Source organism: Pleurodeles waltl, chromosome 1_2, assembly GCF_031143425.1.
Source record: "Pleurodeles waltl isolate 20211129_DDA chromosome 1_2, aPleWal1.hap1.20221129, whole genome shotgun sequence".
In the NCBI taxonomy this organism is placed as follows: Eukaryota; Metazoa; Chordata; class Amphibia; order Caudata; family Salamandridae; genus Pleurodeles; species Pleurodeles waltl.
In genome coordinates this window covers 18804747-18876835 of record NC_090437.1, presented here as the reverse complement: position 1 = coordinate 18876835, position 72089 = coordinate 18804747, and the positions used below count along the sequence as shown (strand labels likewise).

Below are 72089 nucleotides of genomic sequence, written 5' to 3'. Positions count from 1 at the left end.
GTCATCGGCTTAGCCCAGCTGTTGTTTTGGGGGGAGGAGGAGGAGGGAGGGCTTGTCGGAATGTCCAGATGGGTCTTAATAAAACCAGTGATATGTGGATCAGGTTTGAGCAATCAGATAATACAATTCCATATTGGGGACCGGGAATCCCCCTTTCTCACACAAAAGTTAAATCTTGGCCTAGCTAATTTTGGGTTATTTGTTTGCCAGTGTGAGTACTTTGAAGAATAATTTAATTAGTGGAGTCGGAATGTTTGGAAATAAGTATTACAGTTTCAACATTTGACCATTTTTATCAGCTCTACCCTCCTGGCCATAGACAGGGGCAATTATATCCATTTGTCAACCAGAGAAGCAAAGGCTTTCATGCAAGTGCCAGGGTTTGCCTTTCAGATGATTCCAGAATCTGAGTGAAACTACATTCCTAAATATCTTGGTAGGTTCTTTCTGCCATTTGATTGGACATTCAAGCACAGGCATGAAGGCATGGGCGGTGAGGGATCAGACTAATTAATGAAGAGGCCAGACTGCCTACTAAAACCGATTTTCTCCCTGGCAATAGGGTTTATATTTTTCATGGTTCTTAAACAAGAGAATATCATCTGCATTCATTTGAATCCTACCCTGGCCAATTTCAACACCTCGGGTGCAATCAAATTCGCAAAGGATGCTAGCTGGAGATTCCATCGTTGGAGCTAATAAAATCAGGGCCAGGAGGCACCCCTAGCGAGAACCTCTACCTCTAGCTATTGGATTGGATATGTTTATTAAGCCTGACTCTGGCAAAAAGAGAAAGCCTAGAGGCTCTTGATACAGGTCACCATTGCCGTCCTCAACCACATTTGTTCAAGTACTGCAAACATATGAGGTCATTCTATGGCATAAAAGGCTTTTTTCAGCACATAAATATGCCATCACTAATTCTACCTCTGTGTCTATTTGATGTGTAAGCGAAAAAGTGCATAGGTTATCAGCAGCACTCCTCACAGGGATGAATCCAAGCTGGTCCAGTTCAGGCATCAGAGGAACCAATCTGGTTTGAGTGGGGTGATCACAATGGTCTCCCTCATAATTGGCATTAGACCCGTCAGCTCTTGGTGTGGTTTCCCTTGTCTTTTTTGCTGCTGACCTACTGTTTTTGATCCTGTTCTGAATTTCGTTTTTGCTGGCTTTCGGACCCTGGGCACTCTACCACTCATGACCAGTGCAAGCATTTCCTTTCTAAATTGTACTGGTGATGGATTATTCCATGACTGACATGTTTGATTTACTAGTAAGTCCCTAGTATAGTGTACCATTTATGCCCAGGACCTGTGAATCAAATGCTACTAGTGGACCTGCGGCACTGATTGTGCCACCCACGAGTAGCCCTGCAAACATGTCTCAGACCTGCCACTGCAGTGTCCTTGTGGTCAGTTTTAAACTAACATTTCAACATGGCAAGTGCACCCACTTGCCAGGACAAACCTTCCTTTTGACTATATGTAAGTCACCTCTAAGGTAGGCCCAAGGCAACCTCATGGACGGGGTGTGGTGTATGTTAAAGGTAGGAGATATACTGGTGTGTTTTACATGTCCTGATAGTAAAATACTACTAAATTTGTTTTTCACTATTGCAAGGCCTATCACTCCCATAGAGTAACATGGGGATTGCCTTGAAATATCATTTAAGTGTATTTTCCCATCGGGAGTATTCTGAGGTTATTACAGCAGATTTTTATGGGCACGTTATTTTAGCCTATGCCTTCAGCTTCTGCCCTTTAGCCTAGTAATAATTCATTTTAATTCACTTCATTTTCTGGCAGAGGCTTCATTCTGAGGTGATGTTTTTATTTCTTTTGTCTAATACACTTTTATCCTAGAAACTGTTCTCATTCTTTTTAGCGCTGTGTGATCTCTGGAGGCGGGGCAGGAGCCCTTTAAAACTCGTTCGCGCTCCCGCCGTCGCGGGAAGCGCTGTGTGATCTCTGGAGGCGGGGCAGGAGCCCTTTAAAACTTGTTCGCGCTCCCGCCGTCGCGGGAAGCGCTGTGTGATCTCTGGAGGTGGGGCAGGAGCCCTTTAAAACTCGTTCGCGCTCCCGCCGTCGCGGGAAGCGCTGTGTGATCTCTGGAGGCGGGGCAGGAGCCCTTTAAAACTTGTTCGCGCTCCCGCCGCGCGGGACGCGCGCGGGCGGCGCCCGGGCGAAGCCCGGGCCAAGGGCGGGCCCGTCCTGCGCCCGTCAGCGGCTGACAGAGGCTGGGCTGGGCCACCCCCCTAACATCTATCTCCCAAGAAGGCCATATTGTACTCAGTCCCTTTTGCTAGTTCCTACTCTGTCTCCCCAGTCAGCTGCTCCATTTAATCTGACACCTTATCATTTAACCCTGCACCTACACTAACACCAGATGGGCAAAAGGAAAGCAATAGAGGCAGGGGCCGGGGCAGTACTAAAAGCCAAGCGAAAAAGGCATAAGCATGCTGCTAGCAATTGCGTTATGGATAGAATCGACTCTCTCCTGGGCGAATGCAACAGAATACTAACTAGCCCCCAGGGAAACATTTCTATTGCAACTGGGGAGGGGCCCACTTCAACTAGCAGGAAGGAAGGTTCCATGAAAATCGCTGAGATTTTCATGAAACGTGGGCAACAAGTTACTGACACTACAGGGGCGGGTGAAAGTAGGAACGTTATCACCCATGCGGCCCCCTCCCTAGCAGAAGACCTACCACTTGCCATCAACGATTCCATCCAGCTCAGTAACCGCTTCAATCCCCTAACCAACCTCCCTGAATCACGCGACGACATCAACCCAGACACCCTGGCAGATGGGCCAGCAGCAACCAACACGCACTCTCCTCATGTAACCCCACAGCATATCGAATACATACAAGCTCTAAGGAAGGAAGTCACAGAACTCAAGCATATGGTTAACTCATTACTTGCAATAGTAAAACAGCTAACCCACGCAAATAACACGACCACCAGTAAACTTGCCCAAAATCCAATCCTATCAGGCATCACAACAAACTCGCCCAACTCCTCTGCTTCTAGCCACGCTGGCCCTCACCCTACCAAAGAAAAGACCATGAACTCCCACCAGTCTCCCCTCTTCCACAATTTAGGCATAGGAAATTCACTAGACATCTATCATAATACCCTCAAACCCATGAGCAACACCGCCTCAAAATACTCTACGCAACCTGCCACTGACCAGTCCCATTTAGGTAATATAGTTCTAATGGTTAACGTTCCCAAGTTAACCACATTGGCGCGCAAGGAAGGGGTAGACTCTATCAAAAACAAGGCAATCCACTGGATTCGCCATGTTAGAGGCTGCCGATCCATAATACGTGAGGACCTAATTACCGTAGTACGACGGCCAGATCCGGGAACTCACTTTGATATCCTAAAACTGACACTCAAGAACAGGACCATGGCGAACAATCTGGTGGCCCTAGACGCAAGAACAAGCCCACCTGCACACTCACGCATCCAGTTTAAACAGCCCAGGTCACCCACGCTCCACGAGGAACGCCCGAGTTACCACCCGGCAGAAAACCTATCCCCTCTTGGTAAACATGATTGACTCACAGCCCCACCTAAAATCTATGCAGGCAAACCTTGCAACCTTCCAACATCCATCACCCCCAGATCCTCCTTTTACCCCACCACTGTCTGTCCATGTATTCACCCCCCTACCCATGATACCGCGACCATTTCCGGCTCACCGAGCAATCATGACAACGATGCTCCACCCATCTTGCAGGCACATTGCCCACCAAACCTAGAGCTGCTGTCTAGGCCCGCAAGCATCTCCTTGATCAGGACCAGGCCTGTTCCAACAGAGGAACATCACCAACCACAACAAACCTCACGGGCAAACATTGGCATCAACCCATCCCTGCTCCCCCAGCCACATCTGCCAAACCAACCCCTGACAGCCAACCTCAAAAACCCCGGGCATTTAGGTAGGACAACTCAGTCACAATCTGGGGTACGACTTGTCTCATGGAACGTGGCAGGTCTGAAACCTATTCTTCCCCTTCCATCCTTCTCCTCATTTATTGACGAACATGACATATGTCTCCTACAGGAAACATGGTCACTCGACCCACTCTTCCGAACAGGCTACTCAAATTTCCACATCCCCGCTGTGGCCAGCACGAGAGGCAGGCCCTCAGGGGGTCTGACCATCTGGATCAAAACATCACTTAGCTGCCATATATCACAGCTACCTACCGCCTCTCCCGACCTGTTAGGCCTTCGTCTATCCTTTGGGCCTGACTCTGTGGTGAACATCTTTAATATCTACGCTCGAGGGGTCAGGGGGGATCAAGTCTCCAAAACCCTCTGCGCCCTCGTAGCCCTCTTACAAAATTATCCCCGCCATCATAAAACCATTGTGGCTGGGGACTTCAACGTCACATTCGAACCCCTTGACTGGGACGATCTCAGGTCCACCCGCGAGGAAGATCAAGTCTGGTCTATCCCCGCCCTGTCCATTGCACCCATCAAAAGGTGGACGTCGGTTGCGATTCAGGTAAAATCATTGACCATGGAGTTTGGACTCAGGGCGCTAAATGGCAGAACTAATTCAGACACCAACGGTAGTCACACATACAACAAAACGAACCACACCAGCAGAATCGATTATTGCCTATTCGATATAAGATTATGGCCTCTAGTCATCGATATGACAATCATCGAAAGGACCGAAAGTGAGCACAACCCTCTTTCTGTCCACACATTAGCCCTAGGTAACCTCCCAGCCACGTCTAACCCCGCAGCAGTAGCACCCGAGGGTATTAACCTGGCCAACAACAAAAGACACCTAAAATGGGTCAATATTGTGGCCCGGCCCGCACTCATCAATGCTGCCAACAACACCCTAAAATCCACACTAAGGGACCTAGAGGCAGGTTCTGCAACACCCCACCAGGAAATTAGCTCAATCCACACCTCCTGCTTTAGGGATATCGCAACCCACTTCTCAGCACCCCCAGCCCACGACGACAAACGACCCAAAGCCAGGCACCGCTGGTTCAACAAAACGTGCCGGTCCCTAAACAAGCGCCTAGTTCAAGCCATTAAATCCAAGGACCCCATTGCCATCCGCGTAGCTAGGAAGTCCTATAAATCTGCAATATGCATAGCCAAGCGTGATCAAGATAGCAAATGGTGGACATCACTCAGCGACGCTGTGCGCGAGAGAAATTATAGTCTGTTCTGGTCCCTGGCAGCGCGAGGCCCCGAAACCAGTGGTTTGGACATCACAACCAATATTGCCCCAAGAGACTGGATAGCCCACTTTAGTAGTCTGTACTCCCCTGATCATGATAGCCCCACCTCTGTTTGTACGGGCCCCCTCCTATTTCACTCGTTAGCACTAACCACCGCAGCACCCCTGTTGTTCTCCCAAAGTGATATAACTTACTCTCTAAGCACTCTAAAACGCGGCAGGGCCCCTGGTTCAGACTGCGTCCCAGCAGACCTATTCTCAACAGACCTAGCATCCTGGTCAAGATATCTCACCATTCTAGCTAACGCAATAGCATCTGGGGCGCCAATTCCCGACTCTTGGAAAGCGGCCATTGTTATTCCAATCTTTAAAAGGGCGACAGATCTCTTCCCTGTAACTATAGACCCATTAGTCTAATTGACTGTGTCCAAAAAGTCTTCTGCCACTGCCTCCTAGGGAAGATAGAAGAATGGATAATTGACCACGATATCCTTAGCCCCCTCCAAGCCGGTTTCCGAAAGAAGATTTCCACCACTGATCAAGCCCTCAGATTCCTATTATTATATTGGAAAACAGTGTTCATCGGTAAAGGCAGCCTTTATGTAGCTTTCGTGGATCTCAAATCTGCTTTTGACCTAGTACCTCGCAACAAACTGTGGGTCACTCTCTCTCGGATGGGAATCCCGGAACACATCCTTGCCATTTTGATACGACTCCATGAGGACAACTACGCACAAGTCAGGTGGGGCAACAAGGGCCAACTTACCGATAGAATCCACGTCTCTAGGGGTGTGCGGCAAGGTTGCGTACTTGCCCCGACCCTCTTTTCCCTGTACATCAACGAAATTGTCCCCTCCCTCCTCAGACTGCAGGCTGACGCACCTTCACTTGGCACACAAAAAATCCCAGTCTTACTCTTTGCCGATGACACTCTCTTGATATCTAAGACCCCTAGTGGTCTAAGGAAACTCCTTGCGTGCTTCGAGCATTTCTGTTCATCCCAGGGACTCGAAATCAACGCAACGAAAACCAAACTAATGACCCTTAATCCCCACAGATCTTTCAAAGGGAAATTTACTCTAGAGGGCTCCTCACTCGAGAAGGTGGGCATTTTCAGCTACCTGGGCATAACACTCACTGACAACATGTCCTGGAAGCCACACATAGGAAAACAAGCCCTTAAATTAAGACAAACAACTGGGGCTCTACTAAAAAACTTCCACCTCTCACACACAAAACCAATTCGCCCAGCATTACAATTATACGAAGCCCAGGCAGTTTCCTCAGCGCTCTACGGGGCTGAACTTTGGGGTTATAACAAAACCCAACACCTAACCACCGCTGAAAACAACTTCTTAAGAAACCTTGTGTCCCTTCCGCTAAGCACCCCACTGTTCCCTCTTTTCAAGGACCTCGGCATCAAACGCATTGGTCACAAAGCCCGCCTGCGACCTCTGCTGTACTGGCGGCGTCTCTGGACCACTCCGGAACTTGTCATCTTCACCGAAGCTCTACAGGTCATCCTAAAAGCCGACCACCTGCACAGAATCCCCTGGCTACGATCCATCAAGGATTTACTCCACTCTATCGGGCTCGATGATCTCTGGAACTCACCAGCCACGTCAGTCTTTCCCTCGAAAAGCGAACTAAAGAAACTTTACTGGCAAAGGGCCAACAACGAAGACACTCGGGCTGCACTCCACACTACATTATCTTGTGACTTTGCCAACCTAAAAGAGTCATGCAAGTACGAAAATTTTTGGGACCTAATCACGGCCCCAAGGGAAAGGAAACTGTACTTCCAGCTCCGCATTGGAACACTCCCATTAAGACTTTTCACCAGCAGCTGGTCACACAACGAATCCACCGCATGCCCTGCTTGCAAAGCCCCCGTGGAGAATCTCCCTCACCTCCTTTTTGCATGCCCCGCGTATACTGCCCCCCGTAGGAAATGGCTGGCCCCGGCATGCAGACTACTGGGAGCACGCTGCTCTGCGCTAGCTCTGCGAATCCTTAGATCAGACACCAGACCAACGCTAGTGATCGCTATCGCCAAATTCCTCGGAGCTAGTTGGCTTATTAGAGGGAAAACTCTCCTGGACAAAGACTCCAAATAAGACTGTCCCAACATCCTGCAGAGTGCATTTCACTTCATTTCATTTTTTCTAATTTCATTCCATTTTATTCTATCTCATTTTTATTCCATTTTAATTTTTATTTATATTTCATTCCCTTTTATCACCATATTTACCTGCAATTTTATTTTATCATGTGCATTTATTTGTATTTATTACTGCTCGCGCTTTTTTGGCTCTTGTAGCCGCAATAAAGCTTCTTTGAATTGAATTGAATTTTTAGCCTGTAATTTTTGTTCCGCGCTTTGCTCAAGGCTGTCCACGAGATTGTTGTCAGTACAAAGTGGAACACCAAAATCTCTGCCACCTCAGGGAAACAAATGTGTTCTTACATTAGGGCAGTTTTCTTTGAACATCTCTCTGCCCCAATACGTTAGAGGGAAATTCCAGCCAGAAGTTGCCACCGCATGCTGTTGCTTCATTGCAGCTGTCTGCTGAGATTTGATGTCTTTTCCGCCTCCATGGTAGACCAACAGCCCTCTTCGCTACTATCATATTCAGGTATGGGGGATGGTGTCTTCCTAGGGGATCTGAAGGGCAGATTAGCGCTACCATTGCTGTGCTCGAATATAATACTTTAGTAGTGTAGATAGGAATTCTGAAAGTTAGCATTGTGACACTATGGTGGTATATTTCTTATGTTTTACTTTCTTTGTCACCGCTCTGCTAATATTATATTTCATTATCCTAATCATTGCAGTACATGCCTTTTTATCTAGAACACAGTTGATTCAATAAAATACATTGAACCAATTCCTGCTTCTGTTTGTTTTTGCATGTGTGAGACGAATGTAACCGAGAGAAAAGGATAAGATTTGTTCCACCACGATTTTCCTGATAAATCAGATTGTCAAGCACATGGGTGCCACAAATCACCGCCACTTTCAGGTGCTTGTGAGGTACTACTAGCTGATTGGCAGGATTAGGCCGACAGTTGTCCGACTGTGTGGGATTGGACTTAGTTCCCCACAATCCAGTGGAGCTGCCGCCCGAATCCAGCAGTCTCATGGGTACAATGAGAGTAAATGTCAACATCAGGACAGTGCGCGCTCTACGGGCGAACAGAATGCAAAAACCTAACGATTTCAAGCTAACATAATTTATGCATTGTGCTGATATAATGTTATTTAACCTTTTGCATTGCAGAGTTTCATCCTGAAGACTTATGTTCAGCATGCATATAAATACTGTCCACATGTAATGTACTGCTGCAGGCTTTCAGACTGTGTCAGGGTGTGGTCCCCTTCCAGGGCCTTCTAGAAGCTTCCCTGCAGCATGTCCGGTTTGGTTGGTGGGCTGGGCTAAGACTCTATAAAAGGGAGCCAGCCCAGCTCCACGTGCTCACTATTCAGAGGTCCCGGTGCAGAGCAGCAGCAACTTCCTGAGCTCCTGTTCCGGAGACCTACTTGGATCTTCCAGACCTCGTCCTCTCACTGCGCTTGGTGATTCTTGATCAGGGCGGTAAGACGGAGGTCGGGCTGGGCCCCCGATCCCGTTCTCGAAGGAATTTGAGTTCTTGAGCCTAATTTTCATGATAAAGTCTTTTGACTCTTGTGCGTGTGAAAGTGTGCTTGATGTTTATTGGGCATTTACATGCTGGCATTCGAATCGGCAAGACGTGTGATTCCTTACTCGTGCTTAGTTCATGTTATTCATTGTGCGTTACCATTTCCAGGCATTCATATGGTGACATTCGAATCGGCAAGACGCGCAATTCTTTCCTCGTGCTTTAACCCTTGATATTCATTGTGCGTTACCATTTCTAGGCATTCATATGGTGACATTCGAATCGGCAAGACACGCAATTCTTTCCTCGTGCTTTAACCCTTGATATTCATTGTGCGTTACCACTTCCAGGCATTCATATGGTGACATTCAAATCGGCAAGACGCGTGATTCTTTCCTTGTGCTTTAACTCTTGATATTCATTGTGCGTTACCATTTCCAGGCATTCATATGGTGACACTCGAATCGGCAAAACGCGCAATTCGTTCCTCGTGTTTTAAAACCTTGATATTCATGGTGCGCTACCATTTCCTGCCATTTACATGGTGGCATTCGAATCGGCGAGACGCGCAATTTATTTCTCGTGTGTAACTCATGTTGTTCATTGTGCGCTACCATTTTCTGGCATTTACATGGTGGCATTCGAATCGGCGAGACGCGCGATTCATTTCTCGTGTGTAATTCATGCAGTTCGTTGTGCGCTACCATTTCCTGGCATTTACATGGAGGCATTCAAATCGTCGAGATGCGCGATTTCATTCTTGTGTGTAATTCATGTAATTCATTGTGCGCTAACGGTTTCTGGCATTTTCATGGTGACATTTGAATCGGCAGGAAGCGCGATTCTTTCTTTGTGTTTAATATCACAGTGTTCATAAGGTGCGACCTCTTCATGGCATTTACGAGGTGGTTTTCTAGCCAGCAAGACGCATGATTTATTTCTTGAGTATAACTTATGTTATTCATGGTGCACAATCATTCTATGGTATTTACAACCTTTGTGAAAGTATGCAATGTGCACAATTCATGTTTCCTATAGTTTCGAGAGAACAAAATGCTAGAGTTCTAGATGTGATGTAGTGTGAATATAATAATGTTTTTCTTTCCTTGATCCTCATGCAAAAGATAATGTTTGAATCTGAACATTGCATTTAACCATTCCTTGATTTCCTCTCAGGTATCCAGTAATCTTGAAGCCTAGTTGTTTAAGTCCATTCATAGGTTGTTTATGATTTCAGAACGACAATGCTTAGAGTTATAATCTAGTACTGATTCATATGATATAATCTTGATATTGTGTGTTTTAACTTTTTGCTTCCTACAGGTCTCCTTCCCAGCTGTTCCCTTCCTAATCCCCTTTTCCCCACTTGGACTCTCTTAGACTCTGTGATAATTCTAATCAGAGTATTGGAGCTGTCTTGTGATGGAAGTGTTGGGAACGTGCACAGACCCCGAGGATCTGGTGACTCTGACAGTAAACACGACAGGAGCAGATAGAGATATGGAGTTTGGGGTCTCTGAACTCACATTTTAAAAATACATCTTTTGGTGAGGTTGGTTTTTGAATTGTAGGTTTAAAAATGCCACTTTTAGAAAGTAGGCATTTTCTTCCTTAACCATTCTGTGCCTCTGCCTGTCTGTGGAATAAATGTCTGGGTCAGGATGACAGTTGAGCTGTTTGTGCATTCACTCTAGACAGTCACACAAAGGGAGCTGAGGTGTGCCCTGCATATCCTGATGGCCTATCACCAGGCTGATGGGTCTTCCTGAGCTAAAGTGGTGGTAGGAGCTGACACTTGCATCTGAATAGGACTGTGGTTACCCTTACACAAAGCAGTCTCCAACCCCCTAGAGTGTGTCTGGGGCCAGGGCAGGGAATGGCAGGGTCTTATGCACTACAAAGACTTCTCTTTGAAATTTGCCTACTTCAAAGACAGAAATGGGTATAAGTACTGGACCTCTGACACCACATAGTTAGAACACATCTGGTCTGAGGAAATTATGCCAGGAAGAAGAACTGGATGCTGTAGGAGGGACTGCCACTCTTCCTGTTGTTTTGTTGTGCTCAACTGCTGCTTGCTGATTCTGTCCTGGGAGTGAAAGGACTGGACTTGTCTTTCTACACCCTGCTTCTAATGTTCTCCAAGGGCTTAATCTGAGCTTGCCTCCTGTTAAAAAGTCTCAGGGCCAGCAAAGACTTCTCCTGCCAGTGCCTGGGCTCTCTTGTTGAGAGTCCTGACTTGCCAAGTGGTGCCAAATCCAGTTTCTGGGTCCTTGGAAGTGACATCTGGTGCAGCCAAGAAGAAACTACGCACATTGACTCCAGAGCGACTTCGGAACCGGTGCCGCTGTCCAACTCCACGCCACTGCCTGCACCAGAGCTGTGGTCCCCGCTGAGTGCAATGACCACGACCTGCAACACAGGCCTGACGCCGCTGCAGCGCCTCCGAAGTCCTATCACAGCATGAGCCCTGAGTGCCGTGTCCCCAACGTCTGGGACACCCAAGTCTGCCACAGCACCTGTGGCCCCCATAGTGTGATCATGACACTGCAAAGTCAACGCCTTGCATCTTGACCTGCTGGAATCATTGACCCTGCCGGTCCATAAGGAACCGACACCTCGCAACCGACGCTGCATCATCTGCCCTGCAACTGTAAGGAATCAACACCTCACCTCCTCTGCCTAGCAGTGAGGAACTGTCACCTCACCTCCCCGGCAGCAATAAGGAAGGGACGTTGCACCGGTCCAGCGATGCCTCACTTTCCCGACTCCATGCAACGTATTTGTTTCCTCATCGTTTTCCAAGGTACTTGACTGGCCTGCACTCCTTCGCAACTGGTGTCAGACAATTGGGAATGACTCCGTCAAGACACTGTGGAGTTATGGTGTTTATAAGCGCTGTACTAAGACTTAATCTTTGATAATTTGTATGTTTACATGTGTATGTTGGATTTTTGTCATTCTGGTCTTGTTTTACTCAGATAAATATTGTCTATTTTCTAAACTGGTGTGAAGCACTTTTGTGATATTTTCACTGTGTTACTGTGTGTGTGTGTGTGTGTGTGTGTATACCAATACTTTACACATTGCCTCTGAGATAAGCCTGACTGGTTGTGCGAAGCTACCAAGGGAGTGAGCAGGGGTTATCTTCGCTGAGGGGCTCACTTACTCTGACAAGAGTGAGGGTCCCTAATTGATCATGGTGCAAACCACTGCCAACTAGAGACCCCATGTCTAACAAGTGGGGTAAGGTAGCTTCTCCAAATGCCTCCACATGTACACCCTGTAAGACTGGAGCCAATTCATATGTGATTCCTTATTGAATTGTAGGGACATGCTTCATGTGTTTAAATCACCTCTTTAATTTCTTCAAGGGGTATGGTTGTGTATACAGGGTCCCTGTCACTGAGATCTTGTCATTCAAGAGTGGTTTTGTCAATATACTCCTGTATCTGAGGTGTAGTCTCTCGTATACATGAGTAAAATTCCCTAAAGCCTTAGGAGCATATTTATAAGCCCCTAGTGCCCCCTTGCTCCACATTAGCTTCATTTTTTTGGGACTCTAATGTGGTCCAACAAGGCCAAACTCCTAGCACTACATTTACAAAGTGCCGCAATGCATGCATTGCGCCACTTTGTAACCCTTTGCACTACATCATACCTGCGCCAGGCATAATGTATGCAAAAGGGGCATTCCCTCGTTAGAGGGGCTGAAAAAATGGCGCAAGGAAATCTAACAGATTTACTTACTTTTTGTGTACGCCACTTTTAGCGATTGCTCAGAGCAGCCATTAAAAGGGGGCTTCTATTATTTATAATGGGCCCTTATGTACTCTGCAAGAGTAACGCCAATATTTTGGCGCTACTCCTGCAGAGTACATCAATAGGGTCATGAAAAATGATGCTATTGCCCCCTACCCTGGGCCATGGTGCACCGTATTTGAAATATGGCGCATACATTGTGGCGGTAGGGGGTACTAAGGGATGCAGGGAAAATGGCACTGCACTCAGTGCAGCGCCACTTTCCATAATTCTGCCTCTTAGAGTCTTAGGGTGGTAAACAGTTTGACCGTCTTCCTCTACACTTTTCAGCCCACCACGTGATGCCCAGTTAGGCTAGATGTAACTTTCTAAAGTGTGCCACAGCCTATCCCCCTCCATATCTGTGAGCTGTGGCATATTTGCCAAGAAAGTAGACCTCCCTCTTGGCTCTCTTTATTAACATATTTTTAGTTTCCTGTATGAGTGTTAACATAGTTTAGTTGTGTATTTAGTTGTAATTAGATTCTAGCCATTAGAGCAATTTTTGTGTAGGTTAGTTAACCTTGCTCAGATTGAGCATAAAACTCCATTCCCCTTCAATATACATTGGGGCAATCACCATGAAAACTGGTGAGTGGTCAGTGTAGTATTGAGGTTACTTGTATTGTAGCAACGATGGGGTTCGAGACTGTGGGGGAGTGAGGTAGTGGTTGTGAGGGAACGGTAACTGAGGATGGAAGTTGCACCGCTTGCTCTTCAATAAAGAGACTAAACCAAAGGAGTTTATAGAAGATGTCATTCTACAGTCAGAATAAATCCAAAGGAGATAGTATATTTCCTGAGTCCAGCTTGCTGCATCTCTAGTGCCCAGCCAGAGTTTAATACAAGTTGATGTGTTATGGGCTAGGAAAAAGTGTAAGAACCTTTTAATATGCAGATGTCTGAGTTTCCAGAAGTCTACCCAGCTGTACTGTACGATGATTGAATGAGGGTAGATCTAGCGCTTTGGTGTATGTAAGCCACCTTACCAGTACTGTCTTCATGCCACTGTAATACCAGATTATGGTCTCCCCCACAGATAATAGTATGAGCACTGAGAATATTGCATTAGGCCATTATATTCCTAAAGAAATTCAGGGTTGTTGAAATTTGGAGCATAGGAGTTAATCAAGGTAATATGGTGCCCAGCCAACTGACCCGCACTATCAAGAACTATCCCTCCTGATCCAAAATAGTGTGCATATGCTGAAATGTATCACTTATTTTTATGGGAATAAGTAACCTGCCAGCATAAGTAAAGTAAGAGAAAAATAATCTACGTGCACTCTATTGTTGTGTTAATGTGTTAAGGCCCTGAGGAGAATGATGTGTTTCCTGCAGAAATGCTACATCAGTGTTGTGTTTGTTCATGTATGCCATTATCAGGTGGGATGTGGATCAATGTCCACCCAGGCATCCCTCCATCCAGACCACCATAGGGCAAATGCAAGTACATAGTGGTTCACCTGACTTGAGATGATTTTCTCACCTAATTTTCTTTACATGGAGCTGCTCCCTCCTGCCTATTTTCCTAGTCAGCATTCAGCTCTTTGCTGTAGGCTGCACCTCCCCTTCTCTAGATTTCCACTGACTCCCAGAATTGTGGGCTATGTGACAGGTCTGCTGTGAGCCTGCGGCAAGGGTAGCCTTGGACCACCCTCCCTAACACCCCTCTTTGCTAAGTACTGTGTTGAATTTTGGGTCGAACATAGGCTGAGCCCCCCCCCACACCAGAGGTTTAGTCTCTAATGATTCAAATAAAGTTCAGTAACACCTGATAGTCCTTGCACTCTTGAAAAACGTCCCACACCTGAGTTGTGTTATGTCTATTAAATGTATAATGCCTACTTTTTTCTGTTGTATATCTGTGTGTTTTGACACTCATGGGCTCTATTGCTAGCCGACTAAAAGCTTATTTAAGCAATGTTGGATATGTCTGATATGTTCTATGCAGTGTGTTCTTCTGCATGTTGGGGTGTCTAATAGGATGCAAACACTACCAGACTCTATCTTGCTTATTTGAAATGGTTATCATTCAGTTATGATGAACATTGTGTGAGATAGGAAAGCACAATATCAACACATTCTCATGATGTAGAGTACTGTATTCTGCTTTCAGTTATAACATCACAGTTAACTGGATGCAGGCTAAATATATTTCACTACATTTGCAAATTGTTCTGATAATTTGCTCTCTTATGCAATAAGATATCTCATTGTCTTTCCGTTATTCCTCTCACTGGAGAACAGTCTGTCTCAACTTCAAAGCTTTCTGTGGTAAATACCACAGTGAACAAAATTGTTTTTGCATGTCTAGAAGAATAGGCAAAGTACAAAGGCTTCACCCTATAGAAGTGTTGTTTGCTCCTTTCTGACAATAGCCAACATATGTAAATTGCCCTTCTCTTGTTGCCCTTCAAACCCATTACATGCTGAATTTCCAAGGGCACTCCTCTGTCTCCATTGTTCAACACATCTATATGACCTCTCTGGTCCATGAAATCTCACAATGACAATTCTTAATTAATATGAGTTTTACCTAACTCCACATCAAGATGGGTAGCACATGGAACAGCAACAAAAACCTGCCTGAGATATACATACATCATTTGATGAAGGGCTCTCTTCACCAGAACGGGTTGAAGACAGGAAAACTGGTTATCAGGACCTCTAAGAATATACCAATGTTCTTATATCCAGAAGAACTTAAAGCTACTACTGAACCGCAGAAAGTTAAAAAAAATTGGACTATGGGATCAATAAAAGTTATCCTTTGCATAGGTAATATTAGTTATTGTAAAAAAAAAAAACACCAATTACCAGCTGATGATGCCAAGAAGGACTCTTCTGCTCCTATTAACAAACCACCACATCAAACCAACTTGGGCTTTGAGATGGAATGGTTACAACATAACTTACACAAAGAATTCCGCACCAAGAAACAAGACTCTGCTTGAACCTACCAGAAGTGTTGCACATCATTTCAGCCCTGAAAAATGTTATCCTGGATCCTACTAACAGAAAATATTTAAATTTCTCAGCTCTGCATTTAAAATATTTTTTGCTCACAATCCCACTAGAAAATGGTACACCCCTATTTCCTTGGCAAGGATCTAGGGCAGTTAATGAATACCTGGCAATAAAGCCCTAAAATAAGAGTGTGTCAGGGTCCACCTGTCACTAGATGTTGCTCACAAGGACCCCTTGAGAATCACCCTTTACATCAGTATATGAAAATAAACATATCTCTTATTAGCATTGTTAGTATGTCTTCAGTTTGCAGTCCAGTTTTTTGCTCCACTTCCCTCATGCATTATTGTCCTTGTAGTTCATTCTGTTATCAATTCTTTCACAGTTCAGATCGCGGTAGTAGTTCTCTGCTCACTAGCTTGGTTCTATGGTCTGTTTCTGTGATAGTCATCGTTCTTAGTCTTGTCTGCACTCTTCCTGATCTTTCCTCTTACATGTAAAGTCCTGTCCTTACGTTCTGTGTATTCCAGTCCTGAGCCTGATCTTTATTCCAGTCTTGGTTTTCCTTGAGCACAGTTCCTGTTTCTGTGTTCCCTCCACTGCTCTTTTTGTCTTCTTTTATGTTTATATTATAATCTTGATTTTCATTGCTACCAAGAGTGCCAGTTAGATTCTCAGGCTTTTGCCTCTGACACAGAGAACCACTTGTCCTCCTTTCTCTTTAGGAGCTGCTGGGTGTCCCCTTGAACTCTATGATATTATTCTGCTCATTGCTTTCTTGTAAGATCCCTTCGCTACAGAGAGACCTCTATCCAAGGAGCATGCAAACTATAATTTACTATAATCTGTTTTTCATCTCCTTCTCCTTTGTACCTTGTTGTTGTAGTGCTTATCTTATAGTTTCACTTTACAGACTTTTAGATTTCTGACCACAATCCGTTCCTGCCTACTCCATTCCCATTCTTCAATCCTTCCTTCCTTCCTTCCCAGACTTCAGGTACTTTTATATATTTTACCCCTTCATTGGAGATCCCTTTCCCCTACAGCACATACCCCCTGTAATCTATCCTATCCTAAATGCACCTTACTAGTCCTCTGAGAAATCAAGCATCTCAAAAGAGGTCTTTACAGTAGATCAAGGCAGAATAGGGCACTGCCTGTACAAAGAGACCAGGTCCTTCAAGGATTCACTTAAATCTTCACTCAAGCTGGATTAGGAAGTCTCCTGTCTGCCCGACCATCCCAGTAGCTATCCCTTTGTTTTTTGTTTTGTTTTTGCCTGGATGGACACTGGGGTGTCTGTGCCATGGTCATGCAGAGAACAGGAGTCAAACTGTAAAGTGTATGAGCATGGGTTCTGTTTCTGTGTCACTGAACAAGTTTGCCTAAAGCCAATGATAGTTCTTCAAAAAGGTGTAGCAGGGTGCTTCTGTCACTTTATTAAGGTCATCTAAGAGGATCAGAAACAACTGTATGTTATTAACATTGGTGCGATGAATAATCCCACCTTCAGGAATGTGTCTGACAATGATTGCACACATCCACTCAACAGTAGGAGCAATGTATCAGTGGGAATTTGCATGTGTGATCAACGCACAGCTCACCGACTTCAAGGAGACAAACCACATCCTAGATCCTTCCCAATCCGGATTCAGGAGCAACCACAGCACTGAGACAGCACTCCCAGCATCAACGGTTGACATCTGCACTTTACTGGACTGCAGCGAAACAGCAGCCCTCATCCTCCTTCTACCTCTCCACTGCCTTCAACACGGTCTACCACACCACCTTGTGCACCAGACTACATGATGCCGGCAACCGCTGCAAAGCCCTGGAGTGGGTCTGCTTCACCCTTCACATCAAAGCTGACAGAAACTAGATGGGGAGATCCCCAGGGCTCCTCCCTGAGCCCTAACCTCTTCAACTGCTACATGACCCCACTTGCCAAGATCGTCAGACACCACAGGCTCAACATTGTCTCATACACTGACGACACACAGCTCATTCTCTCCCTCACTGACAAACCATTAACAGCCAAAAATAACTTTCACAATGGAATGAAGGCAGTCGTCGACTGGATGAGAGACAGCTGCCTCAAGCTCAACTTGGACAAGACGAGATTCTCATCCTGGGCCCCACCACTACGCCCTGGGACGACTCCTGGTGGCACAATGCCCTTGGAACTGCCCATTCTCCAACCGACCACGCACGCAACTTTGGCATTATTCTTAACTCGTCATTTTCCATGGTCCGCCAAGTCCATGCCATCTCGTCCCTCCACACTCTCCACCTGCTCTGGAAGATCTTCAAGTGGATACCCATCGAGGCAAGAAGGACAGTCATCCAAGCACTCGTCAGCAGTAAACTCGCCTACAGCCATGAACTCTATGCCGGAATCAACAAGAAACTCCGAACTAGACTCCAGACAATACAGAACGCGATGGCCAGACTGATCCTGGACATCCCCCGCCACAACTACCTCTCTGCCCATCTGCCCATCTGACAGACCTACACTGGCTCCCCATCAACAAACACATCGCTTTCAAGCTCCTGACACACGCGTACAAGGCACTTCACAGCATGGAACCTGCCTACCTAAACCACTGCCTCTCCTTCTACACACCCTCCAGGCAATTCCTCTCTGCCCAACTGGCCCTCACAACCATCCTTCAGGATCAGGAAGAACACGGCTAGAGGAAGATCCTTCTCCTACCTTGCTGTGCAGACCTGGAACACTATGCCACTCCACCTCAGGCAGTCCCCCTCACTGGCTCAGTTCAGGAAGGACCTCAAGACTTGGCTCTTCAACTGACCCGCGTCTCCCAGCTAGCACCTTCAGACCGCGCAGGGTGATAAGTTGTGCATTATAAATGTTGATTGATTGATTGATTGATGTGTCCGAGATGGTTTTGCCAAGGATATAGCTAGCAATAGCATCACAAGTGCAATGCCTCAGAGGTGTTAGGGGCCCATTGGGCTGGCTCAATAACTGCATTTTACTATCCAGTCAGTGGGCGGGACCTTTCTCTTTTTGCACCACACCCTGTGGCACACTTTCCACGCCACTGGGTCTGGTGGGTGTGATTGCCTTTTGATATTACTGGTGAACAACATGAGCAAAGGAGTGGAGACACTCTCATTTTCTGGTTTACAACATTTAAAAGCTGGTAAAGCATTCAAGAAGAATTCAGTTGCCATGGTGTTAAAGGTTAGATTAGATACACTGTATTATATAGATTAAAAATAATTTGTCATTTACAATAAAAGACAAAAAAATGCACATAAACACAATTGATGATAAGCTGACTCCTCCTAGAAATATTTTTTTAAATGAAGCACAGTCACAAACTTTATATACCAACAACTATGCTGCTAGCCTATGCCAGCAATACATTTAAATCATTACTGACAATAATCTGACATTCTTTTGCTTTATCAAATTCTGTAGATATGATAAGGACCAAGAGCTATTTCCATTTATCAGTTTCTTGGATTAAGATGTCTTTCTAGAAAATTGAATGTATCCTATATGGTTCTTACCTGATGTACAGTGCATATAAACCTGCACAAGTGTTCTCCGCAAATTATAAAACAGCTATAAATGAGTTAAAGAAATTACCATGCTGCAAGGATACTTCTGTCACTCTGGCAGTTCTGATCCCTGCCTACAATAGACACAAAGCTCACAAGAGTTAGGGCGGGTCTTTAACTGAGCACTTGCTAACATTTCTAAGGCATTTGATCGGAAGTGGTGTCGCGTGGGCTCTCATTATCCTAAATGAGACTACTGGATTTCTAGGCAGCAGGATCGTTCACGGTGTGGGGGACTGAGTCGAACCCACTTGGAAGGACCTCTGTCACCCTAAATCCGGTTTTGCTCCGGCTAACTAGCAGTGCCTCACTTCTCCAAAAGGGAAGAGATGATTAGGCAGCCGACCGCATGACATCTTTGGAACTTCTCAGGGAAGTCGTGGTCACTCAGATCCAAACCAACTCTCTCATTTACAGTATGATCTCATATACAAATGACAAAGGCAGTGTAAGTTTTATATAATGTTTTAATAAAACGACTGCATTTTAGATATTAAGGCGTGAGCCGCAATTACCAGAACCATACAACACAGTAGGATTGAAATAGTCATGAGGAGAGTGAAACATAAGAACAACGCTATCATGGTGTTTAACAATTTCTACTCTCCCTTAGCTAGTTCTATTTCGAGCACAGCATGTTAAGCTTCTAACTTGCCTTTCTGAATCCCGGGGGAGACATCAGCCCTCAAACCTGAGCAAAGGCTTGTGATCTGGTTCAGCATCTGCTACTAGGCAGTCAGCGTCTAGTTGTGGTTCCCTGGTCGGAATCTCCCTCTTGCGTGTATTGGGACAAGGAAGTGTTTTTATAACTAACATGTCAGCGTGATCACAAAATGTCCCTACGCAGGAATGCCCAAGACTAAACTCCTACCACGTCTATCGGCAATGTACCAGACTGTATCCTTGACTGAAGCACAGAGTGAACAGGAATGTGTTATGGAGGACTTCAGTACTGAAGTAGGCTAAACAGTGTGATATGAAATATAAAACAAGACCGTAGAACTGGCTATTTGAAAAATAACAGTACGAAGCCGAATAAAAGCATTTAGAGCAAAGTGCACAGAGGCTCTAAGCTGCGAGCAAAGAAATAAAATACATCCAGGGCAAAATGCACAAAGGCCTAAAGCCTGAAGCTAATGCGCAAAGGATACGTAAAACTGACCACACTACACCCTCCCCTTGTCGGTAGCAAGTGGTTCTAATAATATAAAAGTATGCCCCAGATATAAACAAGACATAAAATATACATTTCGACAAGGTCAGAGGACAACAAAGTCATAAATTTGGGAAGCATGTGACGATAAAGCCAAATTCAATATAATGTCAATTTTCCTTTTATTTAAAAAAAAAAAAAAATCCAATTGTCAGACAGAAGCAACAGAAAGCAGGAGTTCCTCCACTTTGATATATTTCAATACCGGAAGACCCACGCCAAAAAGTACCATGGAGCAGGTGTGTTCCAAAGCCCCAAAACCATTCAGGGCGGCACCCCGTGCAGGGCCTATGAATGAGACAATACCATCTTCCTCCAGGAAGGGAATCTCATAAACTGCCTCACGAAGCAAACGCAGCCGCAGTGCACAAGTCTGGGAATGAGCCCTAATCGGGAACATCAACAGATCAGCATCGACCACTGGGGGGCGCTGCAGTGAGAGACAAAGAGCCAGTGCATGTTCAAACGAGCACCAGAGGCACCGAAACACGGGTTGTACACAATCCAAAACCAGCCGGAATGTCAGAGACCAGTCACACTCCAATTGTCCCAGGAGTGTCGCTCCAAACTGCTGCATCATGCGTTCACGACACAGCTGCGCTGATGGGAGCGCCAATATAGGATCTCGTCGCAGCGGGACAGCCATGCGGAAGAACAGCAGCAACAGCAAAACCCCAGCCAATAAAGCCAAAGTAATCGGGAAACCCCCAAAAATGCTTCAGAAAATAGAGGAAATGGCCGAAGGTATTAAACCGAATATGGAAGAGAAGGTATGAGCAAAACCAACACCAACGGCTTTGAAAAAATGTGCAATTCCAGCAGTGCTGCACGCATTAAATATACGTCCCACGAGTTCACCAAAGTGACTCGGAAAGTTAGTATTCAAAAGGGACTGTATTTCCGCCGATGACCTTGCCACCTGAAGTGCGTAGGTCTCGCTAGCAGATGTAAGGGCCACATGCTTTTGAAACAATGGAGCCTTTAGTCGACTCAACTTGTCGAAATTTACCTTGGAAGTAGCAATATGAGGCCAGATGTCTGCTGCCTCCCTAATTTGAGTGGGGGGAAACAACACATTCCCGCAGCACGTAACGGCCTTGGTGACAACGACTACGTAAACTATTCCGGCACGCATGCCACAACAGGGTTCACCGTTAAGAAGGACGTAACTGCCGTTTGAAAGCACCTGGAAAGTGTTTTTAATTACTGGGACTGGAACTCCCTTCAGATAACAAGCTAAGTTAGCAATCGAGGCATTACATGCCCCGTGCAAGGACAGCTGTTTACAAACCATGGAATGGCTGACAGAAGTTTCGCATTCGCTACCGCTAAGAAAAATCTCCCTCAAACCATTAATACATCTGTATCGAAAGGGAAGCTCCCACACCTCGTGTATGTAACTGTCTCCCAACCGTTCATATCTACCCACCGGAATGTGCTTTAAACAAGAAGTAAATTGCAGAGTGGAGATAGGCAGATTAATAACCCCATGAATCAACCACTCAGCTGACGGAATCTCAGCAACCGTAAAAGGCAGTTTCTCTAATTTTTCAATATTTAACATAACATATGTCGCTTCCTTTTTAGCCATCAGCTGTTGTTGACGAGTCAAATTAAAGGAAATAAAAATCTCCCTGGCACGAATGTGGTGCCATGGAACGCGACCTGCCTTCAAGGTCTGTAGAGTCCAACCCAGCTGCATGATGGACCGCGTCTGACTCTGCCCATGATATAAAGAAGACATATCCGATTTAATAATGTCTATAGCAGAGGAAACGATGTTGTCAATTGTATAAACACGGTCTGAAAGGGTATGCATCCCATTATCCACAACAGACAAAGCCTGTATCAAAGCTTCCTGATCAATTTGCCTCAACCGGGCCGCTGCCTCTTGTTGTGAAAGTTTCCAAATCTCATTATATACTTCAAATAGAAAACGCTTGTTCCGCGGCATTCGTGGTCCTGACAAAAAATCTTGTAAGTCAGTATCATTAGACAGTAACGTGAGATGTGACTGAACTGCATCCAGCGTGGATGACTTCAACCATTGCTGACAAAGCTTCCCCACGCTGTATGTAGTAATGATATCAGCATGTTCTGGTGATATGTAGCCCTACTAGTCCTGAACCCCCCTGAAGAGGTCACAAAACGCTGATGACACCCATTAGTGTCTATGGGCCATAATAACCACCCGCCCGGATGTATCAATGAAGTGTTAAGCGTACCATTCTGGACCCAGTGTGTAAGCTCACTAAATGTGGCATAACCATATCGCTGCCAATTGTTCAATTTGGAAGGGACAGGAATACCAGGCAAATTCAAATTTCCAATCGTTGCTAAGCCCAAACAACTAGTCTGTTGCACAGTGTCATTGAGGAAAATCATTTGGACAGGAATAATACATGCCCTAAATAAAGTGTCCCTGCCTCGCATTTGCCAATTTTTCGTTCCCCAGACACTTTTCAAGTCAACAGTCTTGGACCAATAGAGATATCAACAGTGATTTTGTGGCTGTGTATATACGGTGCGCACATCCAAAGTTTCTATTGTCATAAATATTAAAAGTTCATGATGGTATGTCCAATTAGACACGAGGAGATGCTCAAGTGGTAATACACCCAGCCACAGGGTGCAGTAAGCTGTCACCCAAGGGTCACAGTCCATGTAAGAGAAGAAGAACCACGGCACATCCCAGGATCAAGATGAGAAAACTTTATTTATTTGTGTTAAAACAGGGTAGAAATCCTCTGATATCATGAAATGCACTGGATGAATGATATGGAAGCACTATACAACTTTCATATTTTTGTACAAACAGCCGACACGTGTTTCGTCATCCTTGACTTTTTCAAGGCTTTGTAGTGTACGTACTGGATGGTCAATCCTGATAAGAATCCAAGAAAAAACTGAACCGCACAGGATGGTGTGTAAGTTGTAAGGTGGTTAAAGTTCAATGACTGGGACCATGGTAAGTCTAGTAGTGTATAAACTAAAGGTTATTATTGATGGAATTCCAGGAAAGACTGAACCGTACAGCATGGTGTGTAAGTTATAGCATGTGTAGAGTTTACTGCCTGAGACCATGGTAAGTCTTCAGGCTATCCATGTTAAAGTCAGTATGCGAGTGGCGTCGTCTTGGACCAATATTCATACCCCTCAACCGAAAGTTTAGATACAAACAAATTTGAATACAGTAATTTAGTATCGGTCAATAACATTTGCTTATTAGCATACGGAGTAACTTTAAAATAGTAAGACTTAGCATTCTGTTGATTATGCCCAGAAAAATATGCAAATTTATCATAATACGTTTTAGAACTCCCCTGCGGAGGAGTCGGGCAATGTTCCCATTGCACATATTCAAATATCGATTTAGGGCTACTCGCTTTATGAATAAAGTGGTGTCCATAATAATTGTAGCAAAACATGTCACCATGATTATCTCTAAATAGGTAAGCATCTTCATCGTCATAGACAGTATAATATTGTAATTCTGTCAGCATAGAATCTACTGTCTTCACATCCCAATCATCAGAAACAATGCCTGGTATAACAATATCATTCATTGATAACTTGAGAACATACGGTATTTTAATCAATTTAGTGGGACCATATATATCAAACATCACTTTATCCCACACAATCCCATCCGGAATCGGTATTGCAGAAATGTTCACATAGGACAAGTCTCTTCGAACCATATGAGACGAAAAATGTGGTCTCAACACCGTCTCCACGTGCTCAATGTCAGATCGTTCAGGAAGAAAATGACCATTTATTACCAAAAAAAAGGTAACCACAAATCCCAACCACAAGAAAATAGTAATTACAGTCAAAAAAAGCCACAAATAGTTCCAAGCAAAAACAAAATATGTGCGTTTAAGCCAACACAGCAGCTTACGTGGAACGCGGGCTGAAGATAGAGAGGACGTGGAGTCAGACCAGATAACATCAGTGTCGTTGAAGCAGCCAGAGGCAGTTCGTGCAAAAGGTGCAACCGTGAACAAAGAAGCAGATGGTGGCTCTCGCCTTGGCACGTTATAAACCACATGATCAGATATATCATTAGAACGTACAGCAACTTGATCAAAAGATTCCAAATTAATCGTCGTCTGTGGAACAATCGCAAGATCAGCTTCCACCCTCCCCAAGCTCGGAGAGGAAACAGCATCGGTGCAAATCACCTGCAGCGGGACTTCTTCCCCAGTAGTGAGAGGGATTCCGGAACTACTGGGTGTCCCTCTTGGTCTGCTGTGGAGAATCGGCCACATGTTGTAACTTGACATTATCAATGGAAACAAAGCGATTTCCTTTGGCCCCCGTGCAGCGGCGGTAAAATTACAGTTCTCGTGCCGCTAACCCTTAATACAGGGACTGGTGCTCGATAAGAAAGACCAAATTCTTTCTTAACTGCGACCTTTTCACGCACAAGATCCCCAATCCTGTGTATCCAACCAGTAGACGTTACTGGCTCATCCTTAATTCCTGTGGAGGCAGCACTCGCAAAAGAGTTATCTTCACAGAATTGTTGTAAATCCTGCAAAACAGTGACACGATCATTTATGTCAAAGGGCGTATCTGCCGTCTCCACACCAGGACCATCTAGATCAGGAACATACATTCGTGTTCCAAACAGGCACTCATATGAAGTACGACTCCCCAGGGACCTTCTAGGCAAGTTATTAAGTGCTCTCTGTACTCCATACAGGTGGGCTAGCCAACTACGACCCGTACCTATATCTCTGGCCGTTAAGGATTGCTTTAAATCACGATTTAAACGCTCCACGACAGAATTTCCCTCGGGATGAAATGGAGACGAGAACTGGAGTTGGACCCCCAACAAAGCCATGGTGTCCCTGAATGCCTTAGAGGCAAAAGCAGGGCCCTGGTCCGAATGAAAAGCCGCAACTGCAAATGTATCGACAAAGATGCGCAAATCTTTAATAACAGTCCGAGCGTCAGCCGAGCGCTGTGGCCAGACCCACACAAATCTGGAGCACGAATCTACAGCAACCAATATATATTTGTATACACTATCTGGCGTCAGTGGACCACAATGATCCAAGTACACACACTGTAAAGGTTTATTTGAAATCAGAAGGGGTGTCTGCTGCAGGCGTCTAGCCGTTGAAACTTTAATTTGTTGACAGACGTCACAACAAAGGACATACTGCTTCGTCTCTTTATAGAGACCAGGCCACCAGTAACGAGCCTGTAAGAGCGAAATCGTGGCAGCCACACCAGCATGTGCAGATGCCGCCCCCTCATGTGCTGCAGATATTAATCGAGGTCTCTCAACTTTACTGGGCACTTACGTACACCAACGCCTGAGATTTTAACTACAGCGTTTAGCATACCACCAATGCAGTAACTATATTTAGAAGGGAATCCTTTAGGAAATGGCGTGCCATCAGCCGTAGCCTTTATGGCAGCCAAAATCTCTGTGTCTGGTTTGGAACTCGAACGAGTCACTGCGGCCACAGTGGAAACCACCACTGCCGATTTCGCGGCTTCATCAGCCAAAGTATTTCCAGCAACGTGTATTCCAACGCGCTGGTGTCCAAGTGTATGTACAACATGGACTTTAGGAAGCGTTTCTTTCAGATTCGCAACCTTCCCCCACAGCAATTTGTGTTTAATGGTGTTGCCTTTAGAATCTCTGAACCCATTCAACCTCCAGTAGTGTAAATATTCATTGAAAGACTGAACACAGTAGTAGGAGTCACAGACCAGCAAGGTTAGTATCGCCGGATCCGCGTGTTCCAAGGCTAACAATAGAGCTTTGAGCTCAGCCAACTGTGCTGTACAATCTTCCAAGGTCTGCGTATAAGTATGTCGGGGACAGAACACTTCCCCCTCCATAGTGCCGCTCACCACCGCACATGCAGCAGAATACTGTTGTTTAGTCCCAACCGCTGGTTGCGCAGAGCCACCGGTGTACATGACCACCTGATATTGATCAATAGGCAATGTGCCAGCGGGAACCGGGTACTCCATTTCATATTGAAGAAATTCTTGAGTCTGCAGTTTAGGGTCAAAGATGTAATCTACATCAGTGGCTGTTAAAGACGTAGCCCATTGTATCCATCGCGGGTGTAAAGCTTTCGAATTAGGAACACTCGCTTTAGTAACAGCCTCTAAGGCCGGAATCGGGGAAACGACAATGATGCGTTGGCCCTGGGCCAGAGGTCTTTCTTTAATCTCTTTAATCACAGCCATCTGTACTGCAGTGAGTATTTTCTCAGTTTGTGCAAATCGTTGTTCTGCAGCAGAATACAAGTGGGACTTGTATGCTATCGGGGCTGTCTCACCCTCATTAAAGGTGACATATGTAAACCCAACGGCACCAGGTTTTACCCTGATGACCAGATGCGTTTTATTGTCCCTAGTGTGTAAATGTTTAACTGCTAAGAGATCAGTTTGTAGATCTCGAAGAATATGTGTATGTTCAATCGTCCAAAACCTACTCGAAAAATGTGGGCGAATCAACTCGTATAAGGGTTTTATACAGGTAGCATAATCAGGAATGTAAGTTCTGCCAAAATTCAGAAACCCCAACAATGACTGGAGCTTCTGAACCGTATTAGGAGGCTGCAATTGAGCACATTTCTCCAAAAAATTTGGCGCTAAGCTCTTGCCCTCATTCAACAACTCATATCCCAGGAAAATGATGCTGAGGAAGGCAATCTTCGATTTCTTAAAATTAAACTTATAGCCAATTTCGGCAAACCCCACAACAATGCGTGCTACACGCCTTAGATGCTGCAGAATCTCATTGTCTGTCAAATATATGTCATCAACATATGAGAACGCTTCAGGGTCCAACTCGTGCAGAATTTCAGTTACACGAGCCGAAAATAGTCCTGGGCTATTCTTATACCCCTGAGGCAAACGACAAAACTTTTTCTGAGAGCCAAACGCACTGAAACTGGTATAGTCCCGACTTTCGGGCGCTATATTTTGGCAGAAAAACCCATTTGAGATATCTAATGTTGTTTTGTATTTTTTACGCACAATATTATTCATAAGCGCTGCGCTGTGTGAATTCTGTATTGCATATGTGCGTGTATGTCCATTTAAGTGTCTGTAATCCACCACTATCCTATATGAATGGTCCGGTTTAGCAACTGGAAATAAGGGATTATTCATCGGCGAGACACAGGGTTCAATTACACCCTGGTACTCTAATTCTGTAAGAATTTTCCTAACCGATGCCCTTGCCTCAAATTTGATAGGATACTGCGGCTGAGGTTTGCCCTTTATTGGAATTACATGATAAGGTGATTGTCTATCCCACCCTACGTTATTTCTATATAGGGTGGGGGCCTGTGCTAGAGCCCATGATTTACTATAGGATTCCGCTAGTTCTCTCGGAACAAGTGGTGAGAACGAAGGTGTAATAACCTCCTCCCCAACCGGACAGTTGCGAACAAAGTCAGGCGGCCAATCTTGTTCGGCCAGCAGAACGTCATACAATTGTACCATGTGGTCCCAAAAGATGGCCTGTACAATGCGGCCAATGTCCCCTTCTAATTGCAAAGTTACTTTATATACTCTATCGGGATCAGAGACACGCATATCTGCTGTTTCGACTTGTATGAAGTCATCAGTTGCTTTCACCTCCAGATGCTCTAGAAGACTCCGGCGAACTATTGTGACCTCTGCCGCGCTGTCTAACAGTGCTAACGCCCATCGTTGTTTGTCAAGAGAACTCTCTTCTTGAGCGGCATGTCTAACTGAGACTGCTGCCACTTTCTTCTTTTTAAATCATTGCTTTTGTTGGAGCGTTTTCTCTTCCTGTTTAACAGAAACCTCTGTTGAGCGTAGTGATTCCTGTCTCGGTTTCACGTACTCAGTTCTCCGCTCTGACCGCCCACCACTCTCACTTCTTTTGTCCGAGGAGTCCTGAAAGGAACGAGATTGGCGTGTATCAGTATTTTGATATCTATCAGGCGTTTTCAAATGATCCCTATTCCTGAGATTATACCTATTCTGCGGGGTCTCCGGCTGCGGAGACTGCCCCCCATCTTTCTTAGGTGTTTGTTGTTTTTTCTCCCAGCGCTTCTTAGTACCCTCAGGCTGCTGGTGTTTAGCATTATCTTTACTATTTTTACCCTGTAATTGGGGTTTTTGTGGTCTAGCCCCTAGGCTGTCACGACCAATACTGGAATATGTTTCTGCTATTATTCTCTGGAGTTCCCGCTCCTGATTAAGTTGCGGAACGTCTCGAAGACGCATACGCACGGCTAACGCCACTGCCTCTCCCTTGATATTACTCAAAATAATAGAAGAAACTGCGGCAAAATTGCCCATCAGCTGCATGCCTAAATCTAAGGCTGGGGCAGCCCGATATTCATCTTGAATTTGTTTAAGCACTTCCGGTAGATTAGCCAATGTTGGTGTACCGTGTGCTGTAGTTTAGAGTGCGGCAAATACCGTGCCCCAGGTATTACAATGGTCCACAGTGGGAACCATTCCATACGGCAAACACATCGTCAATATTCTATGTTCATCCTGAGGTCCCATATGGGGAAACACTGCTTCCAGCGTATTAATTTTTTGCGCTAGCCAAAATGGAGTTTGCTCTTGTTTAGCCGGTATCTTACCCATAACTGAGTGTACAGTGGCCGGATTGATACCCGGAACCACTGCCTGTGGGTGTGCCGGAGCAGCACGCACTGCATTAGTATTTAAAGTCTGCATTACAAACTGAACCAGTCTTCTGTATGTAGTTGCTAAGTCTATATATAAACGATGAACGTCAGCCACTGCCAAGTTAGCAACCACAGGATATGGTGTATATGTAGCCAATAAAGGCCAGGTAGGACCATCATTACTCAGTGGACCTAACCTAACTTGTGCTACTGTGTGTGGGAGGGCGCCATCAAGCCAATTATGGTGTTCTTGATAAGATAAAGGTATTTCTAAGTATGCATATGCCCTGTACTGTCCAGGGACATTCGCAACAGCGTAATCGTGAAAAGTGTTGGTACCCCCATCAACTGCTGGAAATACGACCCAAGAATAAAAAAGTTCTGTTCTATAGGCTGCATGGGCGTCCACCACAAATGTGACCGGACCCCCCTGGACCGTCAGTCCATGTGCTATCAGATGTCCCGTAAGCGGTTGGCGCATATTAAGCGCTATGTTTATTACTTGAGGATTCGCCATTATAAAATAGCACTAGGGCAGAGAAGGCACACCAATAACGGGGTTTTCCTTTCAAAGTTCAAGCTTGAACAACCGACCACTAAGTAATAGGATGCACCTATCCCGTGGCGGCGGAAATCCTGAGCCCCACGGACGTCTCCGCTTACGGAACCGAGGAGTCAATATATATATGAGACCGAGAGAGTCAGCCGGACCCGAAAATTAGAGCCAGACCAATCGTTGGTGGCGCCATGTCGCGTAGGCTCTCATTACCCTAAACGAGACTACTGGATTTCTAGGCAGAAGGATCGTTCACGGTGTGGGGGACTGAGTCGGACCCACTTGGAAGGACCTCTGTCACCCTAAATCCGGTTTTGCTCCGGCTAACTAGCAGTGCCTCATTTCTCCAAAAGGGAAGAGATGATTAGGCAGCCGAGCGCATGACATCTTTGGAACTTCTAAGGGAAGTCGTGGTCACTCAGATCCAAACCAACTCTCTCATTTACAGTATGATCTCATATACAAATGACAAAGGCAGTGTAAGTTTTATATAATGTTTTAATAAAACGACTGCATTTTAGATATTAAGGCGTGAGCCGCAATAACCAGAACCATACAACACAGTAGGATTGAAATAGTCACGAGGAGAGTGAAACATAAGAACAACGCTATCATGGTGTTTAACAATTTCTACTCTCCCTTAGCTAGTTCTATTTCGAGCACAGCATGTTAAGCTTCTAACTTGCCTTTCTGAATCCCGGGGGAGACATCAGCCCTCATACCTGAGCAAAGGCCTGTGATCTGGTTCAGCATCTGCTACGAGGCAGTCAGCGTCTAGTTGTGGTTCCCTGGTCGGAATCTCCCTCTTGCATGTATTGGGACAAGGAAGTGTTTTTATAACTAACATGTCAGCGTGATCACAAAATGTCCCTACGCAGGAATGCCCAAGACTAAACTCCTACCACGTCTATCGGCAATGTACCAGACTGTATCCTTGACTGAAGCACAGAGTGAACAGGAATGTGTTATGGAGGACTTCAGTGCTGAAGTAGGCTAAACAGTGTGATATGAAATATAAAACAAGACCGTAGAACTGGCTATTTGAAAAATAACAGTACGAAGCCGAATAAAAGCATTTAGAGCAAAGTGCACAGAGGCTCTAAGCTGCGAGCAAAGAAATAAAATACATCCAGGGCAAAATGCACAAAGGCCTAAAGCCTGAAGCTAATGCGCAAAGGATACGTAAAACTGACCACACTACAGTGGTTAGTAGAAATAGAGTAGTGGGTGGATGCTCTAAGTAGACCAATGGGATTTTTTAAGACTAGGGGGCCAGATGTACAAAGATGCAATTTTGCATTTCTTAAATAGTGACTTTATAGAAATCGCTATTTAAGAAATGCAAAATGCTATGTACAAAGATACCAATTTCTTAATAGTGATTCCTACAAGTAGGAATTGCTATTAGGAAATCAGTATTAAGAAATCCCATTGCATTTGAGTCAATGGCCCAGTTTTGCATTTTCTAAATAGTAATTTCTTATTAAGAAATTGTTATTTAGGAAATGCAAAACCTTCGATGCCATTGGGAAAAAGAACACCCTGGGTGCACCCCAAAAATCGGTGTGCACCTGTAGAGTACACATATGCCTAAGGGCATGTGTGTACTCTACTGCAATAAAAAAAAGCCCTTTTGCATTTCTTAAAGGTCCAAATCGGTATTTCAGGTCGTTAAGAAATGCAAAACAGCCTTTTCTTATGTACCAAGGCCATTAAGAAACCGCAAATTGTGATTTCTATCCTGCAGAAAGTGCAATTTGCGATTCCCAGAATAGGAAATCGGAAATAGGGATTTCCTATTTGCGATTCCTATTCTGATGTACAAAGCATTTCCTAAAAGCGACTTGGATATTTAGGAAATGCAATTATCAGGTGCAATTTTTTAAAAAAGCAACCAAAGGTGCTTTTTTAAAAATTGCAATAGAGCACACACATGCCCCTTAGGCATATGTGTGCTCTACAGGTGCACCCCTATTTTAGAAATCGCTATTTTGGAAATGCAAAACCGGCCCATTGACTCACATGCAATAAGATTTCTTAATAACGATTTCCTAATAGCAATTCCTACTTTTTGGGAAATCGGTATATTTGTACATTTAGTATTTCTTAAATAGCGATTTCTATAAAGTTACTATTTAAGAAATGCAAAATTGCATTTTCGTACTGCTGGCCCATGGTGAGACAAACACCATTGGTATGAGATATATGCATGCTGTCTGTGTGTTTTTAATTGTGCCGAGCAAGAGTCTGAGCTAAACTACATATTTACATAATTCCCTAGGCTCTACCAGGACCACTTGACACATCTGCATACATCTCATATATGCCTTAATCCAGCTTCATACATCACATTCACTCTTCTCTGCATCCATCTTGTCCAACATAATTATATGTACCCAGCACACTTCTGTGCTTCCCCCACATAAATGCACATTTCTCTTTTTGGAATCAGTCACATCCACACTTTCGCTGCAGCTAACTAGCTCTGCCCACATGATCTCTTACCAAGTTCCCACATACATGGTCCCTAATTACATCCAACCTTAACACCGGATCCTCATAAATAAGCTCATATGCCGAGTTGTTTGCTTCTTTCTCCTTGGTGCTTCCAAAATTTAAGAAGCAGAAGCTGAGGAATAGTTCAGGATATTTACCCCACCTGGTAAACACCGTCAACCCGAAGTGAGGTATTTACCGTGTGTGTTCAATACCTCATATTCCAAGTGTGTTATCCTAGAAATCACGCATAACATGCAGAATTGCTATTTAGCACACCAAATTCCACATGGTAGGCCTTTTTTCCAAGCTTTCCCCATCTCCCAGACATTTCCTTGAAGGTGGATCACATGTTTGCAAAGAGGGCCTCCCACCCTTAAACACATAGAAGGGCATTTGGCTGCACTTCCACAGCTCTTAAAAGAACTGACAGAGAGCTGATCCTTTGCCAAACACGCATCACTTGTCCTAAGGGGCCGATAGGGGAACTGAAGGTGAGTCTGTTCACCACATGAACAAAAATTAAAACTTGGCACAAACCGCTAAGGTCGGGTGAGAGGCAGCGCGATCATCTGTGAAGGAAAGGCTTCTGACATTACTTCTATTCAGAACAAGCGACCTGCAGAGAGCAGGTCAGTTTCATTAACACACTGATAATACTATTGGATGTTCTCCAAGCTGCTAATTTAATTACAGCACACTTGGCCTTGTTCGGGGTTTTATGGATGGACACATTTACTCCTATTAACCTCATCTGTCAGGAATGATTTGTAGTCTGTGGATCACGGAAGGGCTACATTTTAACAATTTCAGCTGCTCGAGCTTTGAGCAAGGAAAGTATCAAATTACCAAAAGGGTGCACTTGATATACATCTTCTTTCAAAGTGTGTGCCTTTGAATTAATTATGTAGTCAAGTCCAGATACTCTGGCATTACTTAAGGGCAGCGTTGTCCAGGGTAGGTACAGGAGTGCCAGATCTAAACCATACATTCAGGCTATCAGCATAAGGTAAATGTTTACAATTAATCTAAATAAATTTAAATCCTTTGCATCGTCAGTTGCTGTCAAGAAAATCTGGCATGAATACAGCCCTCCTCGGCCTACGTTGGACATCCATTCTTTAGACACTCCCTGATTCGGGCATATTTCAGAGATAACATTTAAGGCACATAGTCATAATCCAGGTAAACCCAATCCAGTCGACCCTTGATGCACGATTTTCAGGGGCAGGTGCAGTGGGACCAGGGCCCAGGGTTGCAAGGGGCTCTCTGCACCTTTCCTTTGTTTTTAATTTCTTACAGGTTAGAAGCAAATAGGACACAGTTCCCTAACTTGCCTTAGTGCCCATTGCAATACCAATGACAATATTAGGGGCATGTTGGTGAAGAAACAGAGCTTCAATTAGTTTCTGAAAATAAAAAGTGGGAAAATCCTATTTGTAAAATTCTTGGAGGGCATTTCATTTTGTGTGGACTAAGAGGCAGATTTAAGAGCCCCTAACGCCTCCTTGCGCCAAATTAGTGTAATTTTTTGTGGCCCAACGAGGCCAAAATCGCTACACCAAATTTACAAAGTGGCGCAATGCATGCATTGTGCCATTGTGTACCCCTTTGCTCTACTTTCTGCCTGGGGCGTTCTCCAGTAGGGGGACCGAAAAAATGGCGCAAAGAAATCTAAAAAATTTCATTGCGTCATTTCTTTCTGCACTTTTAATGCCTGCTCAGAGCAGGTGTTGAAATGAGGCACACCATTGTTTACAATGGGCCTTAATGGGTTTTGCAGGATTATCGTAAAAAAAAATTACACTAATCTGCAAAGCTCCGAACTAGCGTCAACATTTTTGACAATAGTTCCTTAACTACAGCCATGGTGCGCTGTATCTTAGATATGAGCACACATGGTGGCGTTGGGGGGGGGGCGCTAAGGGGCGCAAAGAAAGGGGCGCTGCACTCGGTGCAGCGCCACTTTCCTTAAAGAAGGCCCTAAATATGTTCATGCTTGTAAATGGCTTTAACTAGAATAGGAGGCATTTAGCTGTTAGGAAAGGTGCCATGGTTTACCTCTTGACTTAAATTATTCAAATCTGAGAGTGAAACGGAAGGCACAACAGCCTATGAAATTTGTAAGCATCCTATTTTAAGCCCAGTGAATAGATGGATGGATTCTGGAAACATCAAGAGGCAAAACTTTCTGTGATCTGTCTAACAATACTACAGAGGTGGAAAACCCGCTAGAGACGTTTTAAACTCAATACGATTCGTGAAAGTTTGGGCTTACCTGGTTTATATTTTTAGAGGTCTTTTACCTTTCCTGGACTTGAAATGCACAAAACAGACCCACATCAGCACAAGGCAGAAAGGGTATTTTATAGAAGACAGATATAGGTGGTTATTCTAACTTTGGAGGAGTGTTAATCCGTCCCAAAAGTGACGGTAAAGTGACGGATATACCACCAGCCGTATTACGAGTTCCATAGGATATAATGGACTCGTAATACGGCTGGTGGTAAATCCGTCACTTTTCCGTCACTTTTGGGACGGATTAACACCTCCTCCAAAGTTAGAATAACCCCCATAATCTCTAACCGATGAGCGCACACCATGCTTTGAGCTCCACCTGACACATTAGGGTCTTTGGTTTGGATGCACTGCGTGACATCAAGAGGAAGATTGCAGTTCCAGAGTAACCTCGACGCCCTTCTCTACGGACCTGTGGAAAAAGTTGCCCCGGTTGCCATGGAAACAGAGTAAAGCAGTTCCAGGATGCAGGGAAATTGAGCTAAGCAGGCAAATTGTTAGAATGCTTACAATGGCCAGGAAGGTGCACAGAGTCAATGATGAATTGTGGCAGATCTCAGTGAACACAATCGATAAAAACCATGCCAGACTTTGAATCATATACAAACATATAAGTGCCATTTTTAATAAGGGGTCTGCCACAGTGATGATGAGCATTATTCCCCATGAACAGCAAAACCACCCCACACTGTAGCAGCTCCCTATCAAATCTCTGTCCTTTTCTATGCCACACTCTATCTCAGTTTGCCTTCAGTTGCTCATTGGAGAGTAGATCCTTCATTCTCTTCAGCTTGTGGTGGTGAAAGTTATTTGATTGTGCCAGGTGCCAGTTAATTGATGTGTACTATTAGAGAAAGTGTTGTGTCGATTACGAACCCTGGCAACTTCCAAGTCGCTGCAAATATTGATGGGAAGTCTTTCACTTTTAATTCTGCAAGTAAGTGTGGGCCAGTTATTTTGTTGGATTGGCGAGAGACCAGCATGCATTGCGTTTTTTGAGGGCTTAATTTCAGAAAATTCAACTTCATCCAGTTGTGTAACATCGCCAAGGTAATTTGTAACATGATTATGTCTTTTATCAATGACCGTTTTAGGTAGGTAGAGCTGTGTGTGGCTTACGTATTGGTGTAATTCAATGCCATTGTTTTTAAGTAGTAAGCCTAGGGGTTTTCGGTAGATGTTGTATAACACAGGGGATAAAGTAGAGCCTTGTGGGACATCACAGACTTGATATTGTGATGTATGGTTTTCTAGTTTAACTAGTTGAGAATGACTGTGTAAGAAGGATCTGAACCACTTTAGAAGTGTATCCCTGCACCCACTTTGGCCTTCAATAGTTTTCAGTAGTTTTTCAAGACTGACTGTGTCACTGGTAAGTCTAACAAAACCAGCAGGCATATCTCCCTTCATCCAGAACTTGATGGATGTGATCAATGATTTTAGCATTGCTGTTTCTGTGCTGTGACCCTCTCTAAATCTTGATAGAGATGGCGATAGCAGTGAATTATCATTTAGATGATAGCTACACTTTTCTCGATGGACTTTCACTTCTTGATTCTTCCTTGCAACCAATATCCTGGAGTGCATCCATCTACTGGGCCCAGTTCTGATGAACTAAGAACAAATTAAGTCACTGGTCTGCAACTTACGCTTCTTTATTTATGGTGGTTACATTTTTTTATGCCAACTCTAAACTAAGCCTCATTGTTCCAAGTGGGTGGCAACTTGTTCAGCTTGATCATTATTAAGAAACAATATATAGGATTTTCAAATACATCTTAAGGCATAGTTTAACCAAGGTCGTTTGCCTGTATGGCTCACAGAGTATTTTTTTCTTTGCTGTATTGAATTTGCCATAAATTTGGGGGCAATACTGTGCCTGCTGGAGCAGGACCTAGTCGGTCGGCATACCGTCCCTGTGGATTGGAAATCAGTCTAGAATATTTATCAGTGGCTGAGATTAATTCGAGCATTCCACCCATTATTTTTTTGTTTTTATAACTTTTTTTTATTTCTTATCGCATGGAGTTATAGATTTTTCAGAGTGAAGCTGTAAAGGTTTCAGAGAATGTCCTATAAAAAGTGCCTGAGAAGTTATCTAGCCAGAAAGCCCTGTTTAGTTCAATAGCCTTGAATGCAATTAACACTTTACTCTTTTGAGTGTGTTTACTCTCCACTTTCCGGCCATCCAGTGGCATCCAAGGATGTCCCTGATATGCTTTTGAGCCTCTTTTCCTCAACAAGTACATCAAACCTCTAAAATTCTTTAATTGCGACTTCCTATTGATAGGGTTTCCTAGCATCATTCATCAAGATAGTTCTGTGCTCTTCTGACCTTTAACTTAAATAGAAAATATATAAAGCAACATGCCTTTTTCATAGCGTGTATTTCCATACGGAATTAGCATCCCTATCATTTACCTAACCTATATGTTTAATTTTCTCCTTATTATTATATATTTTAATTGAAACTTTTTCTTTATATTTCCGTTCTAGGTTTTTATTTTTCTATTGGAATATGATTTGTTCAGTAGTACAAATATTTTTCACATGAACAGTATTTGTTGGGAAAACCTCAACATTCATACCACATTGCATCAGGCTCATCAGTTTTATCTAAACTTGAGTCGGACGGACATTTATTCCGCAATGATTTCATATTTTAACCTTTAAAACACTCTGATGCCTATGGTGTGGTTCCCTCTATATGATTCTTTACTACAATCTCAGTTCTCAATAGGAGAGAACTTCTTAACTCTGAGACTCCGGGGAAAAATGTGGTTTTAGGTTTGGTCAGGGCCCTGCATCAACACATTTTATGTCATGTTCATGAAAAAGAAGGTGCTCTGTAACTATTTTTCTTAATGGAAGTAAAATATCTATGGAAGGCAGATATAACTCACAGTAGATGACTCTCACAGTCACACCTCTGGCAGTGCCCTTTGTAATCTGAAAATGGCAATGTTTGCAACATAACAGTCTTCCCACAACACATCCATCTCTCTATTCATTATAAGATTAAAGCCTCCCCCACATAATAATTCACCAATGGAGTAATCAATCAGTACCAGGAGGATAGCACTGAAAAATTCCACTTACCCAGAAAGATGAAATTGTCAAAAGGTGTTAAAGTTCATGGCATTTGGATCCAGATAAATCAGGTAACAAACCAGGTGTAGGCCACTTCAAGAAGAGGGTACTTTCTGCTGAGGCATATTTTCAGGTGATTGGGCTATAACATCTGAAGGGCACTTCCAGCAGTAGACTACAGTACAATTAATAGTCTGGATTTTAGCATCATGCATACGTCAGAAATGATATACTCTAAACAAGCACATGAACACAGTTATAACCTCTCTGGAATATGCATAGACCCTACTATTGCTTTGAGGGAAGAATCCATTTCTTTTGCATTTGCCAACTAAATACTCTACCGACTTTGCCTTCACGGCGAAAGTAGTTTTAATGTCAACAACTTTGGCTGATTTCGCAAACCAATTATAATAAATATGCAGTCCAAGTTTTTTTATTTATGATAAGGAACTCTCAAAGAGATCCTCATAAAAAGAGAAATGCATTTATATAAATAAATAACCAAGCTAAATATACTTCATGCATAAACGCTTAAAACATTTCTCAATCGATAATAAGTCGGACTCCTAAAAAATCACAGTGTTTACATACAATATAATTAGTGCCAATTTAAAAAAACACTTTAAAAAAGTAAAAAATCCAGTAAAAAACATTTCATTAGGGGGGCCATACAAAGACTGAAATAGCTATACAGAGAGTATAGGTAACTGAAGGCTATTGGGTTTCGGCCTTTTGCAATGGAATGATAATAATGCTGGACAAACAAATAGAACGTGATTCAGATTTTGCACTTTAGATCAACAAAGATTACAGTCTGCTGGAGTGCAATACCATTTAGTCAGGAGGACATTAAGTGGGAGCAATCCCTGCCACAACAGAATCTAAAAGTGTCTGTCTCGATGTTGCAGATTCCATGTGATATATGGTTGCACTTTTTTAAAAACTAAAATATGATCAGATTCTGAAAGCCTCTTTTCTTTAGGCGTGCTTCCTTATCCAACTGGAACCTTAAGGACCATGTAGCCTGTTGTAAACTGGCTTTTATTTGCAGTCGAGTTAGAGGGAACACCTGGTTATGAGCTAACTCTAACACCTCTAATGCACACATGAAGTTTCTACAGATTGTGAACCTTCCCCTGTTATCCATCCAGATTTCTTTCTTCAACAGGGACCTTAGTGGGTCTTTTTCACTCCTTGCAAGACAGGCTGCCCAGTGTACCACCTCTGCCAGGCCCTGAACAAACGCATTTCTCAGGTCCATCTCCAACCTTAGTGCTGCCGTTGAGGATGCAGTATTTATAGTGGCTAGATTCCTAAGGATTCTTCCCTCCATCAAGTCCAGAAGGCCTTAATTATTTTCGTCAATCTGTTCCAGACCAAACAGGAGTGAGACTGGAATTTTGGCTCTAGACCTCTAAAAGGTTGAGAAATGTCTCCTCTCAGTCACCCTGTAAAACGCCCCTAAAACGTTTGCTTGGGACCTAGCTTTACACATGTTAGTTTCTGCATGAGCCTTATCACTAAGGTTACCACACATTGTTTTTCCCAAGAAGGTGTAGGATCTCACAGCTTCTAACGTTTGTGCCCCCAAAAACCATTGAAAATTACTATATTTTGGTTTCTTTTTCCCATGAAAACACATGATTTTACTTTTCGAGATGTTAATCTGAAAGATATAGACATCTGTGAATTGTTTCAATGCCTGTAGATGACAGTTTAATCCTTTGGGGGTGTGATCCAGGATTATTATGTCATAAAAGGCAACCTACAGATTTTTCACCGCTTATCAGCGCATAACCTTCACTCTGAGATAGAAAAATGGGTAAGTCTGAAATAATTAATGAAAAAGGAGGTGGGGCTAAGATACACCCTTGTTTTAGCCCATTCAGGGCAGGTTTTTCCTGGGACAAACCCCTATCACCCACTGATAATACTCTACAACTAGTGGTGGAGTATAGGGAAATAACTAGATCCAATAGGGTGCTAGGTATATCCAATTCAGAGAGCTTTCTCCACAGCAAGGCCTGATCCACTTTGTCAAAAGCAGTTGAAAAATCTATGTAGGCTGCAAAGACCACTCCTCTTTTCACTTTTACAAATTGTTCATTGATTAACTGAAGGGTCTCTGTGTTATCTATAGTATAATGAATTCTCCTAAACCCAGTTTGCTTTAGGGGTATGATTTTATTATCTTCTACCCACTCACTTATATGGGACAATAAACATTTAACAAAAACTTTACCCACCACATCTAGGAGAGTTACCTGACGATAATTACCTGGAAATTTTCAATCTCCCTTCTTAAACAGTGGCACTATAACACTTCCTGACCAAGAGGGGAGATTTCTTTTATTTGCGAAACAACTTTTGAAGATCACGAATTATATCTTACTCCAGGAGCGGGCGTCTTGTTTTATCACTGAAATTGGTATTTCATCTGCACCCATCTCAGGAAAGGAACGCATTCCTCGAATGGCCAGCTCTATTTCCTTTTCAGAAGGGAAGTCATAAGTATATAAACACCCTTTCACAGTGGGTTGTTTTGCCTCCACCCCATTGGTGGCATAAAGATTGGAGACAAACACAATCCAACTAGCCTAATCAATAGGAATGGGAGACAAACTTACTCTTGACCCACATCCTTCTGCAACTAGAGACCAAAAACACCTTGCCTGGCCTTTTACTGCTGCCCTTAGATCGATCCAAAGCCTGTCCGCGCTTCCCTTTGTTTATGGGCCTTCAAACGCCTCCTTCTTTTTAGTAGAGACAGTTTTGTATTCTTTTCAGGAGAATGTGCTAAATGTTGATTCCTGACAAGAGTATTTATTTCCCTATTCAAAAGGAGTGGACGGGAGTAGTAGGAAGGGATACCTTTAATCACCATATTAAAAGTGACAGTTGTCCCGCCCCGGAAATGACGTCATATCCGGTGGCTGGGACTTCCGGTGTCCCAGAAAGCCCTCCCCGGAAGTGACGTGCATGGGGGTGTCACATTGTTTGTGAACACGTGTTGTTGGCTGGTAGAGCCACCCTTTTTTTTTTTTTTTTTTTGAAATGCTGCATATAAGGAGCTGGTTAGAACCGGCTGTCAAACCGCAAACCAGGGCTGAATCAGTTTGCCAAGGCGCTATGAAGAGATACAATCCGATCGCCAGAAAAGCCGTCTCCTCAGGGGCCCTGAACACTATTGGTAGATATTACCGGACCCTCGCCCCTCGTACGATGGATGAGAATGCACAACAGGGTTTCCCAGACACCCGGGATACCGATGTTACAGGTTTTCAAGAGGAACTTTGCCATCGGCTTGAAAAGCTTGACCTCAAGGATGTGTCGCCCTTGATATCCCCTATTAAGGGGTCCGGCAGTGACAGCGATGTCTCGAAAGATGGATTAAGCGGGGCATCTAACATCGTAGACATTGAAGTTGAAGAATGTGTACCACCCCCGAATTCGCCCGTCTATGAAGACATGGGCTTCCAGGAGGACCCCAATGCAGAAGCCTTTATTTTACAACCATCAGGTGTGAGTTCAGGCGCTGTTTCTGTCCCAATGGACCTCTGCGACTCCCAAGATTTCAGAGGAGCCGCTGAGTGTGAAGCGAATGCTGAGGTTAGTAAAGACATTTTTTATTTTATTTTTTTTATGCCTGTATACTCTAATGTCATACTTTTAACTAATAATGTGTCTTGTGCTTTCTGTTTGAACCCTAGAACATAACAGAAGAAAGAGAGCCTCTAGAAGGGTCAGCTCCAAAGGTTAACACCGTAAATTTTTTCTGCTTATGCTGTTCCAGACAGTCTGAAAGTATTACAAGCCAGAACAAAGAGCCTCGTAAGAAATGTGTTTGCACCTACACTAGCCACGATCTTGAAAAGGAAGCTCCGGGCGTCCCCTGTGACAACATATGGCCGGTTAAAGGCTTTGCAGCTGCCGTTGTGAACGCGTGTGTTAAAAGGGATTATTATGACCTTTGCTACGGGCATAAAATTAATGACCCTCAACAGGAGGCTCACGAATGTCTATACGATGCATACACTGCAAGAACAATTCGTCACGTTTGTAACCGGATAGACACTTATCGGGTATATAAGCTGTTAAGGGTTGTGTATGGGCTGTCTGCTGTGAAGAAAAGTGTCCACTGTGACATGATGAAGGTCTTGGCTGCGGCTGTCCTTGAGATCCGATACGCTGCAGAGCCATGCTCAAAACTCGACCGCATGCACGGGTTGTGTCCCCCCTTTGACAAACGTATGGTAGAACGGGTTATAGAAAGACGAATGTGTGACATTTATTATAAAAACAGAAGAATGTTGTCTTTAGCCCCTCGAAAACTGTTTTAAATAAATAAATAAAAAAATAAATAAAAAATAAATTAAAAAAAAAAAAAAAAAAAAAAAAAAGTAGACCATAAATATGTTACTTAACGCTCCATACTTACTCACTTTTAGGAGGGGATTCCGGATATCGAGGTGCAAGATGTCTATGAGTTACAACCGGGCTACATCTGTATCGGGAGATTGATTTTTGTGCTGGTTAAAGAAAGAATAGCTGAAATACAGCCTGTGACTCTGCGATGTCTGAACATTTCGGAACCTTCTGCCTTGTTGCAATGTAACTGCCATGAGTGTATCGCCAAGTGGTGTATCAATGGCCGGCTAAACGCATCTGTTAAATGCTGGGCCTTGGACAAAGACCACAAGCGCAAGTTAAGACTTTCACCTGAGACGGGGGTGCATGAGGCTTTGGAGAACATGACTGTAGATTATCTCACAAATAAAGGTTCTGCATTGTCCTATCTAGAACTGTATGAACTGTTGAATTATATCAGTATCCTGAGCGTTCAGAGTTATAGACGTGGGGAACGGGAAGTCATGTCTAGAGCTATTGAGAGTATAGCTATAAAAATATCAATGTTTGTGTCGCTTAGGGTTTGTAAAGGAACATGCTCTGAGTAACATGTGTAGTGGATGTTGTACTATGTATACGTTTGTAAAAAAAAAAAAAAAAAAAAAAAGCCACATTGGATCCGGGTTTTGACATTTATAAGCTATGTAGCACAAAATGTCAAATACACGCTGGTTGTATACCCCAGCCGCACATGTATGTTTTTTATGTTTAATAAAATGACCTTACACAAAACAGGTGTCTTTCATTTCGGGGTGTTGATGTGAGACAGCATGACGGATGCTGATTTAAGGAAGCTTTATTACGATAAACAGGGGGTTGGAAGTTTCGGAGGCTCCGAAGCTCTATTTAGAAGGGCTCGAGCTGAAAATGAATCTGTAAAACGTGCCAGTGTGAAGACTTGGTTAGCTGGGGAAGAGGCTTATTCGCTGCACAAACCTGCCAGGAGGCGCTTTAAGAGGCGGGCCACCGTTGTTAACGCACAGCTCGATTATCAGTGGCAGGCCGACATAATCAGTCTTCAAGATCTAGCAAAACATAACGATGGAGCCATGTATATATTAACCGTCATAGACGTCTTGTCCAAATACGCATATGCAGAGGCGTTAAACGATAAAAGTGGTACCAGCGTTACAGCTGCTTTTAAAGACATCTTCGCGAGCGGGCGTGTGCCCCAGAAACTACAAACAGACGCCGGAAAGGAATTTTTAAACAAACATTTCCAAAAATTATTAGACCTGCACGCTGTTCAACATTTTGTAACGCACACAGAGGTAAAGGCTGCTGTTGTAGAGCGTTTTAACCGTACTTTAAAGTCGAAGATGTGGCGATATTTCACCGCCAACAACACCTACAGATACGTGGATGTTCTAAAGGCTTTTATAGATGTTTATAACGCCACCTACCACAGGACAATCAAAATGGCCCCTGTTAAGGTAACAAGGGATAATTCGTTAATGGTGTGGAGAACGGTGTACGGTAGGCGTCTCACACAGAAGGTCAATAAACCGGATTTAAAAGAAGGGGCTCATGTCAGGGTTTCAAAGTTGAAGGGGGTCTTCACCAAAGGCTACCAACAAACATTCAGCGATGAGATATTCATAGTGGAAAGTGTGCAGCTTAAAGAAGGGGTATATATTTACAGGTTAAAGGACTACGCTGGGGAAGAGGTATCGGGTGTCTTTTACACAGAAGAGTTACAAGAGGTGCCCTACGACCCGAACAGGGTGTACAGGGTTGAAAAGGTTCTGAAAAGAAAAGGGAGCGGAGCCCGGCGACAGGCGTTGGTCAAATGGCGCGGGTGGCCCGAGAAATTTAACAGTTGGGTTCTGGCCAGCTCGTTGCACGGTGTGTGAGGTATAGCTGTAAACGCTATGATGGAGAACTCCCCTTTTTATATCACGCTGCCATCCAACGCTTCGAAGGACATGTTCCCAGACAATCAGATTTCGAGTTATACGGTGAAACTTGCAAAGCCAGTGGATTTGAAAGGCCCGTGGGAGGTGGCACTAACGGAAATACAGTACCCTAGAACTTGGAATACCTTTACAAAGGCCGATGTTAAATTTCATATAAAGCGACCTCAGGATGCACTGACCTATAACTTGTCTTTCCCGCACGGCTATTACCCTACCGTCGCAACGGTGGTCGATGCCATCAACAAGTCTATAGCCAGCACTGAAGCGTATGCTAATATATATCTGGTATTGGATCACGTTAGAAGAAAGGTGGTTCTTAAAGCCCCAGAGTTCAGTACAGTGTTTAAATGTAGTGGTAAATTACAAAGGGTTTTAGGGACCGTACAGCATCACCAAAGGCAGATGGATCCAGACCCTACATGCCCCGATATTAACGGCGGTTTTTATACACTCTACGTTTATAGCGACATTGTAGAGCCGCAGAGGGTCGGGGATAGTTATTCCCCTTTGTTGAGGTGGGTCCCGGTGCAGGGTGAAAATAACGCAATGGTTAATATACAACATCACAAACTCGACTATGTTGCAATTTCTAAAAACCATTTTGACACTATAACCATCATGGTGTACAACGATCAGTCGGAGCCGGTCGCCTTTAAATACGGGAAAGTTATTGTTAAGCTTCATTTAAGGCCACGGCGCGAAGGTGACTATTAGACAGCTGCAATGGTCACCATGAAAACCTACGGGGATCCCTCGATGTACAGGGACTATTATAGAGTTCAGGCCGGGTATGGCGGTCCCCAACCCTACTTTCAAGGGGCTCCGGTTATGTATGGGGCGGGATTGGGGGGTTTCTTCCGAAGCATGTTTAGACGTGCCATGCCCTTTTTGAGAAGAGGGTTCGAAATTGCAAAACCTCATGTTAAAGCGGCAGCTACAAACATAGCCCAGGACGTTGTGGGCAGTGTAACGTCTGCGGTAGCAGAGCGCATGAATAGACAGCCTCAAGAAGGAGCGGGGTTGCTGTATAAAGCGCATGGTTTTGTTAAAAGGAAGCGAAGGGCATCGCTGCGTAGGGGGCCGCCAAGGCCCTATAAGAAGCGCCGGACTACTTCAAAAGGCCCTCACAAAAGAAGAGTCATAAGACGGAAGAGATCAACCAAGAAGAAGAGAACTCGTTCTAGTGCGAATATTTTTTAAAACATCGATCATGGCCTTCGTACACTGTGCATCGGGTGAATGCGCCAAATCTGAGTTAGATCTGTTTTCTCTCAAACCCACACAGACAAGCATTGAAAACAGTTTTTTCATGGAAGTGTCACCGATGGCAGCTCTGACACCCCTTGCACCGATAGAGTTTTATGTGTCGGGATCCACGGATATGTACCTTGATCTCAACAATACTCTCCTGCACCTCGTCTGTAAAATAACCAAAGCGAACGGTGACAACATCGAGGATGATGCTAGAGTGGCCCCTATAGCCTATCCCATCGCAACAATGTTTAATCAAGTGGACATTAACCTAGGCGATCGCCTCGTCACACAGAGTGATAACATGTATGCCTACAGGGCCTACATAGAGAGTATTCTAAATTATAGTCGTGATGCGCTGGACACACATCTTTCAGCGGGGCTCTTCTACCGAGATACCGAAGCGCATTTGGAGAACACAGCTTTGGACGGAGACAACGAGGGTTTTAAAAAAAGAGCCAGCTTCGTCGCCGGCAGTAGGCAGTTTGACCTCCTGGGGCGCGTACATTCAGACCTTTTCTTCCAAGACAAACTGTTAGTCAACGGTATTGATCTTAAGATCAAACTCAATCGTAACAAGGACTCTTTCTGTCTCATCAGCGGTGATGCAGAGCAGTATAAACTGGTTATATTGTCAGCGAGCCTGTTTGTAAAGAGAGTGAAAGTGTCCCCAAGTGTCAGACTAGCCCATGCTGAAGCTTTACAATTATCGAACGCCAAGTATGCCATTGAAAGAGTTGCTCTGAAGATATTCAGCATCCCCGCCGGAACCCGATTAACGCAGCAGCAGAATCTATTTCTGGGGCAGTTACCGAAACTCATCATCATAGGGTTTGTGGACAATACCGCTTTTAGTGGCGCCTACAACTCAAACCCTTTCAACTTCAAACACTATGATATCAACTATGCCGCTTTGGTTCACGAGGGTGCTGTGATCCCCGCAAAACCTTTCACGCCGAATTTTGGAACATCAAATTTTGTCCGGGAATATCTAGGGCTGGTCTCGATAACGGGGAAACAGCTGCGGGACTCAGGAGTAGTTGTTTCAAGGGAAGGGTATGCTGCAGGCTACACGCTGTTTGCGTTCGACCTGACGCCGGACATGGAAGATGGCGACCATTACAACCTGATCAAAAACGGAAATCTAAAAGCGGAAATACGTTTTACACAGGCACTGGCGGCCAATGTGAACATGGTTGTGTTCTCTGTATTCGACAGTGTTATTCAGATCAACCACGCCCGTCAGCTCATGTTTGACTACCATTGAAAAAGTGTAAAATAAAAATTAAAAATTTGTTTTTATTTTTTAAAAAAAATATATAAAATGGACACTACTGAGATACGTGACTTCTTAAGTAGACATAAATATGCTAAGAAATACTTTCTAGGGGTATACCCTAGCGATGGACTACCTGAAAAGATAGGTCCGGAAAGGCCCCGTACCCTCGTCTTTAACACCGATCCCCATTACAAGGGTGGGGCACATTGGGCGGCACTGTTTCTGGATGTGGACAAGGTTATAGTGTTTGATAGTTTAGCTGAATTCCCTAAGCATAGTATTTATACAAAGCCGATATTCAAATATGTAAAAAAAGCATCACCCACTGTTGTGTATAATAAACTGCGGGTACAGGATCCTATGGCCATCACATGTGGGGAACATTGTATATACTTTATTAGTAAAATGTCTGAAGGTATAACGTTTAGAAATTTTTTAAATCTATACTCAGACGATTTAGTAAACAACGATGATGTTGTTATGAAATATGTGAATGAAAACTACAGGACAATGTCACACGTTGTTAAAACAGACTCGGGTCTCTGTCAAAAGTGTAAGGTCTTGTAAAGCTGTTATTTGTACTTGTGAGTGTCTAAAATAAAAAACATCTTAAACAAGCTTTCATCCTAGGCATTTTTTTTTTTTAATCCGTACTGTGTACATTTTCAAACCATTCATAAATAAAAAGATGGCATACTCTGGCTGAAAATTTAAAAGTGTTTATTACAAGCATGTTTCAACACGAACATTTACATGGTTAAACATATAAAATGAAGCACATTTTTTCGAACCGTAAAAACTTTTAACAAAAAAAACTATACATGTGTGCAAAATTAGATCGGTAGCCATGTGTTCATTTTGAATAGTCTCTTTTTAGGCCCCATAGGAAGATCAGCACGGTCCCGAGCGGGTGTTAGTTGTGGAAAGAAAGGCGATGTCGATATAGCGGGGCTCCTTGTAAAAATAGCAGGGGCCGGGTCTTTTAAACTTTCAAGCTTACGGCGATTCTCGGCATTTCCGATGATCGTGGAGGGAATGTTGAGTTCCGCAGCTGCATTTAGGAACTGTTCCCAGCCTCTAGGAGCTTCTCGTGTTGTTAGGGTTTTACCGTGTGTGAGACCCCGGACCAGATCATACATATGGGAACCAGCAACCGGCTGCCCTTTGTAAACGAATTCACCCCGGGCGTTCCAAGTGGTCAAATCTTTAGTAGTACTCATTTTACTGAGTAACATTTGCGCAGCCCCTCTATATTTCTGACTGATATTTTTTAAAAGGTCTAAGACAAAGGCATCAGTTGTGGGTGTGGGACCTATGTCATGAGCCTGCGTAGAGGGTCCAGGCGGCTGTTCAGCATCTGGGGTGTACAGCGTCAGTTTGGTTTTTTCAGAGGTGAGTTGCTTGTAGTATTGTAGAAAGTTTTGAAGGGCTCCTGAGTAAAGCCCTGCCTTGTCGTGGGGTTTTAAATCAGTCCGGTTCAAAATGGCTTTGATTTCCGCATCGAGACGATGTGTTTCGTTTTTGCGTATGTCCCAGACGTCCGTGTTAGAAGGGGACAGATGATCCACCTGTTGCCGGGGCACGAGGTACATTTTGTGGGCGTGCTCCATCAGGATCGCGACAGTAGCCCTGTGATTAGGGGTATAGCTATACCTAACAACGACCCTATAAAGCCTCCTGACTGTTTGAACAGTTTTCTTTTGGAAAGGAGTGAAGCCCTCTTATTGCTGAGCTTCTTAATAATGTGGCGTTTCTTCTTCAGAACCCGGAACTGGCGCGTTGATATAGGGACATTACCTTTTAGGGTGTTTAGGGCTATTTCTGAAATGGCGGCCACTAAATCATCCGTGGCAGCGCAGAGGATGGCTTTTCTTCTCGCGGGGCTAGCCGTGATCAACATTTTTAGAAGTCCTAAATTACGTCGTAACCGAGCCGACATTGTGGGGACCTTATATTACAAGGTTTAGAGTGTAAATGTTATAAGCAGCTTTTTACTTGTTCTTTTTATAGTTTTTGGACACTGTTTTAGGCGTGTAGGCGACTGGGAAGTCCGGGGGTATTATACCGGATCGTAGTCTGTAGTCTTCAAAAGTGTTGGGTTTCAAATCCACCAGTAAGTAGCCGTGGGGTTTTGCTGTAGCATCGTTAAAGGCATCCATGAAAAACTGGGTGTTGCCGGGGTACATTTGTTTAGCTATAATTGAGATTTGAAGTTTGTCTCTAGGGTTTTTAAATAAGACCAGGTATGAGGCGTTGAGAGTTATGGACCGGCTGCTCTTGCCCTTGTAAAACAGGTTCTGCACTATATAGCATATGCTCAGATTGCGGTGGTGTGAATATTGCGTAAAAGCCCGCTCAAGCTCGGGGTGGTCCCCTCCTTCACGCATGAGGTCATCCACCACGACCATGTTTACAAGGTGTTTTGGTAGCAAGTCATCGTCGTTGAGATTATCGGGGATACCCTCTATAAATCGAATGTGGGAAAATTTTAGGGTGAGCTCAGTGTAAAGATCCTGCCAGCATGAATAAAGCCACACGATGTTGTTGGGGGTCTGAGATAAAACACCGGGAGCGTTTTCTAACAGTTTCTTTATAAAAAAACTTTTACCGCTATTGGAGGGCCCCGCTAAAACGCAGGAGAATGGGTGCTGCAGTCTGGTGTCCATATCTGGGCGATGTTCAAACCTCTAATGGCTTTTAGTAACCGTAAGGCAGTGTTTTGTAGTCCGTTGTGAGGACCCGTTTGTCAAACACTACTCTTAAGGTTTTAAACATAGGCTGTGTTGTAATTTCCCATTTTTTCTTGGACCTGACTATGCTCGGATGGTTTACAACAATGGCTTTGCTATTTTTGTGATCGCTCGATGCAGAGTATTCGTGCACCAGGCCCTTCAGACTGTCAAAGTTTATTTTAATCGTATTGTTGACGTTTAAAGTGATACCTTTGACTTTCATGCAAACCTTGTTGCTTGAGGTCTTATAACTGTACGTCTTAGGGCCTGATGAGGTAAATTCCTGTATATACTCCCCCTTTTCGAGCTCGCTGGTCAAATCCCCTAGATAATCACCCAGCGGAGGATCTTCATCACCCTCTTTACTCACAAAGATAACAGAGTCTGTGTCATGGTACAAACACCGTTCCTGAAGCTGGTCCAACAGCCTGTAAAGCTCTAACCTGGCGTGAGCGGTTGTGAAGCATGCTATAAAGATGTTTATATTGTTACACGTTGTGGGGTACTCTTTGGCGTATTTCCAGCATAGAACGGCCGTCTCGTCGTCAATAAATTCACAACTGGATACGTCATAAACAGGTGTGAATATGTACTTAAAAAGCTCATCCGGATCTGTGACGATGGATGTGTTTGACAAATTGGTCCGCTGTGCGAACTTTCCCCACAAGGAGTTGAGACAGAGCTTAGCTAACTGCCGGCGGGCGGGGTTAACCTTAATGAACGCAGGTCTCAGTTTAATACCCTCGCGCGCTTTGTAATCAGCGATATACTTTTTCTTTGAGGGCTCATCGACACACCATTCTGGATACCCCGAGGCCTCCTGCTTGTCTCTAAGAAACAAGTTTATGTACTCAGAAAAGAGCTGTGTTGTTGTATTTGGAAAGTGCCAGACTTCCAGGATTTTACCAAGCCGATACCCTTTCTCTAGGGCCGTCTGCACCTCAATGGTACACCACGTCCCTTCCAGCAGCCTCTGCTCATCACTATGCCGACATTCGCTAAGCTGTTTACTTTCAGCGCAGGTACGGCATAGGGGGAACATTAGCTTACCGTCGACTCTATAAGGGAGCACCGGAAAGTAAAGTTTCCGCGGAGGGTGAATCTGACACTTAATGATTCCAAAGTACTCTTTGAGAGGTTTAAAGTTCCTGTATACAATTGTAGGGTGGCCCACAGGGTACAACTTCACCTTGTTCACAAATGGATACAGACTAGTGAAGTCGTAGTAATGTATTTTCTCACCAGGGCCAGCTACACGGTACAATTGAATGGCGTTTGTACGGCCGCCGAATAAGGCGTCACGGGGCTCCAGCGGTGAAGGTAGCTGCTGGCTCTTAATAAAAGTGCTCAGTGCGCCATCTTTCGATAGCTCAGTTACCCAATCATGTTCCCAGAGAGTTCTCAGAACAAACCCACAACTCTCAATATACTGCGCCTTTGCCAGAGTCCGGCGGTACAGATGTTCAAACGTGGTGCCCTGCAGTCTATTAAATTCATGGGGTTTGTAACACTGAGGGCAACCGTGGTAAAAACACCCGTTGAACTCAAAGGCCGTTGGAACACCGTTAATTAATGCATACCCGTCTAGATAGTAGCGGCCTAGACGGTATTCGCCGCCCTGCAAAGCGTGCTGAATGAAGATGCTCTCATTCGCAGAGACGTACATGAGCCACTGAATAGAAGGTGTGGAGTAACGTTTCTGCTTGCCGTTATAGAGGTCAGGTGGTATTAAGGCGATAGTTTCAGACCTTAAAAACATGTGTTTATAAATAGACATGCACATTGAAGCCAGAGTAATGTTTTGAAATGGGTCCAGGTATACAGTTATTTTTTTTTCACGCTCGCACGGATCTGTTTCAATAAACACGACCCGCTTCGTCATAGCCACCACAACATCTCTGAATAGGTTGCATGCTTTTCGCAATATCATAACGTCCGCCTGACAGTATGCTCTCAATTCAGTTTGGAAATGAAACCGTTTTTCACGGTTTTCATCGTACCACTGTAGAAAACTCTCTTTTTCAGAGGGCATCATATAATCGCAACCATAACTGTCGGGCGGAGGCATAGGCCCGAAGTAATTCTGATTAGCCCATGTGTTAAAAAAGTGTGGGAAATAACCTTTACAGCCTTCAAACCCAAAGGCTTTTGGCAGTTTGCTCAACTTCATGGGCAGAAAATTCAAGGTGTCTATGAACCTAATGTCAAAAGGCACAACCTTAAGCAGCATTAGTTTGGAACCTTGGGTTATGAGACTAACGGGAAGCTTTTCATGTATCAGGTCCCTGATAATGAAAAAAGAATCATATGCTTTGGAGTTGTGAGCCAGAAATGTATAATCCTGGTATCGGGGTTGCATAAATGTGAGGAGGAAATCATTCACGCAAGCCCTACCTTCAAACTCCCAGCTCCCATCACCGGTTAGATGGTGGGCGTAAATATAGTTTGGTTCGTGCACCCCCGTCTCTTGCGTACACTCTATGTCAAATACGATATAGTCTTCTGTTTTTTTCTGGTAGTGACTTCTGAGCATGTAACACTCATGGGTTGTTCCGGCTATAAAAGGAGCTGTACACCTAGGGCACTGCATACCTTCACATTTGTGATCGACAGGTTTATAACGGCCGCAAGTCCCACAGTCGGCTTTAAGAACACATTGGGCGAGGCCTATGTGCGTGTTTAAGCAGTCTTGCGACCGACAAAACAGCTTGCACGTTGGACAGTTCACTTTCAGAGCATTGTCATTGACACAACCGTCCCTCTGACACATTTTACAGTGTAATTCACACTGGTGTTTGGTCCGGTTGTTGTATATGTGATCGCAATGCTCACACACATACTTGGCGCCTAGAAAACCCTTCAGGTTCAAGACACCGTAAAAGTGGTTTTCATGGTGTAGCACATACACGGTCTTGTTTTTCACACCTTCATTGGTAGTGAAGTACTTCCAAGAACCAGCATGGTATAGAACTTTAACCGTCACGGCGAAGTGATTCTCAAAAAGTCCCAGATCCCCAAAACCGACCATTTTGTCAGTCGGTATCTGAAGCGCCTCATGTGCTGCTACAGCCATCGCCATAATGACGGCGTCTGGGGTAGAGCGGTCCATCAATAAGCCTGCAATGCTTGCGGCCAGACACATGTTGGTAGCTCCGGTATTAAAATCGAGCAACCATCGTGATTTCTTGTCAATGATTTTACTGTACATAACGCTCTTTAAGGCTCTGGAAGCACCCCCCTCGCGCCCCCTAACAACGAGGGAGATGATTCTAAAGGACCCGTACGCCAGTAATTCAGCCTTGCTCTGTAAAAGTTTAGATAGGTTTTCTAAAAACGTTACAGCGTCAAACACATCCCGAGATGACCGTCTGGTGAACAGGGGACTATTGAGACCCTGTCCCTGAAAACGCATCTGAAAGAAATCATTAGGACCCACATCGTGTAACAATCGTTCGATCAGCGTTTGCACAGCCTGATGTATAGCTATGATGCCATGATCTGAGGAGTGTAGGCGATCTAGGTTAACGAACCTAAACTCCTCATAGTGTTCTGTAGCGTTAAACCGCTCTACAACACGACTATACCGTCTCACACTTTCCATAAAAACTGGTTCTGAAGCCTCAGTTTGAGAATTACTGGTTGTTGGAGAGCTCCCAGGGGTGTGGTTAGATGTAGGTGTGTTTTTAGACCTTCTGGTAACGCAGAGTCTGGCTTTCTTTAACTTTTTTATTACCAGCTTGCGTTTTCTAGAGCTACCAAGCCACTCTGGCTTCTTATGGGCCCATCTGGTTTTTGGTAAACGACCCCCGCCGATCTGAACAATGTCTGGCTTGTTTACAAATGGTGACACTGACACTACACCGACTTCGGACGGGGCTCCTCCAGACTGCTTAAGGCTGAGACGGCTCGGACCGCCACCCCCAGACGGCCTGTAAAGACCAGCAGCACCTCCTAACTCTATATTTTGAGGTCTTATGGGTGCAGGGTTTGGGGGTTGACATGACCTCTGACTATTGAGCGCTCGTAAAACTCTTAGAGCTCTACTAAGCAGGTGCTGGGGCTTCTTTTCATATTTAGACCTATGGCCCCCTGTACTGGTAAATGTAGTTCTAACATTCCCCGGGTATGTACGCTCACCTAGTCATGACGGGATGTTACCCATGGCCACAATTGTTGAAGCGCAAGTTTGGGCCATTGTGTTTCTACACCGAGCCATCAGCTGTTTTAAAGCCTTTATGCTAGCTCTGGATGCCCCTCTATTACCGTCGTTCTTACATAGTTTTAAAGTTTTTAGATGGAGTTGGCATTTTAACTGTCTGAACGAATGATGGATTTCTTTAACGTAGTTGTCTAGAACTCTAGCCCGGCTTGAAAGGTTTGTTTCAAGGCCAGTACTTGTGACACTAGAGGGGTGATTGCCAACTCCCTGAGCATCCCCAGTTATAGGACAGCGGCCGTTGTTATCACCCCCAATCACGGCTGAGGGATCAGAGCGGGACGTAAAAACAGGATTCCAGTGTGAACATCCAGGAGTTTGAGAGCCCTGATCATCGCTCGAGGGTGTTCCAAAACTCTGATTTTGCGTTCCGCTACACCCTATACTGCTGTCGGGGTATATTGATGATGATGGTGAAGACCATTGCGCACGGGCACTTGGCGCAGGACTGGTGGGGTCGTATGCCCCCGGGGGTGTATCGGGGGACATCAGACATGGGGATGCCGGGGCTTCAGAACTTTGGGTAGTACCAGCTAGAGCCTTAAGAAGCTCTATACAGTGGGAGTAGGGATCCTCTGCAGGGTGATCATTTTCCATGGAGGGGTCACATAACACAGCGGGGATAGTTGTACACCCTGGAGAGGTTAGGTCGAGGCCAGGCACGCCGGTATTAGAACTCTGGACCCTAGGGGGAGCCGGTTGTACCTCAACAAAATTTTTAAAAGACAGGTCTAGAGGCCCAGATTGTTGCTCAGGGTTCTGGAACTTCTTCCTACGATTCTTTAAGGACAGCCGATTTATTTTAGGGTTGCTGCACTGTTTTGGGGACCCTCCAGAGGCTTCACAAGGTGCAATCAGTTGGGCGCTTGGCGTTGTAAGAACGATAATGTCCGGATGGTCACACCCCAAACCGTGGATAGTTGTTGCAGAAGTGCCCGCTGTACTAGGTATTCCCTTTATGATGGATGATGTGGTGTCGTTATGAGTTGTACCTGGTCCAGGAGCGACGGATGTGGAGATGTTGCAGGGCGGGTCTCGGTGCTCGGGTTGGCTCACGAGTACCGATGACTTTGTGGGGTTTTGAACAGTCCCAGTGTAGACCTTTAAAGATGACATCCGCGGCTTAGGCTGAGGGCAGGCGTCTCCGGAGCTCTGGTGTGATGATTCTAGGACGTAAAGATAGCAAAATATAGATTAGGGCTAGTTAGAGCGGCTATACCTATGGGTCGGAAAGACGTTTAGACACACGCTGCACTGTATACACCAAACTCTACATTTTCTTAAACTCACCATGGTTTTTCCGGCTTGAGGGTCCCTTCTTAATGGGCGGGCCGTCCTTAGAACCAGGGGACTTCCTTTTGCGGGGCTGCTTTTTAAGCTTTCCATCCATATCCCGGCTCGCTTCATCCATAGGAGCCCCTCGGGATAAAAAACATAAAAAAATAATGTAACACATACAATATAATACATAGACTATACGAACTCACTGAGATGACCAAATATAGGTCTGATTGTTAGACCCTGTTAGGTTTTCAATGGGGGTACAAAAAGACCCCTAATATATACCTGCAGAAACGTTATCCTGTGACAAGGTGCTTGACCCCTCTTGAACATGGAGGATTTGTTGGAGAGAGGCAATCGCGCACCTGAGTTCTGCATCATAACCTATGCAAACACATGGGTGCCCATTAGAAGTAAAATAAAAAAATAACATTCCTGACAACGTCGTTCAGAACGACCAAGGTCCTGTAACTCACCTTGCTGCACGGTCTCCATTTGCACAGGGGGTTCCCCAGACTCTTGACAGTCCTGTGTACAAGAGAGACAGATTTACCTTTAAACATACCACAATTCATCTTCTACGTCCGAACCCTTCATAAAAGCACAACAAGGGTAGGACAAAAAGAAAAAAAAAAAAAATTTAAAAAAAAATTTAAAAAAATAATAATAAATAAAAAAAAAAAAAAAATTATAAATAAAAAAAAAAAAAAAAAAAAAAAAAAAATTTAAAAAAAAAAAAAAATGTATCTATCAAGATTCAAATTGTTGAATCCCTATGTTCTGTAAGTATAAATACATATTGACAACTGTAAAACTTTTCTCAAAAACTATACAAGGTTTAATAAACAAATTCCACATGGTGGCGCTCTTGCATAATACTACCTCTAGGACTGTCTCTATAAGACATAGACTGGAAAGTGGATCCTAGGATCCAGGCCTGGTTTTCACCTTAGCTGAACAAGGCTGTGAACCATGTGTGGGGGCGGAGCTCAGTCTAAACTCCTAGCTGAGCCAATTCCAACACCACACAGTCTTTGTTTTAAAAGAAAAAGAAAATGGCCGGATGTGGATGCAGCATGTGTGAGGTCCTGGGTTTTTTCAAGGCAACAAAATCAGATCCAAAGCCATCCTGAACTAAGGTGAGTGGGCTGTGGTACTTGAGGGGTCTGAAAAGCTTTTAGCAGGGATAGTTATTTTTTAATCATTATTATTTTAATTTAATTCAATATTTTTTTTTATTTATATGCTTTTAAAAAAAACGACCTTGTAGGCCCCTAAACCCCTGTCCACACTTGCCACACAAACACACACAGATATATATATATATATATATATATAAATAAATAAATATATATATATATATTTTTTTTTTTTAAAGGCTGTCACATGATGGCCTGGGGGTCTCTGAGCCCTGTGCTCAGGGACCTCATATTTGTATTTGTATTTTTTAAAAAGGCTGTCACATGATGGCCTGGGGGTCTCTGAGCCCTGTGCTCAGGGACCTCATATTTGTATTTGTATTTTTTTTTTTTTTAAATGCTGCCCTAAGGGGCCTTGGGGGCCCCAATCCCAAGGCCCCCAAAACGCTATTCATTTTTATTTCTTTTTTTTTTATATTTGTATGGGCCCTACGGCCCTAGCGCGCGAGGTCAGGGCCCACAGACCTGGCCTCGCGCCATTACTATTTTTTTTTTTTTTTTTTTTTTTTTAAAACAAACAAATGCCGCACTCTGGCGGCAAGCGATCGGATCCCCGAGACCATGGGAACCCCACGAGGTCTTGGGGATCCGATCGGATGGTTTAATTAGAGAGAATACCGCGCTGAAACACGCACGGCATTCTCTCTAATTAAACTTTCAACGCGGCTCTCAGAAGCCGCTGGGGTGTTCCCCAGCGGCTTCTGAGAGCCGCGTTGTTAATAAGCCCATTTAAAAAAAAAAAACTGCCGGCAGAGGTCTCCGAGGCTGTAAACGCTCGGAGACCTCGTTATCAAGTTAGGAGATCTCTTCACGGAGGCAACGCGACCTCCGAGAAGAGATCTCCTAACTTGATAACGCTGTCTCCGGGCTTTTACAGCCTCTGGAGACACGCGCTATTAACTTAACAAAGCGGATCCCGGAGACCTGCAGGTCTCTGGGAGCCGTTTTGTTAAGTTAATAACGCGGGTCCCCAGAGTCCAGGACGGCTTTGGGGACCCTCGTTATTAACTTAACAAAGCGGCTCCCAGAGACCTGCAGGTCTCTGGGAGCCGCTTTGTTAAGTTAATAACGCGGGTCCCCAGAGCCCAGGACGGTTTTGGGGACCGGCGTTATTAACTTAACAAAGCGGCTCTCAGAGACCTGCAGGTCTCTGGGAGCCGTTTTGTTAAGTTAATAACGCGGGTCCCCAGAGCCCAGGACGGCTTTGGGGACCGGCGTTATTAACTTAACAAGGCGGAGATGCGTTTAGCCGGCCATTGATACACCACTTGGCGATACACTCATGGCAGTTACATTGCAACAAGGCAGAAGGTTCCGAAATGTTCAGACATCGCAGAGTCACAGGCTGTATTTCAGCTATTCTTTCTTTAACCAGCACAAAAATCAATCTCCCGATACAGATGTAGCCCGGTTGTAACTCATAGACATCTTGCACCTCGATACCCGGAATCCCCTCCTAAAAGTGAGTAAGTATGGAGCGTTAAGTAACATATTTATGGTCTACTTTTTTTTTTTTTTTTTTTTTTTTTTAATTTATTTTTTATTTATTTTTTTATTTATTTATTTAAAACAGTTTTCGAGGGGCTAAAGACAACATTCTTCTGTTTTTATAATAAATGTCACACATTCGTCTTTCTATAACCCGTTCTACCATACGTTTGTCAAAGGGGGGACACAACCCGTGCATGCGGTCGAGTTTTGAGCATGGCTCTGCAGCGTATCGGATCTCAAGGACAGCCGCAGCCAAGACCTTCATCATGTCACAGTGGACACTTTTCTTCACAGCAGACAGCCCATACACAACCCTTAACAGCTTATATACCCGATAAGTGTCTATCCGGTTACAAACGTGACGAATTGTTCTTGCAGTGTATGCATCGTATAGACATTCGTGAGCCTCCTGTTGAGGGTCATTAATTTTATGCCCGTAGCAAAGGTCATAATAATCCCTTTTAACACACGCGTTCACAACGGCAGCTGCAAAGCCTTTAACCGGCCATATGTTGTCACAGGGGACGCCCGGAGCTTCCTTTTCAAGATCGTGGCTAGTGTAGGTGCAAACACATTTCTTACGAGGCTCTTTGTTCTGGCTTGTAATACTTTCAGACTGTCTGGAACAGCATAAGCAGAAAAAATTTACGGTGTTAACCTTTGGAGCTGACCCTTCTAGAGGCTCTCTTTCTTCTGTTATGTTCTAGGGTTCAAACAGAAAGCACAAGACACATTATTAGTTAAAAGTATGACATTAGAGTATACAGGCATAAAAAAAATAAAATAAAAAATGTCTTTACTAACCTCAGCATTCGCTTCACACTCAGCGGCTCCTCTGAAATCTTGGGAGTCGCAGAGGTCCATTGGGACAGAAACAGCGCCTGAACTCACACCTGATGGTTGTAAAATAAAGGCTTCTGCATTGGGGTCCTCCTGGAAGCCCATGTCTTCATAGACGGGCGAATTCGGGGGTGGTACACATTCTTCAACTTCAATGTCTACGATGTTAGATGCCCCGCTTAATCCATCTTTCGAGACATCGCTGTCACTGCCGGACCCCTTAATAGGGGATATCAAGGGCGACACATCCTTGAGGTCAAGCTTTTCAAGCCGATGGCAAAGTTCCTCTTGAAAACCTGTAACATCGGTATCCCGGGTGTCTGGGAAACCCTGTTGTGCATTCTCATCCATCGTACGAGGGGCGAGGGTCCGGTAATATCTACCAATAGTGTTCAGGGCCCCTGAGGAGACGGCTTTTCTGGCGATCGGATTGTATCTCTTCATAGCGCCTTGGCAAACTGATTCAGCCCTGGTTTGCGGTTTGACAGCCGGTTCTAACCAGCTCCTTATATGCAGCATTTCAAAAAAAAAAAAAAAAAAAGGGTGGCTCTACCAGCCAACAACACGTGTTCACAAACAATGTGACACCCCCATGCACGTCACTTCCGGGGAGGGCTTTCTGGGACACCGGAAGTCCCAGCCACCGGATATGACGTCATTTCCGGGGCGGGACAACTGTCACTTTTAATATGGTGATTAAAGGTATCCCTTCCTACTACTGACGGGGAATTGCCTTGAACTTACTCTTAGTAGGTTTTTGAGAGGTCCCTGCTAGCACCTGCTTCAAAAACATATTGAAGCTTTCCAATTCGACCCCCACACAGGCTTCGAGATTTTCAAGAGTGATTTCTATTGCATGTTTCAAACCTGTAATCATTCTATGGTCCAATTGAGTCCTCCCTGTCTTTTTATCAAATTTGGATAGTGACCCATCGAACTTCCATGACCCAGTGGGTGACGTATTGCAATCTAGGGAGAGGACTAGCAGGCTATGAATGCTAAGGTGGATGTCTATAATCTTTAAGTCACCTAACAAGAAGAATGAGGAGCAACCTATCACCACATGATCTATAATTGCCACACTCCTAGAAGGGGTATGCTTGTACGATGCTGGGAAGTACAAGGGGAGCCTCCTGTTTGCTATGATACAATCATTACGTCTCAAATGATTGAGTAGGAGTTTCCCTCTCTTATGTGATCTTATAATTCGCAGAAAAGTGCTTCGAGGGATTTGCAAGGCTTCTTCTTTTTCAACCTCGGTAACAGGTACAAGGCATAATTAGAAACCTTGCATTGAAATCTCCCACTAATGTTACATGGGGGGCTGCTCACTATAAAGAGATTTCTTGAGTAAGGAAAAAAAACCATACAAGAGAGCATCATTGGCAACATAAGAAGGAATGTAGGTATTAACCAGTAAAAGAGGAGGAGCAGTGCCCAGAGCCCTAACAGAGGCAAACAAGGCTAGAGCCAAAGAAACAAGTTACTAGAATCTCTATACATTCATACTTCCATTCAAGCTTATTAGACAGCAAGCATGACACCCGCCTCTTGCATGCCCCCTCCTAGATGGCCTAGTATTACAATCTAGTGTATAGTAATCCTTGCACAGTAGTTCCCTGTCACACCGTTTCTCCTAGAGACAAATAACATCTGCTGTTAATATATTCAAAAAGTGCAGTTCCTTCCCACAGTTCTTCACCCCTTCAGCATTCCAAGACACATCCTTAAGCTTATTGTTAATTATAAAGTCAAGGAGAGTTTCTAACCCCATGCACTTCATTTAAAATACCAGGCAGCCATCCCCAGCCATCAGAGCCATCATTTAGATTTTGAACAGGGAATTTTCTTGGTTGCCTAAGCGACACCTGCCTGCCATTCCCTCTAATAGATTCTTTCAGCCCCTGGAAATCTACTGGGGACCTACTACTGGAGGACCGAAAAAGAGGTTACCACCCGCTACACCCCTTGCCACCCTATGGAGAGACCCCCCCTATCAGCATATCTCCCTTTCTCTCCCTGAAATGGTACATCAATGCTCCAACATTGCAAACATACAACGTTTCGTAAAATCATATTGACCGTAAGCTTAAAATAAAAGGTCCCCCTTGATTTAAAGCCTGACTTAGAGTACAACAAAGAAACCACATCAATATCACTACTTTCAATTAGCCTCAAAGGCTCAGACTCAAGAAAACATTGAAGCAAAGTTGATCTGTTCAGAGTTATATCTACATCACAGAGAGGCAAGAACTCTATGTGCATGTGTTCACATAGCACCAGAGAGGATTTTTTTCTTCTAATTTAGGTAGTCCAGTGTGACCCTGCTTCAAGACTGAGTCCACAAGGGAGCAGCCATCAGATTCAATGCTGATGACGACCTGGGACATTGTGCAATATCGAACGGAGTCACTGACACATCTTCTGTCTCCTCATTTGAAAGTCTTTTGGATCCAGAGTCAGTAACCTCCGCCAGGGCGATTGGGCAAACAGATTAGATTAGCCCCTCTGCTCTTTGGCGGGAGTCTGCCTCTTCCCTAATTTTCACTTTCCTTTGTCCTCTCTTTGTTATTCTGCGGTTAGGTAATTTCAACCCTCTCCATTTTTTACTCTTATTTTTAAAATACAGGGGGGGGGGCAAGTCACCTTAGTACTTTTCACTTGCTTAGAATGCATTTTGAAGTTTGGAAATACTTCCTGTTCAGCGGAAGTAAATGTTCCTGCCCGCCCCCTCCTGGAGGAAAAAGAGTTAAAGATGAATCAAATTGAATCCACAGGGCTTTTAACCAAATCTGATTTTTTAAGTTAGCTCTTTACACTGCGGTGTGCCTCCCCGGGTATTAGCGTCAACATGGGACAATACGACTGAACTCTCAGATATTCTAACTAGAGGTGGAAAAACTTCCAGGGGAACTGACTTTTTTTTATTTAGCCCCCTAATTTTATCATCCTTGGTCAGTTCTTTCAGTATTGCTGTCACCATATCAAAAATAGAGTCAGACCCACATATATATTTCTCCAACAGAATTAAGATTGATGAAATAAGTCTTTCTAGGCTGTGTGATGATGCAGAGACCTTAACTCCTTGGTCACAGGGTTCACTTGGCAAATTACCACTTACACCCAGAGATGGCATTACAGACAGATGAGAATACAGCTATTGATGGTGTGAGGATACTACTGAAAAATTGCAGCCCTGTGGATAACGGTAGGGGCGGGATCCCCCAAGGTTCAAATTATGTCCCTCATTATGTTGCCCATATTTCCTGCAAAAGTCTATATCCAGATCTGCAAGTGTAAAGTCCTCATACCGTGATCCCGTATCCCGAGATCCCTTGGTCTTCCTTTGGGTGAAGCACTCTTAGGTGGATGGAGCGCATTTAGCCACCACCTCGGGGGCCAACAAAAAAGGGGCTCACTCAGTATATACTGAGGAGAAAAGAGTAGAAGGAATGGTGATGGGCACCCCAAGCTTGCCCTGGTCTTTTTGCGAGGTGAGCTCTTAAGGGTGATGTAGTTGCCATGACTCCTCCCCCGGAAATAGAGGGTAAGATGACCCCTTCAGGGCTTGCCCTCCCCGAGACCATCGGCTCCAGAGCCCCCTCTGGCCCCTCACAGGAGGTCAAAGCAAAATTCAGAGCCTCTTGGGAAGGCTTCTCTTTTTTCCACAAGGTAAAAATTTGGTTCTTGCCCTTCAGTATCATAGATGGATTAAATTTGCTCCATAGAGGGTTAGATTTAGTTTTCATACATGCCCTTCCTGGAAGCAAATGCCCAGATCTTATTTTTTTTGTAGTTATTGTGTTACTTAGATATAGATGGGTCAAATCAATTTCTTGTTACTGTATCAGTGGAGTCTGCTGCCCGCTTTATAGCAAACTAGTGGAGGCCGGAAGGAAGATTTTGCAAAGGAATTGCGAACCCCAGGGGCTTGCAGCTGTCACTACACCAGTCATATAACACCCACCTCCAGCCAGCAAGATTGTCAAAAGGCTTACGGGTTAATTACGCAAATAGTTGGGGTGAGACCGGAAAGAGAATTTTGCAAACACTCACCCTGGTCTCGCCCTGGTCCTGAGCTCCTGAGTCTCTGGCCTCGCCATGATCCTGTGAGAAGTCACCTGTTATTGCACACTTCTCCTTCAAGGCACTTTTTTATGCCTTTTGTGCCCATCAGGGCTGCCACACCCCTTTAAACTGCACTGAAATTGGATGGTGAATGGGGGCACAAGCACGCTCAATTTGGAATCCTTCTAGGTTTGATGATTTAGGCCTCATGAGGGCCAATGGACAGATGACCCCCGCGCTCCTCAACTGGCCTCCAGAGCTCTCATTAAAGCTCCTGGTAAAAGGTATAAGAGGTGATGCTGGACCAGTGGCAGTATTAATATTATTTGCAGCGTAACAGGGCAAATGGAGGGACAGTTAAGGTAAGCGAACCCCCTGCAAGAGCAAGCCGCAGCGGCCTAATGCCGACCGCTTCTGCTCTACGCAGTGGAGTCCTTCAACTCTAAGCTTTACCTTCCCCTCCCACGGCTCACCTCCACTCGCCGCCTTCTGCTTTCAAGCCTGCTGCCTTTAGGCCTCAAGGCAGTGCTTGTTGTTTCCGGTGCTGAGCAGCGGCACTTATTTTTGAGGGCCGGCGCTTAGTCTTCTGCCTCAAACATTTGCGGTGAGCAAAAGCCACGTTTGGGAAAGACGGATGAAGAGAAAAACGAAAAAGCGTCACAAAGTGAGAAAGTAGAAAGCTGCAGGTGTGAGGTGAAGAGGCAGGGAGTGGCTTTAAATGGATAGAAGAGGTCAGAGATGGCATCGGGATTAGGCTGCCTCAGTATCGCAGATTTAATTGCAGCAGCCGTGTGCTTAAGAGGAGGGCTTTGAGCACTGGCACCTTTTTATTTACAAATTAAGCAGTGCCTCGAGGACTCACTGAAATGGGGGCTGGCAGCTCCCAGCACCTGGCGCAGACTCAGCAGGCAGGTGGGAGGCAGTATCGGGTGGCATGGTTTTGAGATCTAGAGAACTGCCCTGCGTGCCTGCTCCGTGTGCCTCAGGGCACCTCTGGGTGGCTTTCATTCCGATGCTCTCAGCCTCTCCTGTCTCCTTCTCTCGGCCTCTGAGCCTCAGCCGCTCTGTTCCGTACATGCTGCCATTGTGACCTTTATGGCTCGCCGCCTCACCAGGTGGTTTTACTGCCACTGCCATGCCACCTTTACATCTTTCTTTTGCTGTTTTCTTTCTCTCTGGTGACAGCTCCCACAGCACCGCCAGCCATCTGCGGGCCGTGAACCTTCAACCTTACTGCTCCTCCTCACAACTTGCGATACGTCACTTCTGCTAGTCACTCAAATATGCACTCATAGTAGTAATGTTGTGAACAGGTATAGATTTACTACTTTTTATTATTTATAACATTTCAAGTAATACACCTGGAAAGCTGCACCGATAGCCAGTCGTACACCTGGACACCTTCATGTAACGTTTTTGTAAGTTGGTATTTATGCAGTTTAGAATTTACACGCAGTAAGTTGGAGAAAAACAGCAGCGTAGTAGACACCATTCATAACTGACGTGCAGATGGCTCCTCATATAAATGAGCCCTTGTGCCACTGTCCCTGCTACACAAGTTTGTATATAGGTTTTTCTGGCTCGATCTGCCTCCACCCCACCTTTTGCATGGCATTTACTACTGTTTAATTCTGCGCACTTAGGCTATGCAGTAAATGCATTTCGGCCACCTAAATATCAATTTCCCTATAAATTGAGCCATTTTGGTCTTAAAGGTAGGTTTATGTCTAAAAATGGCTTTGTGAATCATGTCTCTTTAGTTTTCCATGAAGGCAGTTAAGAACCTGTCAGCGACTGCCCAATCGCCGAGAATGCAAGATCTATACATCCCTCTTCTCCTCGGCAGGACGAATACCATCCCTTTAAGGGCAGTTTACATTTCGAAGAGGAGGAGCAGCTAGACGATAACTTCCGGGTACTGACCGTGGCGTCAGGAAGAAAATAGGGGCCAGATTTGGATGCAGCATCTTTGCAGTGGCAACTGGAGGCTAAGCTAAGACAGAACAGTGCTGAGAGACTGGAAGAACAGAGGCTTGGACTTGAGGGTCGACTGGAGTTGAAGAAGATGGTGGGAACCGCCCCCTTCGCTGTGACCCAGAGCAGGAGACGATGAAAGGGAATCAACATGAAGCAGACCAGGAGACGACCCAGGAGGCCGTTTGCCGTGGAGCTGCATCTTCCTGCCACGCTTCAGGAGGAGTGTGGCTCCGTCAGGTGTGTCACCGGGTGCGGGGACTGGTACAGACGCTTGCGGCTATCCGACCGCCCCAGTAGTTCTAACAAAGAGAAATCATGAAGTGGAGGGTGGGGCTCTGTCTTGCATTTTGGGGAAGGGGCTGAGTAGAAACCTTACTACCCTGTTGGGGCAACATGTACATTTCTTTATATTCTTCTTTTTCCTCCCATACCTAAGTTGAAAGAAACCTTTATTTCCCCCCCATTTCAACTCTTTGAGTTTTCAGTGCACATTCATGGTGTTTAAGGTGATGGTATTGATGACGCAGAAAAAGAAGGACTAACAAATATTTGTATATCATGTAATCAAAATCGTATAAGGTAGGGTGAATTTTAGCAAAGAAAAATAATGTACGTGGGAAATTGTGCCCACGGGGTAGTTCGCCATTATTATAAACAAGCTTAATTAATCATGAAGAATTGAAAATGTAGTAATCCGTCATAATTGCAAATGTATTCTATGATTTTCTTGTTGAAACTGTTATATGCTTAGCTTAAATTTAGCAGAGGCTTTGGCCTAGTTGCCTGGTCTCAAATTTAACTGCGTGGTTTTCACTTGTAATAACAAAGACATATTATTTTACTTTAAGGTTGTGTTTTTCCAGTAGAGATGACTAATACACTTATCTCAAAGTTTCGTGCTAAGCTAGTTTCATCCCTTTTGATGCAAGGTCAGCTCCTGCAGGTGCAGACAATAAAGGCACTAAGATAAAATTAATTGGCAAACTTTGTTGCAACTTGTGTTCCAAGGCTCCAAGGACAATGCATGCACAAATAAGTACTAGGAGAAAGACACTATTCATTGGTCAAATTGAAGCAACCCTATGAACCCTCCAATGGAAGACCCTGAAGAATTTGGAATGTTTCTTACTTAAAACCACCGGACAAAGAGAAGTCAGCCATTTTCTTCGATGCCATTTTGAAGCCTGATTCAAGAAGCCATTTTGAGCGACCCTCTGATGCCTTTTCTCTGTCGCAGAGAAAGAGACTTTAAGAATTCTCACCCTAGAGACTTTTAACTTTAGTCTTGCCTCATCTTGCCCATGTAGTAACTTTGCCCCATTCTCCTTGCTGCTGCAAGGAAAGTTGCCCTTAACTTTGCCCCTTTGAAATCTGCCCCATGCTGATCGAACCGGTACCTGAAGGACGAAGGCTTTTCTTGAATGCTGATTGTATTTGGTAATTATGAAAGGATAATTGCATTATGCATTGTGTTTTCCTTCCTAGGTACCAACTGCTTATTTTGATAGGGCCCAAGCTAGCAGTTTTCTAAATTTCTGTTAACTAAATTCGTTTTGCATGAAACCCCACATGCCAATGCTAATTAGAGGTTAGTTGAGACATTCACTTGATGCACCATGCTGAATTGAAATCTTGTTATGCTGACCGATGTATGCAATTAGTCAAATTCAGTTGCTTATATTAGTGATTTGCATTTCTATAACTGAGTGTATTATAATCCAGATTTTGCGTAGATTGCGTTTCTTCCGCCGCTATGGACAGATAGTAATGTTCGTATATGTATACCATTTGATTTTGAGACTCACTTATATCATGCTAGCTTTGTTAATATAGGGAAATAAATTCATTGACTTCTAATAAACTGGTGTGGTTATTCATGACTGAAAGGTCATGGTGCGTCAAAGTACCGACTGTCATTGATTACTAATGTGTTATTTTGATCTATTAATTGAGTGTTGGGTGTTGATCATAATGGTTCTTGATTATTGATTTGAGTGATCTGACTATTCTTGGATGAGGAGAGCCCAACTCTGTTAAAATGTTCACCGACCTCCAGTGTGTCCAAGTACAAGTAATTTATAAGGGCTGGACACGCTATCAGTAGATGGTAGCAGAGATTGATGGTTTCGCCCTTTGGGACCCCACAACAATAGACGGAGTGAAGTTAGAATTTTCTTTGATAAAACAAGTTGGAGAGATGATGATGCCCTAAATCCCCAATGACTTTCCCGGAATCTCGGAGCTTGCGAATGGAGAAAATGGAGGTGTGAGAATGTTTTCGGTGTTCCTAGTGACAGTATGAGTGAAGTTAGGGTTTCGTGCTTGCACAGTTTATGCCGCAGATGACTTGTGAAGTTTGTGAGGATTTTTAGGGGGTTACGAACTCCAATCAAAATTGTAGAGGAGTGATACTCCAAAGTGTGAGAGTAGGGAAGTCGTCGAACTTCATATGTGTATAGCGCTTTGTGCAGGAAAAAATTGTCCACGTGGTTGTTGATGTTGAGACAGGCCCTGCGAGGTCAAGAGACTCCGGAGTATGTTGAAAAGTGTATGAGACACTTGATTGATGTTGTAATCTGTTTGGTTTAATAGGTTGATCAGGCGTGGTCAACAAGTCAGTATGAATATTGAGGAATGAAAGAAAATTTCGACTTTGAGATTTGACGAATTATAAGGCGCGCTAGAATAGTTAATTGATCAGTTGAGAGTAAAATTTGTGGGTCAAATTTTGCTTGCGAAAGTGGGAAAACCGAGAAAGATGGAATAACTGCCGAGGCTAGTGAAAAATCCCTAAGGTTTCTAAAGCGATTGTATTACCCTTCCTGCATTAAACCGACAGATTTGATTTCTTTTTTTAGTTAGTGCTCGCGATATATTGCAGAAATTAGTTTTGAGTGAAGCTGAATGAAGGAGGACAAGCCGCGAGACTTTGTCAGCCGCAGTGTGTGGGTGTGACGTCATTAGGAGCCGCGCTGGGATAGGTTGGTTGGTGAGAAGGGTCGCGCACGGATTGGACGCAGTCCGTGAAGCGCAATTGGTGGGGAAAGGCAAGCGAAGAGTATTCCGGGAATTAAAGTCACTTATTGATTACATTCTTTTTTAGAAAAATAAAAGACGGAAAGATGACATTTTTCAAAGCATTCAAGAGTGCCTTAAGGGGAGATGTATATATTAAAGCAAACGTAGGAGAATAAACACCGCCTGAGGGTACACCAGCTTACATCGTGATTGAAGAAAAGGGTGTCACACCATGTCTTTGGCTAAAGCAATGGTGCAAATTAACAGAAAAGCATGGAAGTGTAGCGTTCCCTATCCATGGGTCGTTTAATCTAAGAGTTTTGGAGAATCTAAGATTCGCACTATACGACATGAAAGTACCTCCAAGACCAGCACAATTTGAAGCATTAGCAATTTGGGAGCTAATAGCTAGAAGGCAACAACAGAAGAAATTTGAAACAAGAGTGAGAAAAGTAGAAAAGACTCTAGCGGATGCTAGATGGGATAGTACTCAAAAGTTTTGGAGATCAGACGTATTGCAGAGAATTAAATTGTTTCCAGCAATTACCGACGAAGCAGAGATGGAAGGAAGGAAGGAAAGCTACCTATAAAACAAACAGGAGTCAGTCCAGAGATAGAGAAAACAACAGAAATTTGAAAAGGTCAGACGAATCAGACGATGAGGAGTTCATTATGCAATTGCTAAACGATCGCCCGCCACCAAATGTGGAAAGCGAAAATGGCTCAAGCACTAGCACTGCCCCTCCAGAACCAATACAGGGTACCGTAACACCGAATTTGAGAATATTGCAGAGGCAAAGTAGTCCTGACTTGCCTTTTACACCACAAATACCACAAGTGCAGAGAATATATCCTGATGTGCCTAAATTGAAACCAGTCAATGATTATCAGCCGCAGGTTCAAAGGCGCTATTGTGATGAGCATAATCTGGAAATGACCTCTAATTTAATGGCGCATGGAGAACAGAATAATCAAAGACCGACATTGATTCAAGCCGAATCAACACAAATTTTGATGCCTCAAAAGCAGATACAAGAAGTGCTGAGGTACACTCAAATAGCAGAAAACCAGTTAGGTATGCCAGCAATGATGAACCATAATGTGGGAATTAACATGCCACAGAATTCGGGGAACAGACAGAATCCAGACGCAATATCTCTGCCTATCACTGTAGGTCTGCCAGTACCATTGTATATACAGGCAAAGCCGAATGTATGCGACCAAGGGGTAATGACACAAAATGAGACAGGGAGAAGATGCATAGAAAATATTCCAGAAACAACTCCGGTAGGTACACTGGTAAATAGATCTGGGTCCTTGTTGGAATTTAGTCCAATTCCACCTTGTGCTCCGTCAACTGTGGTAAGGTCAGGTCCACCACTAATAGTACCGCTAACTTCAAAAACAGAAACGTTACAGAAACCATCAGTAGCAGTTGATGTAAGTGCTACATTGATGGGACTGAACGTGCAACAGTTAACACAGTGGTTGACAGCCTGAACTCCCCACAGAGTACACCCAGCGGGAAGGGAGAAGAATATTTGAATAGAATAAGACTGGGCATGGAAGCAGATGAACTAGTAGAGGGAACGAGGGGCCTGAACAGGTTAGAATCATACACAGAAGAAGAGCTGAGATACATGTGCCCTAGAAATACAAGAGAAGTAAGCAGCATACATAAGAAGTTACAAGAAATTGCAGACAGAAACAAAGTCGACATAGGTAAAACCAAACACTTGAGCAGAAGCTACAGGTTAGACTTTGAGACAAAAGATTTTGAACACATGAGATCTGCAGGGATGAAAACACACCTTAAAGAGATACTGCAGAGCGCGCAGGTCTGGAGATGTTTAGACAAATGGGAATGCAGGTGGGTTAAGAAAAAGGACAAGAAGAAAGAAAGTACCTCAGACCAGAATGAGAAAACACAACAGAATGATGATCTGATAACCATATTACCAATGAGAGAAACAGCAGGGGGAAAACTTGTACATGTACCGTGGCACAGGTGCGATATTCAATCCTTTATGGATGATTTCCCTAAATTAAGAGAGAAACCGATCAAATGGTATCAATAAACAGATAGATTTGTGAAACTCGCAAAATGTCTTTGGGAAGACCTGAATACTTTATTCAAAATTGTGGTTCCGGCAGATTTGTGGGAAGATTGTAAAAGGGCTGTAGGTTGGCCAACAAGTGAACCAGAAAGAGATAGGGACACAAGTGCACCATCGCCTACGGTAATGAGTTTATACCATAAGGTGATTGAGCATTTGAAAACAAAGGTTGCGTCGAAGAATGTAGATTGGCAGAGAATTGACAGAACATCACAAGAAGTTAAAGAGTCGATACATGCATACTATGAGAGATTGTTGAAAGCGTTTAAAAATTACAGTGGTACGGAAACCATTGAGGCAAAGGACATGCTCCATTTTGTATTCAAATTTGTGGAAGGATTGAGACCCGAAATCAGCCAGATGAATAAAATGCATTTGATTTGTTGGCAGTCAAAATCGATCGATGAAGTGTTGAAGTACTGCAGTGTTGAGATTGAGACAAAACAGAAAAGGTTGAAAGAGAAGGTGATGGTGATGCAGATTAGAGCAGCTCAGACAGGTTTGCAAGGTTTGCAAGGTTTTCAACAGCAGTTGCTGCAGCAGCAACAGCAGGGAAATGCTATGTTTCAGCCACAGATCAGAGGAGGTCTTGTGAATAATGGTCCTGATTTAAATACTGTTGTGATTCCAAATGGTATACAGGCAATGAAGAAGGTAATGCCATGTCACACGTGCGGAATCGTCGGGCATTGGAAACGGGAGTGCCCAATGTTGGTGCAGGAAGGTGTAGGTCAGCAAAACAATGATGTCAATTCATTTCAGAATATGAGAGGACCGAAAATGAGAGGTCCAAATCCAAATTTCCAAAATAATGTAAATCAGATACAGAGTTTACAACCCGTACAACCACAGCAGGTGCAAATGCCCTGTGTACAAATGGCACAGTTGCAGCCAATGCAACAGCAGTTTCCTATGGTACCTAATCAGCAAATGCAAATACCCTTAGCACCAATGAATCAGCAACAAGTAATGCTTCCTCAACAGGTCGCGGGTCAAGGAATGAACCAAAATGACACAGTACACCAATTCCCGTTACACAGTGAGAATGGAATAAACGATGTATGGGAGAGTGAAAGTTCAGATGAGGGGGAAATTGTATGCTTGCAGCATCTTTGGAAGTTGATCAAAAGGGACCGTATGTGGAAGGAAGAGTTATGGGTCACAGCGTCTCATTCTTGGTTGACACCGGAGTTACACGCTCTACAGTCAGAAGTATCGAAGTACCAAATTTGCCACTTTCTGGGAGAACAGTTCAAGTAGTGGGAGTAGCAAATAGGTATCTGACTAACCCAATCACAGATCCAGTGCAAGCCAGAATTGGTAACTATCAAGGGTGACATAAATTTGTGGTGTGTGACTCGAGCCCGATATCACTATTAGGGGGAGACTTATTGTGCAAATTGGGATGTTCGATTATGTGCTCAAATGATGGAATTAAAATTCAGACGAACAGTGATGAGGAAGAAGAGGACAGTTTAGGAGAGGATGAAGTAGAAACTGTCGATGAAGAGTATCCCCTGATTACTCTTTATCCAATGCTCACTGAAGCAGACATTCCTGACGAGTTACAGGAAACAGTTGAAAAAGAAGTGTGGGATATGACAGGGAAAGAAGTAGGACTGGTTAAAGGAGCAGAACCAGTGAAAGTGACTGTAAAACCCAATGCAAATTTTCCCCAGACACCACAATACCACATGTCGCAAGACACCCTCATGAAAGTCGCCCAACTCATTAATGAGTTTGTGAAACAGGGAGTACTGAAAGAAGTACTAAGTAGTCCATGTAATTCACCAATTATAGGATTAATAAAACCGAGTGGAAAGGTCTGAATTGTTCAGGATTTGAGAAAAATAAATGACATAATAGTCAAATGTTGTCCCGTAGTACCAAATCCAGCTGTAACAATGTTTCAAATTCCCTGTGAAGCAGAGTGGTTCTCAGTCATCGACTTGTCACAAGCATTCTTTTCTGTGCCTCTTCATGAGGACAGCCAATTTCTCTTTTGCTTCAAATTCTTGGACAGAGTCTACAGTTGGTGTCGAATCCCTCAAGGGTTTCCGGAGTCACCATCCATTTTCAATCAGATTCTAAAGAAAGATTTGGAATCATTAGAATTACCTTTTGAATCAACCCTGGTACAGTATATTGACGATTTACTGATCGCATCCAAGACAGTAAATGACTGTACAGTTGACACCATTGCTCTGTTGAACCACTTAGGAAGGAATGGTGTCTCCTTCAAAGTCAAAGTTCTGTCAGAAGAAAGTGAAATATTTGGGTCACCAAATAGAGAAAGGGTCAAGAAGAATCATGAAAGAAAGAATAACAAGTGTACTTCAGATGAGTCCACCCAAGACGAGAAAAGAGGTGAGAAATCTTTTGGGAATGGTGAGCTATTGTCGCCAGTGGATTCCCAATTTCTCAACTCTAGCCAAACCTTTATTGAAACTGACCCAGAAAGATGCGCTGGATGAAATATTACTGAAAAGAGATGAGATAGATGCTTTTATTGAATTAATGGAATGCATGTGCAGAGCTCCATCTTTAGGTATGCCTGATTACACAAAGCCTTTTACATTGTTTTGTCATGAACATGATGCATGTTCCTTGTCTGTCTTGACTCAAGCCCATGGTGGCGTAAACAGACCAGTAGCATATTTTTCAGCTACTTTGGATCCGGTCGCAGCAGCCTTACCAGGATGCTTGCGTGCTATAGCAGCAGTTGGTATCAGTCTAAACCAGAGTGAAGGAATAGTGATGGGA

The 72089-nt window shown here is 44.1% G+C and overlaps 1 protein-coding gene across 1 annotated transcript; it reads right to left on the bottom strand.

Annotated features, from left to right (window-relative positions):
* Positions 1-17869: 17869 nt before the first annotated feature.
* On the bottom strand, positions 17870-55266 carry LOC138253339 (uncharacterized). The gene is made up of 5 exons (XM_069205788.1): positions 55093-55266; positions 54902-55000; positions 54626-54754; positions 54112-54501; positions 17870-18018 (listed from the first exon to the last, which is right to left on the bottom strand). The coding sequence occupies exons 1-5, from the start codon at positions 55109-55111 to the stop codon at positions 17870-17872; spliced, it is 786 nt and encodes a 261-aa protein (XP_069061889.1). The 5' UTR covers positions 55112-55266.
* Between the last annotated feature and the right edge of the window lie 16823 nt (positions 55267-72089).

Excerpts from the sequence above, each read along its gene's own strand:
- LOC138253339 (XM_069205788.1), bottom strand. Across the intron at positions 54,502-54,625 it reads CTCAAGCCGGAAAAACCATG|AATCATCACACCAGAGCTCC; the intron begins GTGAGTTTAAGA and ends TTTACGTCCTAG. Across the intron at positions 18,019-54,111 it reads TCGGCTGTCCTTAAAGAATC|AGTTCATGGCTGTAGGCGAG; the intron begins GTAGGAAGAAGT and ends ATTCCGGCATAG.